This window comes from Vigna unguiculata, chromosome 10 (genome assembly GCF_004118075.2).
Source record: "Vigna unguiculata cultivar IT97K-499-35 chromosome 10, ASM411807v1, whole genome shotgun sequence".
Classification (NCBI taxonomy): Eukaryota; Viridiplantae; Streptophyta; class Magnoliopsida; order Fabales; family Fabaceae; genus Vigna; species Vigna unguiculata.
Window position 1 is genome coordinate 5,383,181 of NC_040288.1, and position 72,089 is coordinate 5,455,269.

Here is a 72,089-nt window from a genome sequence, read left to right on the forward strand (position 1 = left end):
GATGCAATAGCCATTGATTTAAAACACAGTCTTCTTCGAGTGGTCTGGAAAAAAACTCAGGTTTCTATTACTTGCCATTTTCTATTAAAACACAAAGTTTAACTAAAACAAACATAGTGATCCATTTATGCTTCATTTTTCTAAAAGTGATTTTCCAAAGAAAGATTTTTCAAAAGAAAAAGAGTCCACTCTTAAGAGCCTTACAAAGGTAAGTGACAAGGGTGAATCCTCCACCAACAAAAGAGGTAGTGACATCAAATGTTTCAAGTGTCTAGGTAGAGGTCATGTGGCCGCTCAATGCCCTACCAAATGCACCATTGTGCTTAAGGGCAAAGACCTCTACACTAGCCAAGAGGAGTCATCTTCAAGTGACTCCGACACTTCTCATTCTAGTGATTCTCAAGAACATTCATATCCAAATGAAGGGAAACTTTTGATGATTAGGAGGCTTCTCAATAACCAACCTAGCATTCCTCTCAATGATCAAAGAGAAAATATTTTCCACACAAGATGTGAGGTTTTGAAAAACACTTATTCTTTGATCATTGATAGTGGATCTTGTTGCAATTGTTGTAGCACAAGATTGGTTGAGAAGTTGAATTTGACTTTGTTACCCCATCCCAAACCTTACAAACTTCATTGGCTTAATGAAGATGGGGATCTCAAAGTTGAACATCAAGTGAAAGTCAAATTCTCCATTGGGAAATTTAAAGATAAAGTTTTATGTGATGTAATCCCAATGGAAGCTTGCCATATTCTCTTGGGGAGGCCTTGGCAATTTGATCATAAAACCTTACACAATGGCCACACCAATGAGATCACCCTCCAACATCATTCAAAAACTTTTGTGTTGCATCCCCTCACTCCTAGCCAAGTTGCTAGTGATCAAGTTCAAATGCGAGCTAGGAGAGAGGAAGAGAGTTTCAAGAACTCTAATGCTTCTAATGATTCTAAGGACAAGACAAAGGTAGAGGAAGTTTCTTCTTCTAAGGATGTTGCTCATGAAGTTCTTTTAACTCATAAAACTCTTTTGCACACTCTTCGTAATGAGCAACCTCCCTTCCTCTTACTTTGTCAAGCAATCCTTACTTGTCTTGAACATCCTTCTCTTAAGGATCTACCTCCTTCCATTCGTGCTCTCCTTCATGAATTTGAAGATATTTTTCAAAGGATGGCCCTCATGGTCTCCCACCTTTTAGAGGGATTGAGCACCAAATTGATTTTGTCCCAGGGGCAAGTCTTCCTAATAGACCTGCCTATAGGACAAACCCAATTGAGACCAAGGAGATAGAAACTCAAGTGAATGAGTTGCTAGACAAGGGATGGGTTCAAAAAAGTTTAAGTCCTTGTGCTGTGCCTGTGTTGTTGGTGCCCAAGAAAGATGGAAAGTGGCGTATGTGCTGTGATTGTAGGGCTATCAACAACATCACCATAAAATATAGGCATTCAATCCCAAGACTAGATGATATGTTGGATGAATTACATGGAGCACAAATATTTTCAAAAATAGACCTCAAAAGTGGTTATCACCAAATTCGTATTCAAAAAGGTGATGAGTGGAAAACTGCTTTCAAAACAAAATTTGGTCTATATGAATGGTTAGTCATGCCCTTTGGTCTAACTAATGCTCCTAGTACATTCATGCGCCTAATGAATCATGTCTTGCGAGATTGTATAGGCAAGTTTGTTGTTGTCTATTTTGATGACATCTTGGTGTATAGTACAAGCTCTAAACTTCATGAGGGTCATCTTAGAGTTGTGTTATCTCTTCTCCGAGACCACCAACTCTATGCTAACATTAACAAGTGCACTTTCTGTGTAGAGAGTGTCATCTTTTTGGGATTTGTGGTCAATAAGAGTGGGGTGCATGTTGACCCCGCAAAAATCAAGGCCATCCAAGAATGGCCTGTGCCAAAGAATGTTGGGGACATTAGAAGTTTTCATGGATTAGCAAGTTTTTATAGAAGATTTGTCCCCAACTTCTCCACCATTGCTTCACCCCTCAATGAACTTGTTAAGAAAGACATATCTTTTGAGTGGGGTGAAAGACAACAAAAAGCTTTTGATGATATCAAGACTAGGCTCACCCAAGCTCCCATTCTTGCTCTTCCAAATTTTGAGAAAACTTTTGAGCTAGAATGTGATGCTTCTGGGGTGGGAATAGGTGCGGTTTTGTTACAAGAAGGTCATCCAATTGCCTATTTTCCTATTTTAGTGAAAAACTAAATGGTCCTTCTCGTAACTATCCCACCTATGACAAAGAGCTATATGCTCTTGTGCGAGCTCTTCATACTTGGGAACATTATCTTGTAACAAAAGAGTTTATTATCCATAGTGATCATGAAACTCTCAAGTATTTGAAGAGCCAACACAAATTGAATAAAAGGCATGCAAAGTGGGTTGAGTACTTGGAACAATTCCCTTATGTTATCAAGTACAAGAAAGGGAAAGCTAATGTTGTGGCTGATGCACTATCAAGGAGATATACTCTCTTAGCCAAGCTTGGATCCCAAATTCTTGGATTTGACAACATATGTGAATTGTATATTCATGATCCCTTCTTTGCTACCATTTATCATGATTGTCTCACTAAGTCCCAAGGCGGCTTTTATCTCTCAAGTGGATATCTTTTCAAAGAAGGCCGCCTATGTATTCCTCTAGGTTCTCATAGAAAACTTTTGATCAAAGAAATGCATGAGGGGGGACTTATGGGTCACTTTGGGGTCGCCAAAACTTTGGCCATGCTTAAAGAGAAATTCTTTTGGCCCCATATGAAAAGGGAAATACAAAACTATTGCGCTAGTTGTTTGAATTGTTTGCATGCTAAGTCTAGCGCAATGCCTGCAGGGCTGTATACTCCTTTGCCTGTTGCTTCCACCCCTTGGGAGGATATAAGTATGGATTTTGTCCTAGGGCTTCCAAGGACTTCTAGGGGTGTTGACTCTATATTTGTGGTAGTGGACCGTTTTTCTAAAATGGCACATTTTATACCATGCCACAAAGTAGATGATGCTAGCAACATAGCAAAGTTGTTCTTTAGAGAAGTGGTTCGCCTTCATGGATTACCCAAAACAATTGTGTCTGATAGGGATGCTAAATTCCTAAGCCATTTTTGGAGGACCTTGTGGTCTAGGCTAGGAACAAAACTTTCTTTCTCTACCTCTTGTCACCCACAAACTGATGGGCAAACTGAGGTAATCAATAGATCCCTTTCCACATTGCTTAGGGTTTTGCTTAAGGGGAATCATAAATCTTGGGATGAGTATCTTCCCCACATTGAATTTGCTTACAATAGAGTGGTCCATAGCACCACCAAACTTTCACCCTTTGAGGTAGTTTATGGTTTTAACCCTCTCACACCATTGGACTTATTACCTCTTCCAACTTCTTTTGATTTTGTTCATAAAGAAGGGGTTTCTAAGTCCAAGTTCATAAAAGAATTTCATGAGAAGGTTAAACACCAAATTCAAGCCCATGTTGAAAAGATTGCTCATTCTAAAAACAAGGGCAAGAGAGTTCGGTCTTTTAATGAAGGAGATTTAGTTTGGTTGCACTTAAGGAAGGAAAGATTTCCTAATATAAGAAAATCCAAACTTAGTCCCCGAGGTGATGGTCCATTCCAAATCATCAAGAAGATCAATAATAATGCTTATCAATTGGATCTTCCTCCGGAATATGGTGTGCATCCTACTTTCAACATTACTGATTTGGTTCCTTTTGTAGGTATTTTTGATGAAGAGGGTGACCACCAAGATTTGAGGACAAATCCTCTTCAAGGGGGAGAGGATGATGTGACCCCAACAAGCCCAAGCTCAAGTGCATCAACAAGCCCAAGCCCATATCAAGGCCCAATCACTAGAAGCATGATGAGAAAGATTCACATGGGCCTCTCACAAGATGATCAAGTCAATCATGGGCTTTTTACATTATTTACATGGGCTAAAGAAATCTCTAAAATATGAGATGATGCATGAAGGAAGTAATCTAGATTTAAATTGGGCCATTGTTTAGGCTTTGCTTTCAATAAAAGCTAGAACACTTGTTGGGATCATTTGGGCCGAGCCCAATGTGCTACCATTGGCCGAGAGTTACTAGAGTGGCTCTCCTTTTGGATGCAAGCAAAGCATGAACTAAGCAAGGAGCATGTGACGGAAGCATGGTGCGTGTGACTTGGGCAAGGAGAGTGTGATATGCCACTTGGCACCATCTAGACTCATCTACTACATCACATGGTCTATAATCAAGCTTCTTCTCCAAGCTACATTTGCATTTCATCTTTGTTGCATTTTCTTTTCATTTGGCCGGCCATGTGCCTATAAATAGAGCCACTCAAGTCTTGTAATGGTTACTCTTGAATTGCTAATAGATGCTAGTGTTTGAGATCACTCCACACTTCTATTAATTTGAGAGCACACATGGCTAACCTTCTCCTTCATCTCCTCTAGCCACCTTCCATACCATAGCTCCACTTCTACTCTTCATCTTCACCAAATTCTCCATTTCCGAGAGCAACCTTTCTCTAATTCTCCAAATTCCGCTGCACTTCATCTTCTCCTCAACATTCTCCATGGATTTCCTCCCTCTCCTATTCCAAGGACGTCCATCAAATGGGATCCCTGATAACTCTAATTGCTGAAAATACAACTGTGAAACATGTGCCTTTTTCGATTCTAAGCTCCAAAATCATTGGACATATATCCCTACGTGGATTTGAGAGATTGCCTCGTAATCTTTTTCTTTCTATCATTCGGTCTTGGATGTCGCCGGTAATGAATACCATATCTTATATTCATTCGTTCTGCATGGATAATGGTAATTGTTGGGATGATATTGTGCCATTGCTTAGCAGTCTGACAAATCTTCGAAGTGTTTTGGTGCAATGTGACACTGAGTTTCAACTATGTAAGCAAGTAAAAAATATTCTGGTCGAATATTTTACAAATTTTACTGAATCACAACTATCTCAACAATTACCATTATCCATGCAGGTCTCCTTTGATTGGTCTTGGAACATACCATAAATTCCTCAATGCTGTCAGCGACAACATCTCTAAGGTTCTTCTCTAGTTTTCCCTTTGTTTATTACCTTCACCATCATTTTAGCAATTATTTAAGAGAACACAAAATAATCCTAATGAACTATCTAACAAACCAATTTTAAACTTTTAGCACCTTCGCTTCTACAGCTACACAACTTCATCCAAAAGTATCATTAATCAACTAACCAAGTCATTATGCTTATACTAAGTACTAGGAAATTGATTTCACTGAAAGTCAAAAACAGAACGTATTCTAAATCCCTAACGACATGATGGTGGGTGATATAACACAGCAAAACTACTAACCAATGATGACTAAGCAGATTATGTCATGGAACAGGTATTGGGAAGAAGGGAGTCAAGTGATGTTTCTCTCCCAGCTGACAATGATCCTTATTGGCTGGCCCATATGGGTGACGGACATTCTGTTTCTTTCATTGTGCCTCCAAATCGTTACTTGAAGGGAATGGCTTTGTTTGTTGTTTATGCGTCAATCCCTGGTATCGTGGCAACTGCATGTCTTAGAAGTGTCTTAATTGTTAATTACACAAAGTTCACAATGCAGATACACAACCATGGCACACTAATTTCCTTTAATGATATAGATTGGCAGAGTATAAGGTCAAATTTAGGATCAGGAGACAAGGTGGAGATTTTTTTGAATTTCGGTCACGGCTTGATTGTCAAGAACACATATGTCTATTTTTTTAGCGGTGAATCAAATTACTTTGAAAAAGAGCCTGCACTCCTTAGATTCATAAAGAAAATTGTAATGTGACTTCTGGTTAGTCATTTATCTTCTTTGAGAACTGCAGGATCCCTTTAGTTATGGAATTAATGTGTGTCCTTCATTGAAATTCATTGTTTTTTCCATCCTTTCCTTGTTTTTCTTTAGAGTATAGCTTATAGTTTAGAAATTCATGTTTACTTTATCATGTTTCTCACTCCTCCTCACATTGTGCTTCCCCGCTTCACTTGAGCTGTTTATTGTATTTGTTTTCTTGTTAATTTTTGTCAATTAATTATTTTCCCTTTAAACATATAATATCTCATTAAGAATTCTTCTTATAAAGGACATGCATTATGAAATAAAGGCAGATGTTGTTCCATATTCTTTTATGTGTTCTGTTTTTCTATCTGCTAGGTAGTCTCTGTTTTCGTTTAAACATAATAAGCACCGTAGCCTCATCTCTTTAATTAAGACTAAATGAAACAAATTTTAATTACACTTCTCGTTGTTACTTTGTTTTGATTTGTTTATGTATAATTAAATGTATCAATCTTTTCAATTGACATTCATTATAGTTTTCAGTTGTAAGTTTTTAATTTTTAGCTTTTAAGTAAGCATTTGATATGACCAAATATAATTTTAGACTTTATTCCGGTTGTAAATTTGACATATCCTATGATAACTTGAAAGTTTGCATTTTCAAATGTTATTTGCAGAGAAAGTTCATTCATTGAATCTTGTTATTGTAATAACTTTTATAAGGTGCCAAGCTAACATGTAATCACTTTTGAAGATCGAATAAACTTTCATTTTATGAGACAACCTTAAGAGTCTCGATAGAGTCTACTTTGGTCTTCTTTTTTTCATATCTTAGGATAGCTTTTTCAAGTAACAAATCCTTGCAGTTATCCTTTGGTATTCAACACAAAGGTGGCGTGCTCTTCCTTCATGCCTTTCCTTAATCCATTTTCTATTATTTTTGGTACTTGTTCTTGTTTCTTCATTGTTTTCTTGAATGAACACCATGGATGTTTATCTTCTCCAACACCTCTTCAGTTGATCAAGATCCCCTCAATCCTCTTAATGATTGCATTAGCTACAGGGGTGTAAGGAAGTGGTTTTTAAGATGAATATATTAGATAAAACTGGTGAGGAGGGAATCCTACAAATGAGGATCAGACTCCACAGTTTTCTTCATGTTTTGTGCCTCCTCAAGAGCCTTTAATTTCTCTTCCAATTGCTTCAAGTAGCTGATAGCATCTCCAGGAATAGAAGCTTTGTCCGTCTGATTGAAAAATGTGACCAATGCATGTGTTTAGGGATGGCAAGGGGATGGACCGGACGAATTTCACTATCCCATACCCATTTTTATATCCTCATTCTCAAATCTAACGGGTGTCAAACTTTTGTCTCATCCCCATCCCCACTAAATAAGTAACGGGTATAATCTCGTATTCATACTCGTACCCGTTTTTTTACTGCTTCAATATTAATTTTAATTTATTTTTATAAAATAATAAAAAATTACAGTAAAGAAAACATAATATTATCAAATATTCAATATTAAGAGGATAGTTATTTTTTCGATATCAAATATTTTGAAAGAAATTATAATTGTATATATTTTAAATTAAAATATCAAATAAAATTTCGAGAACCAAAATTTAATGTCCCATTTAAGTAATAAAATAATTAAATGAAAACATTACACAGAATAATATAAGAAGATGAGTCAAGGAGTATAACGTGACTCCTTACAAATATTCAAGGTACAAAAAAATGAGATACTGAGGCACACCACGATGCCAATACAAAATAGAGTTCAAAGGTCAACAGTATTTAATCCAAGATGAACTGGGCAGCGAAATCTCCATTATCCTGTTGACCATGAGGAGTTCTCGCATCTGCTCACATCAATAAATTGATGATCATCGCAAAAAGAAAAAACCATACACAGAACATACAAACAAGCAGAAAAGGGTAAGCTAGTGTAGAAAAATGTTTTATCATACAATTCATACATTTTCATAGTTAAAGATACATACATTAACCAATCATGTGATGACTCGCAAACAATACACTAAGACTCAAGACACGACTTATTCGAATACATATAATTAGTCGAATTCACTGGATGCTTGCACTTGTGGTGACATCTACTGCTCTACCGAGCTAATTGTCAAAGGGTCTCATCCTACCACACACAAGGTTAGCCTTAAAATGTCCCAAGCCTCTTGCTACTCTCACCACTTGAGTCAGTACGCTCTATGTGAGACTAACTAACTCTTTAGAGTGTCAGGATGCAATCCTTACCTTGAATCCTTACTAAATTATATAATGAGGCACCACCATGAAACTCCCACTAATAGGGGTCAAAGAATTACGTCTTGACCAATGAGGCACCACCACGCAACCAACATGGAATTATGTCCTGACCAATGAGGCACCATCATGAGATCTCACCTAGAGTTCCATGGAATTATGCCCTGACCAATGAGGCACCACCACGAAACTATCGTGGAATTACGTCTTGACCACACCGACATCATGTTCCATCAATCAATATACCATTATTGCTCATACCAATTCCATGTCACTTTTATAACCAACCATTCCATACTCATTACACGCAAAGATCATGCCAAACTCATCATTCACAACCCATAAACCATTTTACTCATGCATATTCACTCATCTCATGCTTTAACATAGCAATCCAACTTAATAACATATTATACAAACAATTTTGGGATTTTAGAAATAAAACTGTAGCTTGTGTAAAACGCCAAAAATTTTGTATTTATATTCAAATTAAATATGATTGAATCAAGAACCAAATGAAACAAGAAACAACTTAATTGAATAACTATAAAGAAAGTTAGGCACCAAACAAGCAACAAAGGTCGATGTTGTCAACAACCAAACTATAGTGAACTTGCGATAAAACTGTTCTCACTAAAGAGCTCTGATTCAAGATCGGACCGGTCAAAGTCAAGAACTATGTGTTAAGGATCAGCTGTTAAAATATCATCTCAATCCAACGGTTAACAAAGTAGGAACCTTCATTTTACAAAAAGTGGGCAGTGTTGTCAACAACCAAATTACAATGACCTTGTGATAAAAACTGCTCTCACTACAGAGCTCCGATTCAAAATCCGACCAATCAAAGTCAAGAACTACGTGTTAAGGATTCGCTGTTAAAATTTCAGCTCGATCGAACGGTTAACGTAGTAGAAACCTTCATTTTACGAAAAGTGTGCAATGTAGAAAAAAGAGTAGCACCACATTAATAAAACATACTCGCACACCATACATTTTTATTCGACCAACATCCTCATTCAAGCATCACGGCCATACAAACAGACCAAAAATCGGCAAAATAACTTTAAAAACATAAACCCTAGCTTCCCTTACCTTATCAAGAGCTACTATGAGGGGATATAAGCTAGCAGAATGGTACCACAGCTCCAAGAACAATTTCGCAAGCTGGAAGCACTAACACAAGAGCAAGAATGAGTCTACAAGGGTGACTCAAAATTGAACAGTGCAACTGGCAAGGGAAAGGAGAAGAGAAAAGTGAAGTCTAACTTACGTGAGGACAACGCACTACAACTTGGAGAAAAGGGGTCCTCACTCAAACCCTAGCAGAGCACTATTGAGAGAGATGAAGATGAGTAAGATGGTTGTTTTCTGAAAATTGAAGAGAATGAGATGGTTAGAGTAGTTTAGGGTCAGCCTTAGGCCTAACTGACTAAGATAGGCCCTTAAATTTTTAGGGCAGAAAAAGAAGGTTTTACACAAAACATTTATTAAATTTGCAAACATTAATGGAACCTAGTTGATAAAGTTTTAAAATATTTTAAAAAATATAAAAGGAAAAAAATACTCAGTTTAAAATATATTTTATATATCTGTTTACTACAATCTTTAAAATTTTAATGAATATTTTTTTCATACACTAATAAAAGTTATAATACATCACTTGGTCAAAATGATACAAAGAACAAATATTAAACTTACAATAATAAAATTTTAACATAGATCTTTATCTTTTAAACTTCAATAGATATTGGATGATGATAAAAAAAATCATGATAATTACATTAAATTGTTATATTGTAGTAAATAAAAAAAAATTATATAATTACAGTCACAAAATTACATAAATGTTATGATAAGATGAAAACTATATTATAGGTGCGAATGAATTTCATGACAAATCAAACAATTAGAAGGAATAAAAAATAAAATGAATATATATATATATATATATATATATATATATATATATATATATAACTGTGAATATTTTAATAATTTAAACAAAAACAGATATTATGCCTAATTGAAAAAGTCGGACATTTTCCATACCCATATCTATACCCAGTCAATGCGAAAATTTCCCATCAAAACATGAACGAGTTCAGGCAATACTCACGAGGCGGGTTTATTTGTCATCTCTACATGTGATGGAAGCACAGAGAATGGACACAAAAATTTGAAAAGAATAAATTGATAGAAAATTTAAAGATCAATTAGTACACATAAGTTCAAAGATTAAACTAGAAATGGATATCTAAGAACTAAAATGATAACCGTTACATAATTTGAAGGACTAATATAGTGCTCTGTGTACAACATATACAGTAAAAGGAGAACCACAGAAAATGGATATGTTATAAAATGCTTGATGAGATGTTTTGAACTTGAATCCAGTCTCAAGGTTAACATCTATAAGAGCAGGTGTGAGGTTATAATAGTTGTTGATTCCTTAACAAACAGAGGCAAAGTTCTTAAATTGTAGAATCCTAACTATTCTTTGGTGGAGATTGGGGAATGAGAATTAGATTACAAGTGGAAAGGTGAGGAATGTTTAATCACAACCTACTGAAGAAAATGAGAAATTGGTTAATATTAGATCTTGGAGTCAGAATGTGTTAGGAATCCAAGTGTGAGTCTAAGTCCCACATTGATCAGAAATGAGAAAGTAAAGCACCACATAAGGATCAAGGCCCATAAACCCATCGTCTTAAGGTTTTGGGTTGAGAGTGGTGTCAATTTCTTATGTGATTGAGCTCAGGTCTCATTGGTGTTGTATCTCTCCAATGATACCCCCTCTGTAAAACCTAACAAGTGGTATCAGAGCCGATGGTTAAAACCGGCTCAGACGAGTGCAGTATGGTCCTAGTATCGAAAGTCTTCCTGGCAAGGGTTCTAGGTAAAGCGTGTCCCGTTAAGAATAACGGCGGTACAGAAAAAGGCAGAAAAGGAGTACTCGTGGTTGGGAATGCTTCCGCTGGAGGGGGAGTGGTTGAAGGGACTCACCCTTGAGGGGGAGATTGTTAGGAATCCAAGTGTGAGTCTAAGTCCCACATTGACCAGAAATGAAAAGTAAAGCACCACATAAGGATCAAGGCCCATAAACTCATCGCCTTAAGGTTTTGGGTTGAGAGTGGTGTCAATTTCTTATGTGGTTGAGTTCAGGTCTCATTGGTGTTGTATCTTCCTAATGATACCCCCTCTGTAAAACCTAACAAAATCCACACTGCATGAAGCATATCATAAACTGAGGATATAATATACCTACCACAACACAACTTTCTTTAACCAAAATCCACTATCATTATTCCCACGCATCAGTTGAACACTGTTATTTCTGCCATAAAGTTCTATATCAAAACCTCCTCCCACACAAAGCACTCTCTTTTCCACTGCAGCTTCCAAACCCACGCATCCGGTTGGGTATCAGAGTACTAACACAAGTACTCACAACTAAAATAAAAGATGAAAATAAAGGAACAAAAATAGATAATAGGCAATGAATATAATTTATTCAAGGAAAGAAAAAATTACTTACCATTCTCTCTAGTCCCAAGGAGAAAACAATGACAACCCCTCTCTTGGAAATAGGAAAAACTAATACAAGGAGAACCTTAAAGGAGAAACTAACCTTCTCTCTTAGAGGAGAAACTAATATTCTTTCTTAATTCTTCTCTCAAGCCAATAAAGCAAAAGAAATATAAAGGGAGAGACTTTGGGATGATTTCCTAAGGAAACACTGGACTCCTTTTAGAACATTAAAAGTAAGCCCCAAAGTAAGTTTCCATCAATGTGGGACTTCTTTTCTCACAATCTCCCACTTGAAGATTTTGATGAAATTAATCAAATCTTCACACCATGCTTTATTCTCTGTGTTCATGTTGCTTGTTCTTCTGATAAACTTCAGTAGGATCGAATCCACGTAGACTTCACTGACACATAATTCTGATCCTCCGAAACACAATGCAACACTTGAGGTTCCTTCTAAGGACCTCTTGTCAATACTTCACTGCTCTTCACCAAACCTGCCATGAACCTACTAACCACTCCCACTGCTTGTGCAATGTCTAGTCTTGTACACATCATAGCATTCATAAGGTTGTCCACCACCAATGCACTCGGTGCTCGAGACTTCTCTATCCTCTCTGCTTCACTGCTAGGACTCATACGTGAGGAAGAATTGATAAAAAGTGGGGTCGAAATTGGCTTGCAATCTTGCATGTTGAAGCACCGCAAGATTATCAATAAGTATTTCTTCTAAAAAAGTTAAACCTTCCTATCTTTTTTGTCTCGGTGAATTTGCATCACTGAAATCCTTGTTTGTTGGTTCCAAGTCCTTCTCATACTTCCTAGCCAATTGTGCCATCAATTCCTGGATTTGAACTTTGTGGGGGATCTACCTCCAACATGTCATCCACATACAACATCAATGGTCTAAACACCCAGTCTGTTGTAACCGAGGCTTATGAAGGAATCAAAGCTCTTGTACGAACACCTGAGCTCTCTTTAAACCGTACTGAGATTTGTTCAACCATGCAAACCAAGTTTTCTTATTCTTTAACGCCTTCTGGTTGGAACATCATTTCATTTCTGCTTAACAATAACCTTATAGGTAGTGGGACCCACAGGTGGTACCCCTTCACATTGTTAGCATAGCCCAAGCACTTAATTTTCCCCAGTTTCAAGCTCTACTCGTATTTTGGATTCCTTGAACTAGTAACAACACATTTGACTTCCTCTTGATGTAATACACCTATAATCTCCTGGAGTAAACTTTGATTCTCTTAGTGATAACTCTGGTGATTCCCTTACATCAGAATAAACCAAGTCTTCTTGTATTTTCCTTTTTCTTGGTAGTTAAACTAGCAATCTGCAATCTATGACTATGTTTGTTGGCTTACCACACAGTGCCCGTGCAGAGGTAAATCAACCTTCTTGAGCCCGAGTAAGAGATTACGTTATGTCTGGATTTGCAAACTTTGCTCTGACTAATACCCAAGTTTACGATGTCACATCAACATCGCTTCTTCTTGACTTGTCGATGCAACCATTGCATTAGCTTCCTGCAACGTATCTCCCAAAAGCACATACACATCTGCCATGATCTTCTGCGCTTTCATGACTTACCAGATCTCTCTTCTTCTTCACAAAATATCTTCGTCCTCCGAGGTATTTACCATACAACCTTGTGAGGTTGATGCCTTAGAGTTCTTTCCTCCATTCTTCAAATGCCAACAATCTTTCTTCACATCCCCTCTTTTGCCACAATGGTAGCATTTGAGATGCTTCTTACTTTGACATCTATCATGAGACTGACTCCCACTAGATCCACGTTCTGTTGATCTACCTCTCGCCATCACCAAAGCTTATGTTTGCCTTACACTTTCCACCATATCCTCTTTGCTCTTTCGCCTGGATTCTTCTTCAAGAAGAACTCCGACTACATCCTTAAAGTGTAGGAGGTCAACAACATTGTAATTTGTAATGTTGATGACAAGCTGATCATATGAATAAGGTAAACTCTGTAGTAGAAGCTCCGCACGTTCATTTTCAATTATGTTGAAATCTGCCGCTGAAAGTTGGGCAAACAATGTATTTAGATTGTTGATGTGGTATGTCACCGATGTGGACTCACTCATTCGAAGAGTATAGAGTTTTCTCTTCAAGAATATTCTTGTGTAGACTGACTTAACCTTGTACAGGCTTGTGAGAGTATCCCAAATCTCCTTCGCTATAGTCTTCATCGAAATGCTGGATAAAACTACATCTGCCAATGCTAAGTGCAAATTCGCTATAGCATTGTTATCTATTTCCTTCCACTTTTTATTTGTAATGCCCTCAGGTTTTTCTTCAATTTCTTTTAGACAATTGTCCTTTCTCAAAATTGCCTTCATCTTCAGTTTCCACAATGAGAAAATTTTCCCATTGAACTTCTCTATCTCGTATCTTGTTGTCACGGCTTTAAAATCGACTTATGCACTTCTCACTATGAATAGTATTGTCTACTGGAACAATGGAGGCAGACCGTGAACCAGTGCACCAAGTAATTCCCAGAAAAGAGAGGTGGGTTACTAATGGACACACTTAAGTACCAAGTCTTTCCTAGCTAGAACTTTCCTAGACATGCACTTTCACACTACCACACTTTATCCACTATCACAACACTATTCTAATGACAATAGTAGCGGAATATAATCATAGAACCAACAGCTCTAATACCACTGTTGGGTATCAGAGTACTAGCACAAGTACTCAACTAAAATAAAAGATGAAAATAAAGGAACAAAAATAGATAATAGACAATGAATATAATTTATTCAAGGAAAGGAAAAATTACATACCATTCTCTCTAATCCCAAGGAGAAAACAATGACAACCCCTCTCTTGAAAATAGGAAAAACTTATACAAGGAGAACTTTAAAGGAGAAACTAACCTTCTCTCTTAGAGGAGAAACTAATATTCTCTCTTAATTCTTCTCTCAAGCCAATAAAGCAAAAGAAATATAAAGGGAGAGACTTTGAAATGATTTCATAAGGAAACATTGAACTTCTTTTATAACATTAAAAGTAAGTTTCCATTGATGTGAGACTTCTTTTCTCACATATTGGATTCATATGTAATCCTTGCGATCATCATTTTGTTTCTGGCAGGCTAATCCAAGTATTTGCATGCAACATTGATAAGGGTTGCTATAAGTAATTGAGCAGTTAAGTAACCAAGCTGGAGTTTGTGGAGTAAAATAGAGGTGTCAATTGTTATGAGTGCAAAGATGCATTTAAGATCTCCAATCAAATTTTCACCTATTGTTTCGGACTCATCGTAATATTTTAGTACGGTAGGATTAACTTTAGTAAATAAAAAATTGATTAAATTGCTGAAAATTATATAACTTTTCCCGTTTTTCGTGACTTTCGATATGCTAGACTAACAAGGTAAAATTCAAAATCAGTATAAATAAAAAAAAGGGAAAAGAAATATTTTTTTAATATATATAACAAAATGATATTGAAATAATGCTATAAATTAATTAAAATTAAATAGATAAGTAGTTGGTTCAACGCAATAAATATTAAGACATTTCAATTTTGGAACACTAAAATTATAGCTTTAGTACAAAAAGTGTTATAAATGAGCTTTTTGAACATATCTTTTTGTTTTTAATAATTATTAGTTATGTTTATTAAAGAACAAATTTTCCACTCATCAACATTGAAAAGAATATTTTATCATTTATTTTTTACTTTATAAATATTTTTTTTCTTATTTTTAAAGATTAATTACATAATAAATTTAATTTTATTGATAAATGTAGTGAAAATTGTCGTAAAAACAAAATATGTATTCAATTTATATTAATCATTAGTTAAAATAAAATTTAACAAAACTGAAATTATTGTATTTAAATTTTTTTAATTATACTTAAAATAGAATATATCAATACTTTTTTTGCTAAAATAATTATTTAGTCAAAATAAATATAGCTATCATGAAGTTTTTTCTAAACTGCATTTATCCTTTCTACTCTTTTTCATTATAGCAGGTATACGTGTATTGTGTAACTGTGAAAGATGATGATGTTATAAGCTTTCAAAACTTTAAAGGGATATTTGTACGATATAAGAAGATACTCGATGTTTTTAAAATAAAAGTAAATTTATTATGTAATTTTAAATAAAAGAAAAAAAAATTCATAGTAATTAGTGTAATATAATTTTTTGTAGTTCAAAATAAAAAAAAAGTTCTGAGATGGTCTTAACGCGCTTCCGACACTATAATAAAAGAAGTATATTGAATGTTTTTTGTGTCTGTACATATTATCTCTTCGACGGTGTTTTCTCTTCTAACTTTTCATGACGTCACCAATTCCTTCCATTGAAGTCGCCTCTTCAACCACCAAACTCCCACGAAAGTACGATGTGCTCATCAACTTCAACGGAGAAGACATCCGCAGGAAATTTGTTTCTCATCTCGATTCTGTCCTCTCTGCTGTTGGACTCACCACTTTCCTTCACCACGACAATGGAGTGAAACCAATGCACGAACCTATTCTCAATCTGTGTCGGGTAGCAATAGTTGTTTTCACCCAAACATATTCCCAATCTGCTTGGTGTCTTCATCAACTTCAACAAATTATTCAATGGCACCAAACTTATTGCAAACATGTTCTGCCCGTATATTACGAAATTCAGCCATCTGATATACGTCTTCAGAAGGGTGACTTTGGAAAAGCCTTCGAAACAACTGCACACCAAACATTTTCAGCACAAGAACTTGAACATGGCATGTCCAGGTGGAGCCACGCACTCACCAAAGCTGCAAATTTCTTTGGATGGGATGAGAGTAATCACAGGTAAATCACTCATTCAATCAATCAACCGTGTTGTGAACTTGTGATTCTATCTTGTTAATACATGATTTCTTCTATAATTGCTGTTGAACTTGAAGGAGTGATGCTGAACTAGTGGACAAAATCGTTAAGAGCGTTCTTAATTTACCAGTCATGTCTGCTACTAAATTTCCAGTTGGATTACAATCCAACGTGGAAGATCTGATTCGAACTATAAAAGATAAATCCAGCGAAGTTTGTATAGTAGGGATAACTGGAGCGGGAGGATCTGGTAAAACCACCCTTGCCAAAGCCATCTACAATCAAATTCATGATACATTCAGGGAGAAAAGTTTCATCGAGGATATTGGACAAGTTAGTCGACCGAGAGGGCATCGTGGTTTACAAGAACAATTTCTTTTCGATGTACTAAAAACAAAGGTGGAGATAACTAGCGTTGATATGGGTAGAAGAATGATTCGGGAAAGACTTACTGGGAGAAGGGTGTTCCTTGTACTTGACGATTTGACTGAGAATTTTACATTGTTTGACCTATGGGAATGCCGTGAATGGTTCAGTGGAGGAACTGTAATAATCATTACAACAAGAGATGTAGACCTACCCAGGATTCTTAAAGTTGATTCTGTTTTTGGGATAAAGCTAATGAGCGCAAAGGAATCCCTTGAGCTTCTTAGTTGGCATGCATTTAGAGAACCAAAACCAAAGGAAGAATACAATGACCTGGCTGAAAGTGTAGTTACTCATTGTGGAGGACTACCTCTAGCACTTGAAGTCGTTGGAAATTGTTTATTTGAAAGGACAAAAAAAGAATGGAAAAGTGTATTGTTAAAATTAGAGAAAATTCCCCTGCACAATGTTCAACAGAAATTGAAAATAAGCTTTGACGGATTACGCAATGAAATTGAAAAAGATTTATTCATTGATATATGTTGTTCCTTTGTTGGTGAGGGCAGAGCCTATGTTACGAAGATCCTAAATGACTGTGGAGTAGACGCTGATAGTGGAATAAGAGTTCTAATAGAATGTAGTCTTATAACAGTTAAAAAGAACAACAAACTTGGAATGCATCCTTTGCTACAAGAAATGGGAAGAGAAATTATACGTGAAATTGATGAAGAGGAATTTTGGAGGGAGTGGCCACCGGGGTTTGATGATGCAGAATATGTGTTGACTGATAATACAGTAAGAATATTCTTTACATATGTTTTGAAACTTCTCTTGGAAGCGTTTTCTTTCTCATGTTCTATACTTTTGTTTTTCTTTGCTCTTTTCATCACAGGGGAGAAGAGCCATTGAGCGATTGCCTGTGAAATTACGTTCAGTGAGAAGAGAACCATCAAGACTGCTGAAACACACTGAAAATTCTGATTCCCTTTCTAAGAAACTGAGGTGGATCAGTTTGGATTGGTTTTCTTCAGAATACCTACCTGACGAATTTTATCTGCATGAAGCAATAGCGATTGATTTAAAACACAGTGATCTTCGATTCGTCTTGAAAGAACCCCAGGTTTTTTATTACTTTCAATTTTCTATTAAACCACAACACTTAACTAAAATACAAATAGTAACCTACTACTGTTTCATTTCTACCTTCTTCTCTAATGTTTGTCCAAAAACCTATCTTGGTGTAGGATTTGAGGTGGCTGAAGGTCCTTAATCTTAGTCACTCCAAGTATTTAATAGAAACCCCTGACTTTTCTGGACTACCAAGTCTTGAACAGCTCATTCTCAAGGATTGTACAGGATTGCGTGAAGTTCACCAATCTATTGGATGTCTCTGCAATCTTACACTTCTAAATTTGAAGGACTGTACAAGACTAAGAAATCTCCCTAGAGATATCTGTAAGATGAAATCTTTAAAAACTCTCATTCTCTCTGGGTGTCCCATGATTGACCTATTGGAAAAAGATGTAGTGCAAATGGAATCTCTTAGAACTCTAATTGCTGAAAATACAACTATGAAACATGTGCCTTTTTCTATTGTAAGCTCGAAAAGCATTGGACATATATCCTTATGTGGATTTGAGAGATTGTCACGTAATTTTTTTCCTTCTATCATTCGGTCTTGGATGTCGCCAGTAATGAATCCCATATCTTATATTCATTCGTTGTGTATGGATATGAACAATAATTGGGATGATATTGCACCTTTGCTCAGCAGTCTCACAAATCTTCGAAGTATTTTGGTGCAATGTGACTCCGAGTTTCAACTATCTGAACAAGTAAAATTTATTCTGGTCGAATATTTCGCAAATTTTACAGAATCAGGAATTTCAAAGCAGCAATTCAGGTCTCCTTTGATTGGTCTTGGAACATACCAGGAATTCTTCAATTCTGTCAGCGACAACATCTCTGAGGTTCTTCTCTAGCTTTCTGACCTTGACCACCATTTTAGCTATGAATTAAGAGAACAGAAAATGGTCCAAATGAACTAACTAATAGAAATCAATTCTAAACTTTTAGCACCCCCTTCGCTTCCACTTTCTTGCTTTACTAACTTCGTGATTGTTTTATTCTCAATGATCGTGGAATAAAAACTAAAAGAGAAGAAAATAGAAATGCATTCTTAGTCCCTAACGACATGATGGTGAAATAACACAACAAAACTACTGATCAGATTTATTTAAATTAATTACAATTGATATATTTTAATTATTTACTACATTTTTGTAATTTTTATCTCATGTTACAGGTATTGGCAAATAGTGAGTCTTGTGATGTCTCTCTTCCAAGTGATAATCTTCCTTATTGGTTGGCCTATATGGGTGAGGGAAATTCTGTTTCTTTCACTGTGCCTTGGGATCGTGACATGAAGGGAATGGCTTTGAGTGTTGTTTATTTATCAACCCCTGAAATTGTGGCAACTGAATGTCTTACAGGTGTCTTAATTGTTAATTACACAAAGTGCACATTGCAAATACACAACTATGACACAATAACTTCCTTTAATGATATAGACTGGCAGTGTATAATGTCAAATTTGGGACCTAAAGACAAGGTGGAGATTTTTGTTACTTTTGGTGATGAATTGGTGGTAAAGAACACAATACTCTATCTTATATGTGGTGAATCAAATTACTTGAAAAAAGAGATAGAGTCAAAGAAAAATTGTCTCCTTAGATTCATAACGAAAATTGTAATGTGCGACTTCTGGTAAGTCATTTATCTTCTTTGAGAACAGCCGGATCCCTTTAGTTATGGAATTAATCTTTGTGTCCTTTATTGAAATTCATATTTTTCAATCCTTTCCTTGTTTTTCATATAGCTTATAGTTAGGAAAAGCTTTTAGTTGAATTTCACTGTCATGGATCTCTGAGGGGGAGAATCCCTAGAGACTTAATGATTACAGATTCATATCTCTGGTAAGCTGCATGTATAAAGTGATGATATATAAAGTGTTGGCTGATATATTAAAAGAAGTTCTACCATTGATCATTGATGAAAGACAAATTTCCTTTCTGCGTGAGGGGAACATGGTTTTGGTGGAATGTCTAGCATATCTCTAGAACATTTTCTATTCTTTTTTCAAAGGGTTTTTTTGTTACCTTTGTCTTAGTGAATCTTGTTTCTGAAGTGATTTGGTAATGGAATCTAGGCAACTGTGCACTATTTTGGGGCTTTTTAGTGGGTATCAGTGGTTGCAAAGTTTTCATGAATTTTAGACACAATTGTGCGGTAATATTTTGCAAATGATTCAAACTCCACAACTAGGTGGATTTAATTTGGTTTTCAAAGCCTTTTTTACACAAAAAAGTTGGTGGATTTTGAAATATTTTTTGAAACTGTAATAATTTCTTTTAAAGATTTTGGTAGAAAAATTTATGATCAGAAATTTGTAATTTGATTTTATATTATTTCTAAATTTTTTAAAATATTAAATCATAAAATTTGAAAAAAAAATGGATTTATAGAAGTTTAATTGATTTTATTCTTTTAAAATTATAATTCAAGTAATATTATTTTTACTTTTTTTACATAAAATATATCTTTATCTATCATTCTTTTAAACAAAAATGTGAGCTACAGAATTAAGCGAGTGAAAACGTATTTTAATAACGCATGCTGACATTACACTAAATCATCTAAGATATAAGTATTTTATATTAGATTAGGCTTAAATACCTTTTTGATCATCATTTTCATAGTGTTTGTTGCGGATGGTTCTGGTTTTGACAAAATATTTAAAATGGTCCTCATTTTTACCGAATGTTTAAAATGGTCCTCATTTTCGTAATTCGTGTTTTGTTTGGTCATTTTTTGTAACGCGGTTTAAATCATTAACAGAGCATCGTACAGGTGGCACGGTTTGTAGTAGAGTATGTTATGTGTACTGTAGTGTGGTAATTAACGTTAATTTTTTAATTTAGGGGAAATTTTGCAATTAGGGAAATTTCTTCATATTCATCTTTCTTGAGCTCGGATTTGCAGAGGAAGCCGTTAATACTTGTCATTTCATCATTGAATTGCAGTTGCGCTCTTCATTTCAATTTTACAGATTGGACTTTAAAAGATTACACACAATAACAGTACGAATAATACAATCATTAATCTGCCTCATTTGTGTCATGATGATGACATCCTTTTCATCAACAACACCATTTGAAAAAGTTGTAGCCCACATTATTGGAACCACCCCTCTGTAAATCAATAAACCGAAAATTAAAACTAATTTATTATTAACACAAAAATAAAAACATATTGTACCCAAAATTTTCTACCAATCTTCTTTGGAGTTCTTGTCATCCTCAAAGTTGTCATCTCTCCGCAGCTACAAATCGGAGTTAATCCATTTCTCGTTGAACCACCAATAGTGCACGAACACGGTTGCCTCAAACTTACAACCAGAGGTCAAGGAAGAAGATTGAGACTGTAACATACCTATATGATGGGATTGCAGGAAGAAGAAGATTAACTGATTAACTGGAAAATTGAAATGAAGAGCGCAAATGCAATCCAATAATGAAATGACAAGTATTAGCTGCTTCTTCTGCAAATAATCCGAGCTCAAGAAAGACGAAGATGAAGAAATTTCCCTAATTGCAAAATTTCTCCTAATTTGAGTAATTAACGTTAATTAGCCATATGTACAGTACACGTAACACACCCTAATACAAGCGTGCCACCTGTACAATGCTCTGTTAATTATTTAAACGACGTTACAGGAAAGGACCAAATAAAACACGAATTGCGAAAATGAGGACCATTTTAAACATTCGGTAGAAATGAGGACCATTTTAAACATTCTGTCAAAATGAGGACCATCCGCAACAAACACTACGAAAATGAGGACCAAAAAGGTATTTAAGCCATTAGATTAATAGGTAATTAACGAAAATAGTAATGAATTTTATCATATGTTTCCTTGTTAATGTAAGAACAGAAAATATTATGCCTCTGGTCATCACAAGAGAGAAAGGGAAGAAAATAGTAACCAATGTGTCTATACATTTGAAGAAAAAAATTTATACCAATTATTTCATGTATGTTATTATTTTTATTGTGCAAGCCATTAGAGTTTTTTTGTGTTAGTATTGACGTTGTTAATGAAACGAAAATTGTCTATTAATCCTTAGAGACCTTGATGAAAACTTGTGGTATACTATGTCCAAATACTGAGATCGAAACTATACGAAATATGAGTAATATAAATATATATATATATATATTCTCAATTAATATAAAAATAAGAGTTAAATATGTTTTTAGTCCCTTAACTTTCAGTGAATTTTGGAATTAGTCCATTTCGAAACTTTGGACTAATTTAGTCCTTCATCTTTCGAAATACGTGGATTTAGTCCTTTTAATAAAATTTTGTTAGGTTTATTTGATGTTTTACGCATTTCAGGATTGTATTTGAGTTGTTTATATTGTTTGATACATTTATGCTCTAATGTTAAGTCAAATACTGTTATGAAACAAGCTTGAGATGTCAAACAAAATTAACAAAATTTGATTAAAAAGATTAAATCCACGTATTTCGAAAGATGGAGGACTAAATTGGTCCAAAGTTTCGAAATGGACTAATTCCAAAATTCACTGAAAGTTAAGGGACCAAAAACATATTTAACCCTAAAAATAAATTTAATTTATTTACCTAAAAAGTCAAAACTAGTTATTATATAAGATTTATTTATTATTTTTATAATCATAATAGAAAATTATATAATAAATGTAAAAGTTTATTAATTTTTAAAAAAATAATTGAATTTGTGATTATTAATATTTTGTCAAAGTCATATCAAAATTATGATAAAGACAAAAAATTGTCTCTCAAATTGGATACTTTGTCCATACATGTTATAGAAGTATTATACACGTACTCAATATGTGTTGTACCCTGGAGACGTCTAGAGTGTCCAAGCTTCATAGTATTATCCATTATTTATTAGTGGCTAAAAGTTTTTATTAATTAGATAAGTAGGTTTTTCCTTCTTGTTGAGATTTTATTCTTTTAAAATTTATAATTTCCCCCTTTTGTGCAGGGTACATTCTATTGGTTTCACTTATTATTCTTATTGTTTTTTGTTTGATATTTTTAAGTATCCTACTATTATTTATACTGGCAAGAAGTGGTGTGGTTTTTGCTTCCCGTTGTTACTTTTCTAATCTTCCTAATAATTATACACCAAATATCTACAAGCGAAAATGAAACTGAACTGTGCGAGCTATTATTTCTTTCTAGCTCTGTGATTGTTATTTTGCTTCCTCGTGGAAACCGAAGAGCAAGAAAAACAAAATGAACTTCTGGTGTTATGCTTCGGAAACATCGTTGTAGTTTCGTTAACAGCCATAGTTACAGAGCATTCACCAGCTCATATAATAAGTTGTAAAAAATACACCAAAATGAAACATGCTTTTTCACTTTTACTGACTTGGTCGTTTTTCATCGAATTCAGTCAACCAATGCCTTCTTATTCATCTTCGTCATCCTTCTCAAAATCAAGATCAAAACCAAAATCAAAATCCCAGTGGACATACGATGTGTTTATCAATTTCCGGGGGGAAGACACTCGCAGGAATTTCGTTTCCCATCTCTATTCTGCCCTCAAAGACAGTGGAGTCAACGCTTTTCTGGACGATGAGAAGCTTGATAAGGGAGGAGACCTGAAGTCTGAACTGTTGCATGCAATAGAAGGGTCTCAAATAACCATCGTTGTTTTCTCCCAAAACTACATTCACTCTACATGGTGTCTTGATGAACTCCACAAAATCATGGAATGCAATGCTTTTAGAGGGCAAGTGGTTATGCCAGTGTTTTATGATATTGGCCCCTCGTTTTTGCGTGACACCCAACATATTTCTTTCGAAGTCATTTCTGACCAACATAGCAGGATAAAACAATGGAAGAAAGCATTGACACAAGCAGCAAATTTAGCAGGTTGGGATTTGAGAAATTACAGGTAAGCAATCTATTCCAGCATAGTTTATGAAACCACACATACATTAACCTTCTATGTGCAAGATTTCTGATGTACTTGTAAAAGATTTAGTAAACGTGCTTCTGCTGCAAACACTGCGGCAGAAAGTGTTTTTGAGGTTGTATACAACTGAAATTTTCTGCTAAGCTTATAATCTTTTGACCATTTGTATCCATTCTCATTGTGGGTTATTTTTGTTGCAGAAATGAAAATGATGTTATGAAGGAAATTGTTTGTGAAGTTTTGAAAAGACTGGATAGAACATACTTGTCTATCACAAACTTTCCAGTTGGACTAGAATGCCGTCTGCAGCATGGTATTGACTTCATTAGAAATAAAAAAATAGGAACCTGTATATTAGGGATTTGGGGAATGGGAGGGATTGGCAAAACAACCATAGCCAAATCCATTTACAATGAAATTCGTCATGAATTCAAATATAGAAGTTTTCTTGCAAATATTAGAGAAGTTTGGGGAGGAGATCGGGGCCCAATTGATTTGCAAGAACAGCTTCTTTCAGATATCCTTAAAACAACAAAGACGAACGTGCATAGCATTGATTGGGGAAAAGGCAAGATCAAGGAAATGCTTTGCACAAAAAAGGTACTTGTTGTTCTTGATGATGTGAGCACCTCTGATCAATTAAAGGCTTTATGTGGAAATCGTAATGAAATTAGTCGAGGAAGTGTAATAATCGTTACAACCAGAAACGCATGTCTACTCAGAGAGATTGGAGTTGACTGTGTGTATGGAATAGAGAAAATGAATAAAATTGAGTCCCTTGAGCTTTTTAGTTGGCATGCTTTTAGGAGAGCAAATCCAACTAGAGACTTCTTTGAACTCTCAAAAGAAGTAATCACATACTGCGGAGGGCTACCACTAGCTCTTGAAGTTCTTGGATCTTACTTATACAAGAGAAGAAAAGAAGAGTGGCAAAGTGTATTATCAAAACTAAAAGAAATACCCCATAATAAAATACAAGAGAAACTGAAAATAAGCTATGATGGTTTAGCAGATCATATGGAGAAGGACATATTCCTTGACATATGCTGCTTCTTTATTGGTAAGGACAGAGGCTATGTCACAGAGATATTAAATGGTTGTGGACTTCATGCTGATATTGGAATACCAGTCCTAGTAGAAAGGAGCCTCATCAAAGTTGAGAAGAATAACAAACTCGGAATTCATGATTTACTACGAGACATGGGAAGAGAAATTGTTCGTCAAAGTTCACCGCTACCACAAAAGCGCAGTAGATTGTGGGTTCATGATCACGTACTTGATATATTGACTGAACATACCGTAAGAACTTTCTCAACTATTTTAAAATTTCAATCATCCACTGTGATCTTATCAGGATCATAGTAACACATTCTGTTTTTATTTTCTCAATCATTCATTGTTTTTCTTAATCTTTTGGGTGAAATCCATAGGACTGTCAATTTTGGCTTTTGAATGTTTTTATCTTGGTAACGCACACTATATGCATGCTGAAGCTCTAGCTTTTATGCATTGCTTATTAACTTTCTGCTGTGAAAACAGAAAAGGGTTAGCTTCATTGAATTCTCAAATTTTCCTGTGTTTATTTGATTACAGGGAACAGAAGCCATTGAGGGATTAGCTTTGAAATTGCATAGACCTAGCAGAGTTCACTTCAGTGCAGAAACATTTGAGAACATGAAAAGTCTGAGAATTTTGCAATTTGATCATGTCCAACTTGCTGGAGATTATGGGCATCTTTCCAAACACTTGACATGGGTCTATTGGCGAGGATTTTCATTAAAATACATACCTGACAACTTTTACCAGGGAAACGTAGTTGCTATTGACATGAAACACAGTAATCTTAAGCTAGTATGGAAAGAGCCCCAACAACAGGTATATCTACAATAAAATTTTCTATGGTGACCACACTAATTGTTTTCCCCATCTACTTTACTAATACTCTTCAAAAAATTTCTCTTGTAGTCGCTGGAAAGGCTAAAGTTCATCAATCTTAGTCATTCCAAGTTGTTATCAAAGACCCCTGACTTTTCAAAACTACCAAATCTTGAGAGAGTCATTCTCAAAGATTGTCCAAACTTGTATGAGGTGCACCATTCAATTGGAGATCTGCCTAATCTTCTTATTTTAAATTTGAAGGACTGTACATGCCTTCGGAATCTCCCAGTGATAAAATCGAAGTCTTTAAGAGTACTCATCCTTTCTGGTTGTTTAAAGATCGACAAGTTAGAAGAAGACATAGTGCAGATGGAATCATTAACAACTCTAAAGGCAGACAATACTAACCTAAAACAAGTGCCCTTTTCTATAATAAGATTCAAAAAGATTGGATTTATATCTCTCTGTGGATATGAAGGATTAGCAGGTGATTTATTTCCTTCTATCATATGGTCTTGGATGTCGCCAACAACAGGTCGTGTATCCTCTATGCAATCATTTGGAAGCACGTCAACATCTTTAGTCTCTGTGCATATACAGGATAATAATTTGGGTAACCTACTATCAAAGCTTACTGAATTTTCAAAACTTCGAAGCATCTGTGTGCAATGTAACTCAGATCTTCAATTAACTCAAGAATTAAGAAGAATAGTGGATGACTTCTACAAAGTATATTCTGCAATGGAAACCACATATGCACCACAAATTTCAGAAAATTCTGTGGTATCTCGTTTAATTGGAATTGGAAGTCACCACCAAGTCATGGATATGCTTAGTAATGATATGACAGAGGTCGGTTCTATCTCTCTAATCTCTCGCCTCTCTTTTTTTTTGTGTGTGTGAGTTATACTTACGTTTCATTTTTAGAGAGAATTGGATAACCTTTACATGGAAAAATTGCATATGCTTCACTTGTTTGGCATTTAGCTTGGTTGGGAACACTGCTCTGTCACTTGTATTACAAATTGAATCTAATAAAAAATTGCCAGTAGAGAAGTCCCACATTGAGAAAATTTCATTTTGATGCTTACTTTTCTTGCTATAGAATGAGCACATATTTGTTTTGTAAGACACCAAAACCTATTCCATTTTTTCAGAACTCTAGTGTTTCAGAGAAAAGAAGAAAAATATTTTCTCCTCGTAACTGTTTTTCTGATTTCCAGGAGAGGGTGTCTTCCTGATTGTATTTCGCTGTTATTTTCACTAGAATATTGTTGTGTGCCTGATTGTATTTCACCGCGTTATAGAAAAATCAATGTACTGTGATTGTAGCTAGTCTGATCTTTAGCATCAGAACAAAATTATTCTTGTTACTGGATATAGATTGTAGTAGTGTGAAAGTTCATGTCTAAGAAAGTTGTCTATTGGTGACCTACCTTGTATTTAAGTGTCCATTGGTGACCCACCGGAAACATACCTAATATATTGGTTCACGGTCTATTTTCATTGTTATTCTAGTAAACAATACTAGTCCTAGCAAAAAATGCATAATCAGCAAAATATGAGATAGAGAAGTTGACAATTGTGCAGATGCAGTTGAAGAAAGACCCATGGGTATCACGAATCAAAGGTGGAAAGAAATTAACCGCAATGCTATCTAGCACTACGGAGAAGACTACTATGAAGAAGATTTGGGACACTTGTCAAATTGTATGAGTGGAAAATTTCAACAATGTTGAAAATGAACTTATGGAGATTCTACTTCAGAATTTACCTAATTTGTATGATCAACTCATCGTCAATATAAAAAATAACAATATTAAAGGACACCTACACTTTGCACTTTGAGGATGTTGATAGAAAGTTCAAAGTAAGAAGAGGCTTTGAGGATGATGAGAGGTAGATCAATAGGACATGACTCTAGTGGGAGTTAAACTCATGGTAGATCAAAGTTTCTATGTAAGAAGCATCTCAAATGCTACCATTGTGACAAGAGAGGACATGCAAAGAAAGATTATTGGCGTAAGAAGAGCGGAGGAAAGAACTTGAAGCATCAACCTCACAAGGTTATGTTGCAAGTACCTCAAAAGAGGGAGATATTCTAGTGAGTGAAGCAATAATTAACTCTAATAGTGCAAAACAATGACATGATAGGTGAATAGTGAATTTAGGTGCAACATTGTGCATGACTTTACACAGGGATTAGTTTTAACTTTATGAACCTACCTATACCTCAGGTGGATCTGTAATGATCATGCTTTAGAGATTGTTGGAGTCAATACTATCAAAATAAAAATGGACAATGAAAGTATACACACAGTTCAAGGGTATGACATGAAAAAGACTTGAAGAAGAATCTATTGTTTGTTGGGAAATTAAATGACCTCAGTTGTAAGATCCATGCTAAAAGTGAAATCTTAAAAGAGGTGAGGGTGCATCTAGTAGTGATGAAAGCAAAATATCATGGCAAATTTATACATGCTTTTGGGAGATTTGTTGCAAGAAGCAAATGATACAACATCATAGACTTGATCATATTTAGAACAAGGTCAAAAAGATTCAAAGAAGTTGTTTTACATTTATGGGCATTATGATAAGCAAGCAACATAGATTGAAGTTTGCTAGAGCTACCAGAAATGAGCACATATTACACATGATTCATTTTTATGTGTGAGAAAGAATCATCGATATTATCCCTTGGAGGAGCAAAATATTTTGTATCATAAATTGATGATTACTCTAAGTGATTGTAGTGATTATGGGTGTACCCTATCAAGAGGAAGTCAAATGTGTTTTCAATACCATTATACAAGTAAGAAGCTATTACATGACAATTTTATGTTTCATATACACCTCAAAAATATGGTGTGATAAAGTGAATGAATATAACTTTCATGTATAGAACAAGAACTACGTTGAATATAACTATGTCTTTTGGGAAAAAAGTAGTTAAAATCACCACTTAGGTGATAAATCAAACACCGTCAACCATGATAGGTTTGAAGGCCCCAATAGAGATGAGAAATTTTGAATCGGTTCATTATTCTTTTTATATGTATTTGGTTGTCATCTATACGTGATGTACGACTCCCAAGAAAGAGAAAATCTAGATCAAAAATTTAGAATATATATTATTGGTTTATGCTGACAATGTGAAAGGGTATCACTTGTGAGATCCCATTCCCCACAAGGTTGTTGTTAGTAGGGATGTGGGCTTTGCAGACAATTAACTGAAAAATAAGTACAAAAACGACAACTTTACAAAGGATAGTACCATGGTACAAATAAAGAGCCTTTGGATGATTCTTCTTAGTCAGAACAAGAGCATGAAGAACAAAAGCCAAATGAGGCTAGTAATGGAGGACTCCAACTATCAACATGAGAAAAGGTTAAACCATTTGAGCATTTACAATATGTTATGACAAGCCATGATGTGTATTGTCTTTTGAATGAAGGAGAGCCTTCAACTTTTCAAGAGGTTGAGAGTGGTTTAAATGTTTCTTTGTGGATGATGGCGATGCAAGAAGACAGAGTTCGTTTACAAAAATAACACATGGAAGCTGGTTGCACTTCTAAAATGTCAATAAGTCATTGGTTAAAAATGGGTCTATAAGATCAAACAAATTGACAATGATCAAATGGAATGATATCATGTTAGATTGGCAGTTAAGAGATATGCTTAGAAAGAAGGCATTGACTTTAGTGAAACGTTTTTAAAATCCAATTGTTAACAATATAAGTTGTTTTAGCCATGTGTGCTGCATTTGATCTACATCTTGAGCAATTTGATAAAAAAATTGTTTTTCTTCATGAAGACCTTCGGGAGGAAATATATATGCTCCAAACAAATGTATTTCAATCCGTTTCATGATCTATTTTTTATGCTGTACACATTTGTTCTTAAACAGAATCTATAATGGCACGAAATATCTACTTGAATTGAATAGCATAATTACTTAAATACGTAAATGACTAAGCTTTAGTTCATGATATAGGTCTTGGAAACCCATAGTTCCAGTGATTTTCTCCTTCCAGGGGGCAACTATCCTTATTGGTTAGCCTATACAGAGGAAGGATATTCAATACCTTTTCAAGTGCCTGATGGTAGTGATTTCCCGATGAAGGGGATGATTCTGTGTGTTATTTGTTCATCAACACCCGATAACATGGCAACTGAAAGTCTTGCTAGTATATTCCTCTTTAATTACACAAAGAACACCATTCAGATATACAAGCAAACGGCAACAATGTCCTTTAGTCATGAAGATTGGGTAAGCATAATATCAAATTTAGGACCTGGTGACAATGTAGAGATTTTCGTAAGTTTTGAGCATGGAGTAACAATTAAGAAAGCAGGTGTCTATCTAATTCTTAGCCAGTCAATTGTAACACAAATGCCATCACCTGAACAGAGCACACAGGCATATAGAGAAGGGAGTGCGCAATCATCACCTGAAATACAAATGGAGCCATCTCATAGTATGCAAATGGAGCTACCAAAGAAGCCAAAGAAAAAAAGAACTTCAAAAAGTGCAAAGAAAAAAAACTCATGTATATGCTTCTGGTAGAACTTTTTTTTATTGGACATTACATTAAACAGTCATCGTGTGGGATTTAAGTGTTTAGGGTCTCATGTGTTATTGAATTTTTTTTTCAAGAAAAAAACATTGTTTTGTATATATAATATATATATATATGAAAATAAATCAAACTACACTACATAACTTTTATTTACATCGTTTAATCTATTAAATCATATTTTTTTCTAAATTCATAATTAGTTTGAAAGTTCTTTTTACAAATTACATATACAAAATTCTATACCAATATAAAATAATCTGATATCTCACTTAATAAATCAAATCAAAATCAGTGTAATGTAATGTATACTTTTCAAAATTTTATATTTCAGAAAAAATTTGATATGGATATCATTATTATTTTTGTTCAAATTTGACAAAATTTATAATGATAGAAATTATAATTTAACAATTAGATAAACAAAATTCGTTTTTTTTTAGCTATTTAAGTATAAGATTTAACAAAAACTACGCTTATCTAATTTGACTTTACATTTTTTGGAAAATTTTGGGTAATATACTGCTGTTCTAACTTCAAGCACAAGTTTCTAATATCTTTGTGTATTTTCTAATACAGACCGAAAGGGTCAAATAAAACAATATTTGTACGTAAAAGTCTATATCAATGAACTACTTTTTATTGTCATTTGAAGACTTTGGATCTTTCGGAAGTACCTTAAATTTAGATTGGAACCCCCTTGATACTTGTGATTCTGATAAGCTTGATACAACATGATACTATTGTGCAAGTCTAGGATAGAAAAGCTGGTTCGTTGGGTATTATAGCCATTTCTCCTATGTGAAGTTTAAAAGATTGAAGAATCGGATTCCGAGGAAGTTTTCTTGTGAATTGGTAATGTATGCACACACAGGCTGAGGTACCTCTATGTAGAGACGAAGGTATATGGATAAACAGCCGACAATGCTTGCAACTAGTTTTCGTAAGCAGCAATCATAACTGATCAAGCTCGTCCTGCATCGTTCAGAGTTTTGCGGATCAGTCCAGATTTAAAAGGTAAAAATAAAAATATCATTTTAAAATGTAAAATTTAGCCCATTCTAATCTAAGTATACTTTTTCAAGTATACCCAACTGCTAGTACTTGAAATTAGAAAACAATTGAGGATACACACATCCTGCAAATGAATCTGCTGAAAATTAGATACATACAACTATGTGCATGCACGAAAATTTCCTTCGCAAAATAGAGAAAAAAAAACATTGGCATTTCTTTTTCTTCCATCTTTTAAATTTTACACAAAAAATACTACAATAACTTAATATTATTTGCTACGATTCTTATGCATCATACCTTGAGAAACCATGAGGCTAGCACAACGAGTAGGAAAGATTGAGGAATGTTATTAATGAATATCTCAAATGCATCAATGTAACATAGATATCCCTCCTCTCCCCAAGAATAAGAATAGGAATCCCAGACTGACTTTGGCTGCCCAGGCAAATTGGCTGAAGCCTCTACCTTCCTGGAATCTTATATTAAAATTTTCTTTATAAATCTTTCAAAGACGTTTTTCTTTGGTTCCTTCTTTGGCTCAGGAGAAGGGTTGTGTTCCTTGTCAATTGATTCATCACACATCAGATAGATAGCTGTCTTCTTGACCTCCAATCCATTGCCAAAATTCACAAAAATCTCCACCTTGTCTCCAGGGCTCCAATGTGATATTATGCCCTGCCAATCTACATCATTAAAGGAAAATACCGTCTCTCGCTTGAATACCTGGATAGTGTACCTTGTGTAATTAACCATCAAAACACTAATAAGATATTCAGTTGCTGTGATTTCAGGGGCTGATAAATAAACTACACACAAAGTCATTCCTTTCATGCGACAATCCTCAGGCACCGTGAAATACACTGAATTTCCCTCACCCATATGGGCCAACCAAAAAGGATCATTGTCACCAGGGAGAAAAGCATCACAAGAATCACTGGTTGCCAATCCCTGTATGTGGCATGAGCAAAAAGTTTAGCTATTTATGTAATTGTAATATTAAAAATGGTCTCCTACAATCATTATTTTGTCCTCCCAGGACGTTTTTAAGAAAATTACATCATAATGCATAAATTAAAACATTGTTATGACAATTAATTGAAAAATTTGGATAATAGTTTTGTTGTGTTATAAGATCATTAGGATGCATTTCTGACAGGTCTTTCAACCTTTTTTTCTCTGGGAGTATAAGAAACATGAAGCAAGTATAGCAGGAAGAAAGCGGGAATCAATTTCTTAGTGCTTCATATGAGAATGATCATTTGGCTTGTTGACTATTAAAATAAGGTATTTTTAAATGAAGCCGTCTGATTATAGAAGGAAAAAGAACTAAAAGAACCTGAACTTTTAAGTTTCATTTAGATATGTCATGTTCACTTAATTAATAGCTAAACCGAAAAGTGAAGGTAAGTAGACAAAGGAAAAGGGAAGGAACCTCAGATATGCTAGCGCTTAGAATATTGAAGACTTCTTGATAACTTCCGATTCCAATCAAATAAGACCTAAGGTAATGATTTGATATTTGTGATGTTATTTCAAATTGTGTAAAATTTACACTGTCGTCCAAAATTGTTCTTACTTGCATAGAAACTTGAGACTCTCTGTCACATTGAACCAAAACACTTCGTAGATTTGAAAGGCCGCTAAGCATTGGTTCAAGATCACCCAAATTATAACTTCGCATATCCATGGAAACTAGATATGACGATGTGCTACAAAATGGACGAACATAAGATAGGGGATTCATTGTTGGTGACATCCAAGAACGAATGATAGAAGGGAAAACATTACGAGAAAATCCTTCAAATCCACATAGGGATATATAACCAATGCTTTTTGACTTTACTATTGAAAAGGGCACTTGTTTCATAGCAGTATTTTCAGCAATTAGTGTTATCAAGGATTCCATCTGCACTATATCTTCTTCTAATTTGTCAATCTTCGAACAACCTGAAAGGATGAGAGTTTTTACCGATTTCAACTTATAAACTCCCTTTGGCAGATTTTCAAGACTTTTACAGTCCTTTAAATTTATCAGTAGAAGATTGCGGAGACCTCCAATGGACTTGTGTACCTTGCACAAACGTGGGCAATCTTTGAGAATAAGCTTTTCAAGTTTCGGTAGTTTTGAAAAGTCAGGGGTTACAGTCAAGTACTTGGAGTGACTAAGATTGAGGATTTTTAGCCACCCTAAAACCTACAAGAAGATAGTTTTAGTTAGGAAAAGATTAGAAAGGAAAAAATTTGAAACAGTGGTAACTGGAAACAATTACTAGATTAGTTAAACATTGAGTTTTAAAAGAAGACGGCATGTAATACGTACCTGAGGTTCTTTCCAGAAAAGTTGCAGATTACTGTGTTTTAAATCAATCACAACTGCACCGTCCAGATAAAAACTTTTAGGTATGTATTTTGAAGGAAATCCTTGCCAACAGATCCACCTCAGTTGCTTAGAAAGATAACCATAATTTCCAGTAAGCTGTACATGATCAAGTTGCAACAGTCTCAATCTCTTCATTTCCTCAAAAGCATAAGCTTTGAAGCAATCTTTGCCGATGAAATGCAATTTCAGAGCCAATCCCTCAATAGTTTCAGTTCCCTGTGATGATAAGAAAAAAGAAAAAGAAAAACGGAAACCTCTTTTGTTAGCACACTATAAGGTTATACTTAAAGCTCAGCCTAACCACATATATTGAATGTAAAAAGACGAAAACTTTCAGGTTTCAAAACTGTATATAAAGAATGTACTTACAGTATTCTTTGTCAATACGTCAAGTACATCCTCATGAAACCACAATCGACTCCGCTTCCCAGGATCCTTCCTTGAACTCTCACAAATTATCTCTCTCCCCATGTCCCGCAGCAATTGATGCATTCCAAGTTTGTTGTTCTTTTCAACTTTTAAGAGACTACGCTCAATGAGGACTGTTATTCCAATGTCAGCATGTAGCCCACAACCATTTAGTATCTCTGTAACATAGGCTCTATCTTTACCAATAAAGAAACAACATACATCAAGAAATATATCCTTTTCCATTTCATCGCATAAACCATCAAAGCTTATTCTTAATTTCTCTTGAACTTTATCATTGGGAATTCTTTCTAGTTTTAACAATACACTTTCCCAATCTTTCTTTGTCCTTTCTATTAAATAAGAACCAAGGACTTCAAGAGCTAGTGGTAGACCTCCACAATAAGCAACTACATTTCTTGCGAGCTCGTCAAAATCTTCTCTTGGTTTTGCTTCTCTGAAAGCATGCCAACTAAAAAGCTCAAGGGACTCATTTTTGTCCATTTCCTCCATTTTATAAACATAATCAACTTTAAGTAGGTCAAGTAGGTGTAGATCTCTAGTTGTAATGATTATTACACTTTCCTTACCAAACCATTTCTGATTTCCACATAGGTCTTTTAATTGGCCAAAGTCATTCACATCATCAAGTACAATGAACACCTTCTTTCTAGAAAGTCTATTTTCGATCATAGTTGTTCCCATCCCAACACTATGTATCTTGACCTTTGTTTTTAGGACATCTGAAAGAAGTTGTTCTTGTAAGTGAACATTCCCTCTTCCATCTATTTCACGAACCTCCCTAATATTTTCAATGAAACTCTTATCATTGAACCTACGATGGATTTGATTGTAGATGGCTTTGGCCATCGTAGTTTTGCCCGACCCTCCCATTCCCCATATTCCAATGATACAAACCTTGGCGGATTGATTTTCTACAATTCCAACCACTTCTTGCACACGGGATTCCAATCCAACAGGAAATTCAGTTATAGACAAGAGTGCGTAGTCTAGTTTTGTCAGTATGTCCTCGACAATTTCCTTCACTAGTTTAGCTGTATTCCTTCAAATTCAATAACGAGTATAAACAGTCAAAATGATGATGTATTAGAAAGATACTCTTTTGTTTTTTATAACAACCAATATTAACTTCTTCACAAAAACAAAGAAAATAAATTAATTTACTTAGTAGCATTATATCTGTCCCAAATTTAGATGTTCTTCCAAAATTACTTCAGTAATAACGAGACATGTTCATTTTTCAAATACTTTTATTGGCTTCATTTCTTGTAATCTCTCATATATATTACTCTAATTTTATTAGATAGGCATGTGAGCATGGAAGATTCCCAAAATCTGTTTAGTATACAAGGCAAAGTTAGGCTTCCAAAGAGTTCAAGACAGTTAGGTATTGCACTCATTATTTGTTAAAGCAGGTATGTTTTAATTAAGAAAAATTTTGAGTGAAAAATTAATGCAAGATACATTTCTAAATTACTACTAAACTCAAATAACTTAATTTTACACTAAATAAGAATGTTATGAAACTTCCTGTAATATCCTTGATTTCATAAGTACGTTCTACAAATTACTGTAATTTAATATTTTAAAGGCAACTTAAGGTTTTACACGGAAATTATGTGTGTGTGTGTGTACCAAATTTTAAAACAATTTTCGTAAAATAATTTTGAATGAATTAAGTTTTAAGTATCTCATTTTTTTAATTGATTTTTATTAAAAAAATTCATAATATTAAGTCTCAAAAATATCTTTTATTTTTGGTTAAGAACTCTACTGTTCGCGATCCACTTATTGTTATCCTCACTGTCCTCTTCCAATTTCAAGTTACTTTTTTTCACTTTAATCTCTTTCAACTATCCGATTAGTTTGTTCCTTCTCTTTTCAAGAATGAAGAAACGGGCAAGTTTGAGGAGATTAGAGAGTTCATTGGTGAGTTGAAAAAGTAAAGTTAGTGAATACCTTTGTGGAGACGAATTTGGGAAAATTAGAGAAAAAAAAATTCAAGTGAAAATTGACAACATCATCCAATTAAAAATTTGAAATATTTTAAAAAAATTTTAAAACTGCAGTATTAAGCTTAAAACATGGTTTGTCAACGAATGATGAAATAAAGCATGTGATCTACCTGTGATTTTTGACATCCCAACCAGAGAAATTTGCAGCTTTGTTGAGCACGTTTTTCCATCTCGACAACCCGTACTCGCTATGCTCTGCGGAATACTTCTTCTGCGCAGCAGCTTCCAAAGCATCACGAAAACGACCCTTGGGATTGCGTAGAATGGACGGCTCGATGCCGTGGAATATGGGCACAACGATTTGGCCGTAGGATTCGTGGCAATCGATGATTTTCTCAAGCTCGGTGAGGCACCAAGTAGATTCGGTGTAGGTTTCGGAGAAAACGACGATCGCAATCTGAGAGGCTTCGATCGCTCGCGTTAACTCCTCCAGCGGCGTTCCCTTGAGCAGATTCTCGTCGTCGAAGAAAGTGTTGACGCCGGCGTTGGAGAGGGCGCAGTAGAGATGCGAGACGAAGTCCCTGCGAGTGTCTCCTCCCCTGAAGTTGATGAAGACGTCGTAGATCCATTGGGGTTTCGATGATGAAGAAGAAGAAGAAGACATGGGTGAAGAGTCAACAATAATGCAAAAACACACACACACAGAAACTTGCAAAAGTTGCTTTAAAGAGAAGCGCGTTTCACTTCAGATGAACTTAACTTACTCCAGTGTTGAATGCAGTTGAAAACAAAAGAATTTTATCATTATTACAACTTACTTTTTTATTGTTAATTTCCATATATAAGGTAGTAATTGATATCTAAAAATATCGATTCTAATCTTTATATTATTTTTTATTATTATTATGCTTTTTATTTTTACTCTATGTTTCTTCGTAGTTATAATAATTAAGATTATTTTTTTAACAATTTTAATATATATATATATATATATAACCATTATTAATAAAAATTAATCTTTTATCTAATAATAACTAAATTAGATTGTATTAAATAATATAATAATACTAAATTCATAAAATTTTAAATGAATATTGTTAAAAATTCAACTTTAAATTTAATTTAAATATGTAATATAAATTGATCTCATATAAATATGACTCGAATACCTCAAAGATGGTTAAAATAAAATATATAATAATATTTACTATTAAGTAAAATATTATATTCAAGTATTATTGTCAGTCTCACTTAGCTACTTTTCTAAAGTTGGAAACCCACCTTCTTTATCACCTTTAAACGCTTTTTTCTATGTTGCTTTTTGATGTCCTTTATTTAGTCTTTGACTTTAGAGTAACTTACAAAAAAATCATACAATTATTTCATTGTTATTTTCACACTTCTCCTAAGATAATGGCCATTCTTCATATAGCAACTTGGTGTATAAGTGAATGGGACAATTATTAAAGTTTTGAACAGCTATAATTTTTATACTAGATACCTTCGTATGTAAACATACTTCTACATAAAAAACTAGAGCTTATTGTAAGAATAAGTTTCAAATAATCAAATACAAATTTATTTTCTCTGTTTATCGTTACTTCTTGAATTCTGTTATTCTCTCTTTTCTAATACTGCTTGAAATATGTTATGGTATCAGGAGCTTAAAAATGCATCCATGAAGACAACACAAAATTTTGTTTTCTTCACTTCCATTTCTCATTTCTTTTATTTTAGTTCTAAGGATCCAAATGGTTTTAGAAGCGTGAATTTTAACTTTTTGTCGCAAACTCCATTATTTTCGCACACTAGTGTAAAAAGGACATTCTAAAACAGGATATTAAATTGGTCATGTGAAAACCGATTTAAAGAAAAACACGGTGACAAACTTGTAAATATTGGGAAGCATATAAGATCGGTTGAATTTTTAACCGATCTAATATGTGAATTTTAAATCGGTTCTCTATATAACCGATCTAATATTCACGTATTAGATCAATTAAAAATTCAACCCATCTAATACACTTCACAGATTTAACAAAAACGCACCCTTCTCATTCTCACAACAACTTCTCTTCTTTCTCTTCTTCCTCGCTACCGCTACTCACTACCAAACGTTGTCGCCGCTGCTAACCACCGTTATCGCCAGCAATGAATCGTCGCTTTGTTCACAGAAAGCAGAAGCTTCTTTCTCTTCTCTCTCACGCCTCCCCTACTCACCACTGGTCATAACCTTTGCTCACTAATGTTACCGCCGCCCACGGGCCCTAACGCCGCCATAGCCGCCCAAGCTCCAAGCTTTCTTCTCTTCTCTTTGCGTCTCCGCTTCCGCTGCTCACGCCTCCGCCTTCGCTGCTCGCTCCTCCGCCTCCGCCTCTATTGCTCGCGCCTCCGCTTCCGTTGCTCATGCCTCCGCTTCCGCTGCTCGTGCCTCCGCCTCCGATGCTCGCGCCCTCCTCCCCTTTGTTTATCTGTTTTGTTTTTTCTTGATTTGGGTTTATTCCAAGGATGATTAGGGTTGATTGGGGGTAGGCTAAGGGCCTGTTGAAACCATATAGAGATGCACAAATGTTTAATTTTCTGGAATGATTTTCCTTTTAGTGTTCATTTTGATTTGGGAATGGAAATCTGAAATTTTGTGGAGTTGTTTTCTATTTTTGTGTAATTTGTATTGCTCATTTGTCTTTAATTGTTGTGTATGCCTATTGAATTTCATGCATTCAAGTTGAGACAAGGAGTGTGAGTGCACGTCTATTTTTTCCTTTCCAGTTTAAAGTATTAGATCGATTATTTTAGAACCGATCTAATATCTCTTAAACATATTACATCGTTGTATATTAGATCGGTTAAGGAACTGATTTAATATGCGCTCCAGAACCAATCTAATGTATATATTTTACACTAGTGACATGGGGTTTCTCACTTAAGAAGATTGTGAAATAGGAAGTGAAATTTTTAAGAACAAGACAATAAAAGAAAGAATAAATGAGAGTAAATAAATGACACAAGAGTTTAATATGGTTCAGTGTATCATGTGTATGTCTACGTCTACGACTACACTACGAAATATTTTATCTATGTATGTATCTCAAGTTTTACATAGAGTTGCTTATATAGCAAAATAGAAAATCACATCTCATAATTAGGGGTGGGCAAAAAATCTAATTTTCTTGATCCAATCCACTTTTGCTCCAATCCAATCCATTTATAATCTATCTTATTAAAAATTCAATCCATTTAATGGATCTGGATTTCAATCTAATCTACATTTTATATATTTTATGGATTGGATATCCATTTTATAAATCAAGATTTTTAAATATGGATAATCCAAAAAATCCAATCCAAATTTTCAATTTAAATTTTTAGTTGAGTTAGACTAAAGGTTGAGATGGACTATGCTAAATTCAGACTTGGACGGGCTTTGCTCGATGACCTATACGAATCGGGCAGGCCCGACGACCATAAGAGGTTGGGTGGGCCTAAAGATATGAACAGGCTAGGCGGGCCCAATCATCTGATGAGCTAGGTGGGCCCGAAGACCCGAACGGGTCAGGCAAGTTTGAAGATCTGAACGGGCCAAGCGGGCTCGAAGACCCGAACGGGCCAAGTGGGCCCGATGACCCGAACGGGCCAAGCGGGCCCGATGACCCAAACGAGCCAAGGGGGCCCAATGACCCGAATGGGTCAAGCGGGCTCGAAGAACCGACAGGTCAGGCAGGCCCGAAGACCCGAACGGGTCAAGCGGGCCCGATGATCCAAACGACTCATGCGGGCTCAAAGAATCGAATGGGTAAGGCGGGCCCGAAGACCGAACGGGTCAGGCGGACCCGAAGACCTGAAAGGGTCACGCGGACCCGAAGACCCGAACAGACCAGGCACGACCAATGATGAAAACAGGTCAAGCAGCCCAAAGACCCGAACGGGTCAGGCAGGCCCAAAGACCCAGACGGGCCCTACCGGACGGGTACAACGACCCGGATGGGGCGGACAACGTGGACGGGCCCAGCGACTAGGACAGGCCCGACGACCCGGACGGGTCTAACGACCTCCATTGGCCTTACGACCTGGATGGGCACGATGACACGAACGGGCCCGGCGACCATGATGGGCCCGACGATTCGGACGGACCTGACGACTAGGACAACCAAGATAGGCCCGACGACCCGGACGAGCTTGACAACCTACACGGGCTTTACGACCCGGATGGCACGACGACACGAACAGGCGTGTAAACCCGGACAGGCCCTACGACCCAAACGGGCTCAACGTCCCGGACGGGCCTAACGACTTGGATGGGCCCTACGACCCAAACGGGCTCGACATCCCGGACGGGCCAGACGACCAGACATGCCCGACGATCCGGAAGGGTCCAACGACTCGGACGGGCCTGATGACCTTGACGTACCCAATGACCCAAACGGACCCCACGACACGAACGTGCCCAACTACCCGATTGGGCCCGGCTGTTTGGATGGGTCTGTTTTGTCCGTCCAGGTCGTCGGGCCCATTCGGGTCGTCCGACTCGTTCGCGTCGTCGAACTTGTTCGTGTTGTTGGGCCCGTCCGGGTTGTTGGGCCCGTCCGGGTCGTTGATCCCGTTTGGGTCGTCTGGCCCGTCTGGGTCGCCGAGCCCATTCGGGTCATCTGGGCCTTAATGACACAAGTTTTAAAAAAATCAATTTAAATTTCTTTTATAAAAAATAGATTCTGGATTTTGAACTTGATCCAAATATTTGGATTGGATTTAAGTCTTGATCCAAATATTTGGATATGGATTTTAAAAAAATCCAAACTACTTTTGCTAAAAAATGGATTTGGGTAAAAAATTTAATTCAATTATTTGAATCTAAAATGAATGTGTATTGGATCATTAAAAATCCAATCCATGCTCACCCTTACTCATAATACTAACAAAATTTTGGCATATTGAAATTGGAAACAAGATTAGATATTCTAATGTGTCTTTGATAAACTCTCTCATCGTCTAATAGGTTGTGTTTATTTATCAAATTTGGAAGTAACTTAACCGGTATATTTAGAAATAGACATGGGCAAAAGCGCAACAATTACAAACCTAGTTTTGTACCATGATGCTTGAACAGATGACGAACCGTGAATTTTTTTTTCTTTGCATCAAATGTGTAATTAATGACCTTAGTTATTTCGGTGATCCTATTCTTCCTCATGAACACTTATACGTAATTCAGGAATGTTTAAAAGAAAAATAGGGTTCAATAATATCTACTATTCAAAGCAATTTTAATTGTACTCCAATAAATAAAATTAAGGCATCATTAATTGCATATACATTGAGTATAAACAAATTTAGGAAAAAGTTAATTGAATCTTCTTCAAATAACATTCCCAGAGAAGGATTTAATTATAGCTTAGTGTTCTATGTCAATTCAAATAGTTATAGCTCACAAAACTAGTATCATAATGACAAATTCTTTAGCAATAACGGTAATTTCAATCGAACTAGAAATTTTGACCACATTTTTGTTATGGAATTGGTTATTTTGGATGGTAATAATAGTGATAGTAGCACATGACTTAATTTTCAATGACAATTTTTGTTTTAAGTTTGGTGATGCAATAGTTATATGTCATTATTATTTGACTCTAATTATCAACTTAATTCATCTTTCAACACTCAATAACCTTTATTCTCCGATGATTTATCAAAAACATCAAATGCATGACCAAATGAGTCACAAAATAATAATTATATGTTGCTTAACTTTGAAAATCAAAATCAAAATCCCACTACAATTGGATACCTTTGAAGATCTTGGTCAAATTTACATAGACGGTGGTCAAGGTCTTTCCATCCAATCTTTTTCAGGTTCTACATTTTTTTTCTCTTTGAAAGTTTAATTTGTTTGGCCTGAACATAAGTTTGAAACGAATTGACATGAATTGAAGCTCGAGATAGTTCAATCCAAACCAAAGGTCAAAATGGGTCCTTTAGGGTGAAGGATGAGATGAGTTGGCATAGGCTAAAAGTCAAGCTGATTTAACACAAGTCGAAGGTTGAGTTAATTCGACACATATCAAAGGTTTAGTCAATTCAGCATAGGCCAAAGGTCAAGCAAGTTCAACTTGAGCCAAAGGTCAAACTGATTCGCCTAGCGATGATGGATGACCTGAGTCGTTCATGACCAAAGGTTGAGACAAGTCAATCAGGCATGAGGTCGACACGACTAGGCCCAAGCTGAAGATCGAGACGAGTTAGTGTAACCAAAGATCAAGTTGAGTTGGTTAGGTCGAAGGTCGAGCTAAGTTAGTCCGCCTGGAGGTCGAGTCCAATCAACCTAAGCTAAAGGTCAATTTGAGAGGGCCCAAGTCAACGAACGAGACGATTTAGCTTGGGTCAAAGGTCGAGACAACTCGATCTAATCAAAGGTCATGATGAGTTGACCTAGGAAAAAGGTTTAGATGATCCAACTTGGGGTTTACTCAAGCTAAAGATTGAGATGAGTCAGCTTGAACCGAAGGTCAATACTAGTTAGTTAGGACAAAGGTCGAGACAAGTTGGCCTAATGTGAAAGTCAAATCGAATTGACCCCATCGAAGATCGAGCAAAGTTAGTACGGGCCAAATGTTGAGCTGATTCAACCTGGGCCAAAGGTTAAGTGAGTCAACCTAGGCTGAAGGTTGAGTCGAGTTAGTCTAGGCCAAAGGTTCATACGTGTTGCCTTATACTGAAGGTCAAGACAAGTCGGTTTGGGCCATAGGTCGAGGTGAATCACTCAAGTTGAAGGTTGAGATGAGTTTGTGCAAGTCAAAGTTGAAGTTGATTTGGTGTAGGGCGAATGTCAAGACAAGTCGGCGTAGGTCAAAACTTATGTCAATTCGAGCCGAAGATCAATATGGGAGGTGACGAAGATGAAGATAATTCATCCCAAATCATAGGTCGAACTAAGTTAACTCGAGCTGAAAAATAGAACTGGCTTATCTAAATATTTTTAAAATAGAATTTTACCTTAAAAAAGAAATTAAATTGCTTTATCCATCCAAGAAAATTGAAAATCTAAAATATTTCAGTTACTTTATCAAAACAAACTATTTAATAAATAAAAAAAACTCAATTGTTAGCACATATTGTAATTTATTAAAATTGTTAAAATTCCTCCTCCGAAAGATATTCAACTTCTTTGAATTTTACCTTGAACATTGTTTTGTCAAATCACAATAAACCAATAATGCTTGTTGGGTCTCGATGGTTTACATGTCTTTCCATAACTCTTGCTATATGACTATTATTTCATCTTCATCAACATGCTTAGTTTCACACATGTTGTTCTCCCCTTAAATAACTCTACCTCTAAAGAGCATATGACTCCTCTCACATGTAATAATAGTTCTCAAACTATGGTAACCTAGACTCAATCATCCTAACTCTATGACCTCACCTTTGTATCAAGGAAATAATATATATATATATATATATATATATATATATATATAAAATCTTTGTGTCTTTTCATATATAATCCTTGTAAATTTATATTATTTTTTATTTATATATTCTTTGACAATAAGATTTGAGATCTTCAAACTATTTTTTATTTTAATATATTTATCACTACAAAAATAATTATTTTTAATGGGGGTTATATTTGGCATTTTTGGGGTTTTAAGCCCCACTAATGGCTTTACCTGGAGTTGCAATTTCCCTTAAAGAACTAGTGTGGCTAACATATTACCTGGTATACATGTTTATTAAATTTCAAGATATGTTTATCAAGTGTAAAGTAAAAAGAGATAAATGTACCATTTTCCTTTGTCAAAATTCTTCTATCATTTAGCGAAATCATGATGTTTATAATTTGTGTTCATTGTAACAATGATAACTTATATAATATAAGTTTGGTACTTTCAGTAGCTCAAATAGCGTACCAAGGTCCACGTGCTAGAGTTCTTTGAACACATTACTTTCAAGTTATGTTCCTGAACAAAAAGGAATTGCTAATTTTTTACGATGTTTTGTTCTGTTGCTCAATTTCAGAAGAAATTTGTTTGTGTTTTGTTTATTGAGAGATGGCAGAAAATTTTACTTTGGAGGCTGATGTATTCATACACACACTTGAATTTTACTTCAGCGTCACTTATTATTTGGTTAAGACTTAATTGTATTCAATCATAATTATGAATAGAATGTGCACCATTAATTCTTACATGCTTGAAATTTATCTTAGCTCATATAGTTATTGATGCAAAATTGATTTAATAAAATCTTATTTATGAAATGTTTAGTCCATCTAATATAATATAATATTGATCACGTGAAGGCAAATAGTGAGGGTTTCAAAAACTCCAGGCAGTAGTGGGGTATAAAAACCCCATGCAGTAGCGGGAGTTTCAACAAACCCCAAGCACCGGTAGGGGTTTCAAAAACCCCAAGCAGTAGCGGGGGTTCAAAAACCCCAAGTAACTTGTGCTTTTCCAAGGGTTGTTAAAAACCTCCGGTAATCTGTTAGCCACGCTGGTTCTTCCAGGGGAATTGCAAACCCCAGGTAAAGTCATTAGTGGGGGTTAAAACCCCAAAAATGCCAAATATAACCCCCACTAAAAATAATTATTTTTTGCAGTGAAAGGAGGGGCTGCTCTGATAGATTTTCATGTTCTGATTTTCATGATTGGATAAAGTCTAATGAGGTAATTGATATTACATGCTCTGGTGCATATTTTACTTGGATTAATGGTAGGTGATTGTCTAAGGGAATTCATTTAGGAAGAAGTTATATAAATGTGACCTTAGTTCAATCCAAATAAGAGATTGATAGTAATTTTAACCTAAAATTTTGATGCATTAGTTTATGGATATTTTTTCTTATATATTATTTAATTTTATCATTTTTATCCAACATGAAACTTAGAATCACATTGGATTAATCCATCAACAAAATCGAAAGAAGGTTGATAGAGTTTTGTGTAACTTTCATTGTCTTAATCAATAAAGGAAGGAAATATACGACTAGAAAGTGGTTGTGATTACATTAGTCCAAAAGTTTATTACCATGTCCATTATCATAATATTATTGAAGTTCTAAATAGTACATTCAACTTGAGTACAAAGCCAAAGTCGCATAAGATGAGAAGTCAAGATCCAATTAATCATAAATGAGTGAAGACATATAAAATCGAAATTTAAGATATATAAATATGTGAAGCTTACAAATAGTATGTACCATATAATTGAACAAATTTTTTTTGATGAATTGGCTATATCGAGAACAGTGGCGGATCTTGACCACAAAATTTGGAGGGGCCAAAGCAATATATTTATTTGATTATTATATTGAATCATTAGATAATGCTTTAAAAAATAACTCTTCTAATTGGACAATTTGATCATTAGGTTAGATCATTAGTACAATACTTCAAAATATGTAAAAAAGTAAAATCTATTTAGTTTTTCATCTTTATCAACAACTTCTCTTCTATCATCTTTAAAGAATGAATCTATGGTTTTATTCTTTATCAATATACTTTTAAAAAAGTTAATATTAAAAAATAATTTATCATAATCTAATGAAAAATTGAGAAAACTAATTATTAAAATAAAAATATATTATAATCAAGTCACAAAATCGATTTGAAAAAACACATAATACATTATTTTTTCTTCTATATTAATAAAAATGAATATACAAAGATTCATGTAATAAAAATTAATGTTAATAACTATTAACCTAATAGTTTATTATCAAGTGAGACAAGAGAGTTACATTTTTTTTCTTCAAGGAAGAAAGAAAACAAATGAAAATGAGAGTAAAAGTAATGAGTTTGTGTTTAACTCTTCAAAAACAAAAAAAAACATGAGACTGAAAGATGAGTATAAATTTGTGAAAACCTAAAAAGATAATAAAAAATAAAATAAAAAATATCTTAATAAATATTTGTTTTAATTACTTTTTTGGTTTTTATTTCCAAAAATGTAAGTTGGTCCTCTAGTTGATTTAGTCTCAATTTGGTTTTAATTTTTTAGTCAAAATTTGACATTTTTTTTGACAAAAAACAAAGATAAAAAAATAATTAAACATAAATATTTATACTCTTTATTATATTCAATTTTATGTTTTATTATTTATTAACATAATATTGTGTTTTATAAAAAAAATTAAAAAAAGACACACAATTTAATTTTTATCAATTTTTAAAATATATTACTTACAATTTAAAAAAAAGTCAAAATTTTAAAAATATATAAAATTAAAAAAAAATCAAAAAATATATATATAACTTTTAAAAAAAATCAAAAAATTTTTGGGGGGGCCGGGGCCCCTCCCCGCTCCTTGTATAATCCGCCCCTGATCGAGAAGTCATGTTCAAGATACTGGCTTATCATCCAAGTCTTTGTCATAATGAGATGCACTTGAATGGTACTAGTGGAAGTGTCTTCAACCTGGTTTTCCAATACCAAGGAGCTCCATCAAGTTTTTTAAGATGTGGTTGGAGCATCTGAGTGTAAACTTGTGATTGATTGTCCTATGTTGGTTTTACAAAATACACTTCCGAGATTAAAATTAGTTCTTAAAGATTGGATTTAGAGTGTTTTTGGTAGTGTTCACACTGGAGTCTAACTTTCTCTTTGTGAAAGTTTTCGTGCTTGGACAATATCCAAAATTGGGTTTTCATTTATTCTCCTGATGTTCCAACTTGGAGCTTGGATAATTTTGGTGTGTTAAGCCAAAAAGTTGCTAGGAATTTTCTATGTTCCCCGTAACTCTTCTGTTTGGGGGAGTCTTATTTGGAAGAGTTATATTCCACCTCTCAAAAATCTTTCCTAAGTTAAGTTATTAGAGGAAGATAGATAAAATGTATGAAAATGGTTAGGAATTCAAGTGTGAGTCTAAGTTTTACATTGGGTAAAAATGAGAAAATGGAACATTATATAAGGATGAAGACCTATAAACCCATTGCCTTAAGATTTTGGGTTGAGAGTAGTGTCAATATCTTATGTGGTTGGGCTCAAATCTCATTGGTGTTGTATCTCCCCAATGATAATGAATTTTGTTTGATATCCTATGTTTTTGTATTTGTTTTTCCTTCCAGACTTCCATGTGATGATATATGATTGTTAGAACTTTGAAGTGTCAACCTAATTAGGATGTTAAGATTCATAGTAACACTTAACAAGTGGAGGCAATCACAATTACACCGTGAAGAATAACATATATATTTCTCCATGTTAAAAAATTTCTGTACCAAATAAATGAATAAATTGATAATGAATGTTGTAACAACTATTTGGAGACATACAAGGTGTAAATCTGATTCCTTGGGTACATCTCCCCGAAGTCGAAGAAAAGTAAACTAAGATCAAAATTAAGCACAGAGTTATTTTAATTTTAATAATTTTTTCTTTCGATCTAAATTGACATTTTTAAAATAGTTTTAAAATATAAAAAAAAATATGAGAAAATAAAAAAAAATGAAAAATCATTTAAAAAATATCTTTTTCGTGTTATAAGAAAAAATTATCAAAAATTTAGTTATAAAAAAATCATTTTCCTAAAACTAATATCGATTCCAATAGGTTCTTCGTCTGAACCAGTTGTAATCAGGCAATCGTTGAACAGGTCCCATAGCAGCAATTACAATATCCTGAAATGCCAAACGCAATGTCAGTTCTGGGACAAACTGACAGAACAAAATGCCTAGAACATGAAAGGCGTTTGTGTTATTGAAAGATTAACAAGATAAATGGTTCAAGCAAAACACCTTGTCATAAATAAATCTGTTAGCGACACGTTTTATTGTGCTTGCATCAACAGCATCAATTCTAGCAAACAATTCTGCAAATGGGATTCTTCTGTTGTAGGTGAGTAGCTGAAATGATGACCACATAAAAGTAAATAAAAAAATCAAATGGAAGCAACAAAATATTGTATAGATTCAATTATTTGTGGACAGGGTAAAGTACACTATTCTTATCATACCCTTTTCCTTTTCTTTATTTTTTGTGATGAAAGTTGAGTTAAGATTTATTGTACCTGGCGCCCAATATCTTCAGCTACTGGACTTGTTCCATCAATGTGGAGCAGGAGTGAAGATTTCAACTGTGAAAAACACAACTTTTAGTAGCTACCAGTGAACAGAATACAAAAGTAAATTGAGCACAACTAATCCAACATATCTTGCATGCAAAAGCCAAAATCCTATTTTGACATTGAATTAGCTCTTAGGTTTATAAGAAGTTTTAACGGAAAGATACAACACTAATAAGACTTGAGTCAAACCACATAAGATATTGACACCACTCTCAACCAAAAACTTTAAGACAATGGGTTTATGATTCTTTATCTTTATATAATGCTTTATTTTTCCTCATTTCTAGTCGATGTAAAAGTTAAACTTATACTTAAATTCCTAACATTAGCAGGATAAAGAAACTGTGCAAAATAGGAGCAAAGGTAGACAGACACCTGATTACGAGCTCGAATAACATCATCTTGTGAAACCTTATAAGCCAACTTGGTTGTCTCATACATTATTGCATAGCTTAAGTCATCCAAGCAATCCTTCTGAAGCACAAATTAAGAATGGATCTTCTTCATTAAATAAAAATGTAAAGATTATCGTAGACCCAGAGGTTGCAGAAGAAAGTGTATTTTCCATACAACTTGTGCATGATGTTCTTTAAAAAAACTGCTTGAAATAAAACAAATGCATTGTGAATCTCAGAATCTACACACTGACTCACCTTAGCAACAGCATAAACACCAAAGAGACCTGTATCCTTATAATTAGTATTGAAGGCCATCATGCTTTCTGCAACTTCATTAATGCCAACTCGTTGCGCCAACGCAGAACTGTAACAAGTAAAATTTAACTCTGTTATCCGATCATGAGGAAGCAGAGCACCTAGTTTTTTTTTCTTTTTTATCTTGGGATTGAAAAAGTGGTCAAGTGTTGTACCCCATGTGTTTTCCACCTCCTGTGGATTTATTCCAAGAACCCAACATAGCTTGCATGACCATGAGAGCAACGGAATCAGGATCTGTCCATGCAGCCCCTTCAAAAGCTACAGCAAATTGTGCAAGGGGAATATCATCATCCAAAATTCTAACCTGTTTTTATAAACACAGTAAAATAGCCATTAAATTTCACTACACAACAAGACAGTTTTTTCTGCACTAAACATGTTTACTCTAATAATCTTGCCTCGGAACCGGTAAAAATGGCTGGTTCTTTCGCAGCTAATTGAGAAGCTGTGGTGGGATCTCTTGACAACTTAGCAAACAATGTTTTTACTTCCTCAACAATTTCTTCATGCTTCACAGCTCCAGATGCGGCAACCACCTAAGAAATCAGACCCAAACCAAACAGGTATCACGCCATTTTGCTATAAGGAGGGTTAAACGCAAAATTGGAATGTCACTGTTTAAAATTTTCATACATTTTAGTATCCAAATTTTAAAAATAATGGATATGGTCCTATTTATCCAAATTGATTTTACGTGTTAAACTGACTTTGAGATAGAATGTATATGAAATGATACAAACAACTCAATTTCCAACCCAACACACCGACACATCAAAAAGATTTAACATAACTGAATTAAAAAATTATATACATTGATTTTAAAAATTTGATAACCAAAATATATCAAAATTTCGATAAAAAAGTTTAGTTTAGAGACTAAAAGGGTGTATATAGACCAAATTATATTAAAATTTAGTTGGTGCATACCATTCTAGGAGCTGTGTAGTGTGTCTGAATGTAGTTTTGCAGATGATCTTTAGTGATTGTCTTGATATTCTGAGCAGGTCCAAGAATTGTTCTACCAAGTGGACTGTACTGGAAAGCAGTTGCATGTAAATGGTCAAAGATTACTTCTTCCATTTGTCCCTCAACCTACAAGCAGTTGCACATCATCAGAATGTGTTAGCTTTTCATAAACCAAATCATGAAAGAAACAGGAAGATAGAAAGAAATTAGATAAACTCAAATAAGTAAAAGAGTGATATTGTATAGCACTTAAGACGCGCAGAAATATATAATATATCATACATTTTTTTTATGGTCCAATGCTTTCTTCTAATGAAAAATCTCAATAAATAAAAAAATAATTCAATTCAATTCAATTTCATACTCTCTCATTAAACCAAAAAACACCTACATTCAATTTTTCCGAAAATAATGCCTTCATATTAACATAGAATAGAGAAAAAACAAATCATGAGATCCTAAGATTTTACTCGTAAGAAACCTCTACACCAATCACATCAATAACAATCAACACATTCAATATCAGAATACACAACAACCTTTATCCCCTTCATCTCCAACAATTCAAAGCAAACAAACACACAATCGCATAAAAACTAGCATTCAAAATCAACACAAAATAAACAAGAAGAAAAATATTGCATTAACCATTTTACCTCTTCCATTTCCCTCAGAATCACGTCACGCTCACGGATAATCCTATTATCATCGAACTTCGAATTCTGCAAGATGTCAGCCAGAATATCAAGAGCCTTGGGAACATCCTTGTTCATGACCTTAGCGTAGTACGTGGTTTGTTCGCGTGAGGTGTACGCATTGAGATGCCCTCCCATGTTCTCGATCTCCTCCTCGAGCTCCCTCACGGTGCGCTTCGCGGTGCCCTTGAAGATCATGTGTTCGAGGAAATGCGCGGTGCCGTTGGTTTCCTCGGTCTCGAACCGCGACCCGGCGTCGATCCAAACGCCGACGGTGGCAGTGCGTGCGGCGAGGGAGGACTCGGTAGCGACGCGAAGGCCACTGGGGAGCGTGGTCACGCGGGTCTGCGGCGCGGCGAGGACACGTGTGTGGTCGGTGTTGGAGGGGACGGGGCTGCCGTGCTTGAGGAAGCGAGGGTCGGGGTGGTCGAGGCGGCGGAGCTTGGCAACAGTGGCGGAGGCGAGGCGGTCGTAGAGCATGGGCGGGGAGGGGTGGGAGGAGGTCAATGGGGCGGCGGAGAAGGGGCGGGCGGTGGGCGGGAGGAGGAGGAGGAGGCGGCGGGTGAGGGTGATAAGGCGGTTGGAGGCCATGGCGGGTGGGTATGTGGGTTGGATCACAATGAGGAGAATAATGATAACATTACAATGTTAAGAAAGAGAGAGTTATGAGATGTAAGAAAAAGAAGGAAAAGAAGAAAAAGAGTGTGTTTTTCGTTTATGTGAGGGAAAGGGTGAGTTTCACTCAGTGTTCCACTTTCAGTAGCATCTCATTCGGAATTCATTTGACCAATGCCAAACACACAATTTTGTTTCTTTTTTAAGCCACAGAGTTCGTTAGGTAGTTACCTTCCCCAAAAGGTGGAGGGTATATCTCTCCATTTTCTATTCAAATTTCTCGTTTCGTATTAATTTTATATTATTATTATTATTATTATTATTATTATTATTATTATTATTATTATTATTATTATTATTATTTATGTTGTGCAGCTTCTCTGATTCATGCAACGTGATGCCATAGCAATAAAAGCATGCAACGTGAACTCGAAGCAAGAAAGAAGACCCATTGAGCTTTCTCATTACAAGAAGAGTCGGTTAAAGAAGGAAGCTATTAGAGTGACTTTAAAGTCACACTACTTTTACCATAAATTTTAAAGTGGGTTAAGGATAATGTAGACGGAAGCTAATACTTTTTAAAATTAAAAATTATTATAACATGACACATATCAAAATAAAAGTAAAATTTTAATTAAATTAACTAAAATATTTGGTGAGCCCAAACCTCTCGGACGATTGAAATTTTTTCGCATTTGGCTCCCACGGTCATTTGGCTTCTTCCGCTGGTTTTCAAGCTATGGGATTCTCGCATATATTTTTTTTATAAAGATACAATACCTCAGTTATTTGACTCCAATCTTACCCGCCTACATAGCATTCATTATTTTAATATTTTTTAGTATGAGAAGAGTAGTGACGCGTGAGAGAAGCTCGAGTGAATCTTGAGGTTGGGATACACGCGCTGCAGAGGAAAAGTAAGAAAAAAAGAACTGAACGTTGCGGCTTAAACTAAAGGCGAGAGTGCGGTTTAGGGAAAAGCGAGAGCGAGAGTGCGGTTTTGGGAAAGAATAACAGAGGTGGATCGCTGCCATAGCTTCGTCGACAATTGGAAGCCCTAATTGTGGTGTTCTTCTTGTCCAAATCAAAGGGCAATTTGGTATGTTTTACTACCCCTATCTTGGTCGAGCGGGGTGAATCTGAAATTAGAAGTTTGCATACTACCGCAATATTAGGACCACTAAGAACGACTTGATTGATATGCTTGCTCCTGATCAAGGTACCAAATTTGGTGTTAAGGTCCTGATTGGCAAAAAACAAAAAAATAAGTATTAGGTTTCCTAATTTATGTGAGGTTAACGTGTGCTTAATGAATATTTAAAACTTGACATATACCAGATGAGACCCTCGAGTTTGATATTTGGTCAACCTCACACAAAATATCGTGCCATGAAACTCAGTGGCGGCATGGCGCAAATACCTCTGCATGCTAAGTGTCCTTTTGTAATTCCATAAGTGTCTTTTTACGCTGAACTTTTTGTACAGGCAGTACTGCAACTGCTTTTCAAGTGTATTATAACATGAAATCTGGTTTGGACACAATCCAAAGGCCATACAAATATTTTCATCACCATGAATCATCACCGAACAACTTAAATAACTAATTGGAATTGAAGATTGAAATAAAAACCAAATTTTCTGGTTCCGGAATCAAGTGTCCTTTTGTAATTCCATAAGTGTCTTTTTACATTGTACTTTTTGTACAGGCAGTACTACAACTGCTTTTCAAGTGTATTTTTACATAATTTCTGGTTTGGACACAATCCAAAGGCCATCCAAATAATTCCATCACCATGAATCATCACCACACATCTCAAACAAGTCATTGGAATTGAACATTGAAATAAAAACCAACTTATCTGGTTCGAGAATCAAATGTCCTTTTATGATTCCATAAGTGTCTTTTTACATTGTACTTTTTGTACAGGCAGTACTGCAACTGCTTTTCAAGTGTATTTTTACATAATTTGTGGTTTAGATACAATCCAAAGGCCATCCAAATAATTCCATGAGACCATGAATCATCACCACACAACTTAAATAACTAATTGGAATTGAAGATTGAATTAAAAACCAACTTTTCTGATTAGACAATCAAGTGTCCTTTTATGATTCCATAAGTGTCTTTTTACATTGTACTTTTTGTACAGGCAGTACTGCAACTGCTTTTCAAGTGTATATTTACATAATTTCTGGTTTGGACACAATCCAAAGGCCATCCAAATAATTCCATCACCATGAATCATCACCACACATCTCAAGCAAGTCATTGGAATTGAACATTGAAATAAAAACCAACTTTTCTGGTTTGAGAAGCAAGTGTCCTTTTATGATTCCATAAGTGTCTTTTTACATTGTACTTTTTGTACAAGCAGTACTGCAACTGCTTTTCAAGTGTATTTTTACATAATTTGTGGTTTAGACACAATCCAAAGGCCATACAAATATTTCCATCACCATGAATCATCACCAAACCACTTAAATAACTAATTAGAATTGAAGATTGAATTAAAAACCAACTTTTCTGGTTCCAGAATCAATTGTCCTTTTGTAATTCGATAAGTGTCTTTTTACACTCAAATTTTTGTACAAGCAGTACTGCAACTGCTTTTCAAGTGTATTTTTACATGACATCTGGTTTGGACACAATCCAAAGGTCATACAAATATTTTCATCACCATGAATCATCACCAAACAACTTTAACAAGTTATTGGAACTGAAGATTGAAAATAAAAACCAATTTTTCTGGTACGATAATGAAGTCTACTTTTTTAATTCCATAACTGTCTTTTTATACTCAACTTTTTGTACAGGCAGTACTGGAACACCTTTTCAAGTTTACTAATACAATCAAAAATAGCAAAATTGCCTTCCTAAAATTAAGTATATTGATGGTTAGATTACCATCAAATCATGAATATATCTGTCAATGTACAAACTACATATTAACTCCAACAAATGATTCAACAATATATACAATTGTGCCAACATAAGTGGCTTTTTCAATCACACTTTTACTTCTAAGACTGTATAACACATTGCAAGTTAAATAACATATTCCAATGTATCAGTTCCTATTTCATCCAACTTTCCAAAATACATATACAATGACTATTCATTATTCTTCGTCTACCTCAATCTAAGTATCCCTATCTAAAATTATCTCAAAAATCTTGTTGTGGCAATGTTCGTTGTGTGAATGGCCTTTAATAAACCAACAACTACGCCAACAAGAGTGCGCCCAAGCAATGCACCGAACGGTACCCACCACTTTCCGCCGAACCCGTCGCCTCCAACAACCCAAACCACTCTCGAGAACTCCGCTATCTGTTTCCACTACGACCCACAACACCAACCTTTATGGAAGGATAGCCTTTTGGGGGAAGAAAAAACTCTTGCGATACAAATGCATATGTGCTTGTGTGACCTGCTCGAAGAAGAAACTTGCGGAGAAGGAGAAGGACGAGGGAAAACAAACCAACGCACTGTGTTTTTTTAAAATGTTTCTCCAATTCACCGGGCGTGCACATGACGCAAACTTACCTGGGACGCTGACTCCAATTACCGTTTCATTTAAAAATATTAAAATAATGGATGCCACGTAGGCGGGTAAGATTGGGGTCAAATAACTGAGGCATTGTATCATTATCCTATTTTTTTATCTTTAATCATGAAAAACGTCAGCTTGACAGGCACAGGTAATAATATATATATATATATATATATATATATATATATATATATATATATATATATTTAAAAGAGTTAGATGAATTGCATCACTCTAAATTAAATGTTTATGATTTACTAAGAAGAACAAGATAATCAATACGTATTAAATTTTATAAAATTTTATATTTAATTGTGATATTAAATAAAATAAAATTTAATTTAATAAATATTAATATTATTTTATTTTATTTAAAAGATAAAAATGTCCATAAGTGTTGTACAATTGTGTTGTACATTAAATGAAGTATCACGTGTTAGAGTTCTTGGATTATTTAATTTTTTTTTAAATTTAAAAAAAAATTGTCACGTATCAAGCTGACATCGTGCCACGTGGCAGTGATAGTGTCACGTGTCACTATTATACCAAGTGTCATTTCTCTATTCTCAATTTGGTCCAGTATTTTAATTTTTGTCTCAATTTAGTCCCAATTTTTGTAAAAATTATGAAACCAAATTTAAGTTTTATATAAATGTACACAAATATTTCTATTAAAATTGATATTTCAAATAAATATTTTTAACAAGATTAATTTTATTTTAATTTATATTTTACATTAAACTTTATTTAAAATTGTTTTAAAGTTGTTAATAGAAAATAATGCTAATAACAAAAAAAATCATAAATTATATTGATATTTTATTACATCATACTTTAATATTATTTTTTATTTGAATTTATATTTTAAATGATTGCATATTTTTAAAATGTGTAAAATTCAATAATTTCTATACAAATATTTTAGTTGGTGTTAAAATAACAATTATATAAATTTTAAAAAAATTTAACTAGTTTATGTAACAATCAAAGCAAATAAATTTAAAATTTGAAAACAATTTTAAGTAAAATTGAATGTGAAACAAATTTAAATAAACCTGGTTTTTTTGAAAATATATAGTAAAAATATCAATTTGAATAAAAAAATCGAATTTAATAAAAATATTTGTATAATACTTATACAAAAGTTAATTTTTGTTTCAATTTGGAGGAGAAAGAAATTGCACATTTTTTATAAAAATTGTGACTAAATTGAGACAAAAATTAAGATATATGGACCAAATTGAGAATGAGAAAATGACACCTAGCATAATAGTGACATGTGGCATTGTCACGTGGCACAATGTCAGCTTGACACGTGGCAAATTTTTAATTTTGTTTAAAAAATTTTAAAAAATAAATAAAAAAAATTAAAAAAATTCTGAAACTGACATGTGGCACCCCATTTAATGTCATTACTACACCACTAACGGAAAGGACTTGATTGTATCAAATTTCTCAAAATATGGACCAAATTAAGATTAAAAAAATAGAGGGACCAAATTGATATTTTGCTACGAAAATGGGGACCAAAGGTATAATTTAACCTATTTTATTTAATATTTACCAACCAATCTTAAAAAATAATTAAATAATAAAATAACTATATTGTAATATTGCTAAAACTTAAAATATAATTAAACATAAAAAATTTTAAATTAACAAAAATACTGTTAAAGATATAAAAAGTAAAAAAAAAGACAATTACAGTATCAATTTCAGACTTCATTCAGTTTTCTTTTTCTGAATTTTCGATAACCTTTTGCAATATTTCTCTTAGCTTAACAAAATCTCTTGTATTAAAAAAACTGACAATATTTCAATATCAGAAATTATTAATTATAAATATGTTAGAGAGGTATTTTTTTTCTTACTTTTTAGTAGAGACCTTCAAATTCCAAAATGTTTATTTTCCATCATAAAGTTATTTCTTAGAAATTTGAATGGAACTTTTGTCTTTATAAACTCTGTTATATGCATTTATATTAATTGCAATTAATGAAGTTAATTATCCCAACTTTCAATGTAAAAATAATAAAATCTATGCGCATTAATTATTCTTTAACCATGGGCCTTTGGTTAACATTCTCCATAAATTAATATTAAATGGAGAATACTAACCAGTCTCCTTAATGTGCATTTGTTTTATTATTTTTACATAAAAAACTGAAATAATTAAAGTTCATTAATTAAAATAATATAAATGCATATACATATTTTATAAAGACAAAATTGTCCTTTGAAATTTTTAAACAACATTGATACAAAATAAATACTTTAAAATTTTTAAGGTCTCTATTAAAAGTTTTGGTAATTAAATTTTTTTATATTGCTAAATTTATGTATTTATAATTAATAATTTCATATATTGAAATATTGTTTGCTTTTTTAATACATGGGATTTTGTTAAGTTAACATAGAAAAGAAATTCAATGAACTCTTAAATTAATACTTAAGGGTATTTTTGTCTTTTAAATAGAATAAAATTGCATTAATAGTTATTAGGTCAGATTTTATTTATTATCACAATTAACTATGAACTTTTACAAGATTCAATGTATATTAATCACTGTTAACCAGTGCCCTTAGAGCATTGGTTAGCAATGTTAGTTTTGAAATGGTGATTTAAGCCAAGAAGGGGTGGTTGAATTGGCTATTTACAACTTTTTCGAAAGCTTAAAACTATTTTCAATTGAATCAATTAGATTGGAAAGTTAGGATGTACAAGTAGCAAACCAGTACACTTTTAATCGGTTGAAAAATAAAAACAGTAGACTAATTTGTTCTTAAGCTATAAAATAGTCGATTAAAAAGATAAATCAATCAGCTACAATACTGGAATTTATGTAGAATACAGAATTCGCAAATTTAACTCAAACAATAATCTTTTACATACAAACTTGCTACAATCAATATATCTAACTCTTATACAGCCTAAAATTACACAAGAACGCATTAAAACACAACAAAAAGTTTATTACTTGATTTTCTTGAGATTTTAAAGTCATTCAAAGTGAGTGAGAAGAGGGAAAGAGAATTACACAGTTGTTTTTATACTAGTTCACTCAATCATAGAGCTACATCCAGTTTTCCAGGACAACTTATGCTTGATTTCCAGTATATTCAAAAGTTTTACAAATCAAACACCAAGATTAGACTTTTGAATAAAGAACCACACAAGATTTTTAACTCACAAAAATCTAGACAACTACCCTGCAAGAATCACACTTACAGACTTGAAATCACATCAAGCAACCAACTAGAGGCACAAGAACATCCAAACCTGATAGTGGTTGTCCCTAGCCAACCATACATGTGTTCTTCAAGCTACTCGCAATCAAAAATGCCTCAAATATCAACTAAGATCTTCAAACAACGAGTTGCAGCTGTGTATTGCAGAGAGAGAGCGTTTTCCATAGAAGAATGACAAGATTTCATGCTGAAAAACTAAAAAATGTGACTCTGCTATCGAAAACACAACATATATAGTCTAGTTTAAGTGAAATTAGTCAATTGAATTTTTTGTACAGTCAGCTGATTTCACTTGACTTAAGTGAAATCAGTTGATTGAAAAATAATTCAACTAACTGAATGCATTCATACTAGAAACTATATACTACAAGCCTTTTAACCTATTAAAACCCATTTTTAACTGATTAAAAGAGACACACTAAGGCTAACTTATGTCAGATAGCCTACCAACATTATATAACACTAAAACATTACATTTAACATATTATTTTCATATTTAACACACTAAAAACTTAATCTTCAAGTGGATTCTCATTAATCTTCATCAAACACATGATCTTTATGAACTTGGCTTTATCAATTCTTTGCTTCAAGCTTGCTTGTGCCAACAAGCAAGACCCATATTAAATTTATAGAATCTATTTTACGGCTCACAAAATCGACACTATTTGTGTTTAATCTTTAGATGATCCAAAAAAGTTAAAGCTTCCACCTTTGGAGGTAAGATTTTGAACAACACAAATCACCAATTAGCGTTCAAATTCTCTTAATTGTGTGGGGTTTTTTAGGACGCTAAATGCAAATAGAAGAAGCTAATGGTCTGAGGTTCCACGTAGAAATAAAGGCATATCAACTACACGAGAAGCTAGTGGTTTCCATGGTAGCCGTGGAGAAAACTTCAAGCGAAGAGGAACAGACGAACGTTTGCTAGAGAGGAAGAAACACGTAAAATTATGAAATTAAATTTTATTATTTTTGATTGATTAAAAAGCTTGATACATATACACCAGATAAACCTATATGAATAGGCACTACACCAAAAATCACTTTAGGCTACAATATAAAACTATAGCCTAAAGCATGAAAACTGTGGTCTAATCTTTAGGCTACGGTTTTTCAGGCGTGGACTAGGTTAGCGTGGCCGCAGGTAATAAGCCACAATTTTTATATGACCATATTTTCAAAACCGTGGATTAAAATCTTAGGAATGACCACAATTTTTAACATGTAGGTTTAAACCTGTCTTAGACCACATTTATCACTTTGTTTTTTATGCTTTAGACCACACTAATATATGTATTGTCTTTGAGTATATGCTATATTTATTAAACTGTTGTTTTATTTAAAATAAATTTTTAAATTTTTAAATTTTTTTTATAAATTGCTTATGCAAGACATAAAGATGGATATTTGTAATACATATAATTTTATTAATTTTTTATATCCTCAAATCACAACATTAGACAACAAAAAATCACAAGTGGAAACACCACTTAAATGATCGTAGACAAAATATATATATATATATATATATATATATATATATATATATATAGATATATAGATATATATATATATATATAGATATATATATATATATATATATATATATATATATAATTGAAACATAAACTTAAGAATTATAGGAATTCAAAGTACATAGACTAAAATAATTGTCATGAAGTCATTACTAATTAAGAATCAAGTTATCAAAGTTTAAACTAAAAAGTCAAAAAACTACATATATAGAAGTATTTCTTCACTACATGATTATAACTTCATTAATGTAAAAGATTGTCTTCATCTTCATGCTCTTGAAGCTACAAACAATATTAAAATATGGTGTCAAATTTCTTAGCATGTTATATAGTTATATATAAGAGCAATAAAGATGCCTCAATTCCAAGTTACTATAACAACAAAAAATCATAATATCCTAATAAACCATGTTCTCCTATAATTGAATATCTTTTTAAAATCTAAACACAAACAGACACCACTTTTTAGCTACATATATTTGGAAATCCACTAGACAATATTCAATCACATATACCTGCTCATTGAAAGGATCATGGGTTGATGCAGAAGAATATGGCCATGTTACACTACTTTCTTTACCTAAAGCGCGTGCCATCATATTATTTAGGTCTTCGTCATCTAAATCTGGATTTTGTTGTTTTACTACAAATGTTACCATTGCCTTTAGACCTTGAATTTCATGTGTCATGTGAGTCATTTCATTTTCATATTCTTTCTTGACAACATCAATTTATTCATTTTTCTTAAATGTTGATGGTGTCATAGTCTTTCCATAATAACGTACTCTCCTAGACTTTTCTTTTCCAAACAATGATTCAAATGCTTGTTTTGCAAATTCACTTGAATCTTTCCATAACAACGTACTCTCCTAGACTCAACACCATTTATATACTCTTTACTAAATCTAGCAGATTTAGTCCACTCTTTCTCCATCATCTTTAATCTAAAAGATGATCATTGACAGAATATACTCCAACCCTTTTGCTCTAGCTCTTTCATCCTACTACCTATTTTTAACAAACAAAAAAAATACTTTAATAATTTGATAGTTTTCCTACTTTTAAAATCAGAATAACAATACAACAAAACATTGAAATAATAATTTGATCTATCTTAAATTTAGAAATGCAATAGAATTTAAATTTAGAAGCATTTAATGTCTTTTTGTTCTCTCTTCACCTATATATAAATGATTAACATTGGTCAATTATGAGTCATAAATTCTAATTATTGATCACTAATTGTTACTTACTTAAAGAATCTAATATCCTCCCATCAAGATGATGGTGGATATTCATCAATCCTGTAAGACCCGTGAAATTAATTAATTAAATAATTAATTAATTAATAAATGCGAGTAAAAAGAGCCTTTATGGCATTAATTGTTAGTTGGTGTGACGTGGAAAAGTACTAGTTCAAATGGTTGAGAGTACTTGGTTTGTGTGAAAGGACTTAGGTTTGAGTCCTATGTATGCCAAGTATTTGTTTTTGTTTTACGATTAATTTTTAATAATATGTATGAGTATGGAATTGATGATGTAAACTGTTTTTGATGGGAGGGTATCACTAGATGTGAATTGGCATAGTGGTTGTGCTTTGGCCTTGTGAGTGAAAGGTCTCGAGTTCAAACCTTGGTGGGTAAAGAATAAGTTTTATTTTGCTAACTATTAGTTGTGGTATGAATGTGAAGGGGTAAAGAAAACGTAGCAGAAGGGTGTGGTTTTGGGCGAATGTGTGGCTCGCCCAGGCAAGGGAATCTCGCCTAAGCCAGATAATGTGATGTTGTGGCTGTTTTAAGCTTGCCCAAGCGAGATGAACTAGCCTAAGCGAAGCATAGGGCTTAGTTGGGGCGAGAGGCTCTGGCTTAAGCGAGTTTGTGTGAATTTCTCATGCTTGTATGATTTATGTGTGTGGAATGACTACTTTTCTTAAGTACAAGAAGTATATGCATGTATTGTAATGTGTGGGCTTGAAGGACTAAGTCCAGTAGGGGTCTGGGATGTGCTTGGTGGTTGGACACATGATGGGCATGGAACTGGTTGAGTTCCCGTCGGCTACTAATGGGCGAGGAGTCCTTAGTATGGTGATTGCATGTGTCGGGCGCACGATGGGCATGGAACTATGATGTTCTCGTCGGCTACTATTAGGCGAGGAGTCCATAGTATGGTGATTGCGTGCGTGTCAGGGTCCAAGTATGAGACTTGGATGTTTTACTACAGACCAGTAGTTTGTAGGACAGGACTATGAGCGGGATAGGCTCATAGGGATGAACCACGAATGAGTTAGTTTCGTGGGAGCACAAGGAAGTCTCAAGACCTAGTTTATGCATATGACTCATGAAGGACTATGAGGTCATGGTTGGGTGAGTTGAAAAGTATGAGAAATGTAGTTATGTTATTTGGGTTGGGAAACATGTTTATTCTTATATCTATTTATATTTTTATTGTGCATAGCTCACCCTTTCGGTGTGTGTGTGGCGATGATCGGATAATTTATTATCCGGGAGCAGATGATGTGACAGGTGGGCCAGGAAATGCTTAGACTCGGAGCGAGGGCTAGCATGGGATATTTTGTATATACATATAGTATAAGTTTATGATTTTAGTTTTGAGAATATTATGTAAACCTGTCAGGAGCCATTGATTTTGTATTTCAGTTTTATGAATTATGGACTCCTGGTTTTATGGCTTTATATATTAAAGTTTTAAATTTCCCGTGTTTTGGGAAATAGTTTATAATAAATGCGACAATTATTGTATTTCGAATTTTATTTATTTAATATCAATAATATTCTTTAGGGATGTTACAAATCCAAGCTTGGAAACAATAGATCTCGATGATTTATCGTAAAGATCTTAGCAAGTTGTTTCTTAGATTGGATTGAAAGGAGACAAAAGAGGTTTGCTTGAATCTTCTCTCAAATCACATGACAATTTATGTCAATGTGCTTCGTGCATTCGTGAAAATTGGAGTTATGTGTGATATGACAAGCAGATTAGTTGTCACAATTGAGAACAATTAGAGAGTAGTGATGAGAGCGCAATACTCAGCTTCCGAGGATGATCGAGAAATAGTGTTTTGTTAACCTTCTGGTATTTGGACAAGTTGTCTAATCAAAGTCACTAAAGTCTTTTAGCTAAATGATGGAGTATGAAGTAAAAAAAAAGGCTCGTGAGGGATTTCCTTTAAGATATTTGAGAACGTGTTGAATAGCTTTATGATGTTGAGTAGTAGGTTCCCGCAAAAAGTGACCTAATAAATGTATAGCAAAACTAATATTTGGTCTAGTATTAGTTAGGTATAAGAGCTTCCCTATAAGTTTGCAAGGATTCAACATTATGTGGAGGATCATTAGATTCAAACAAATCTTTAGTATTTCATATTATAGGAGTAGAGCAAGGTTTGTTGGAGAACATCCCTTTTTTTGTAGAATATCTAAGGCATATTTTCTTTGGCATAAGTGTATTCCCTTTTTAGATCGTGCCACTTCAAAGCCAAGAAAGTATTTGAGCTTTCCCAAATGTTTGATTCTGAAAGCTTTGTGTAAAGTAATCTTAATTATTTGTATTTCATCCAGAGAGTTCCCTATGAGAATCACGTCGTCTACATAAGTAGAGCAAAGAAATTAGTGGAAGACATTTTAACTAAAAGAGAATAGTCAGATTTTGATTAAGTGAAAATAATCTTTCAAATATTATGGTCCTCTTCTTGACCTTCTAGAACGCCTTTGATTTTGATAATCTTCTTGGGTATTTTCTAGGGTAGCAATTTCAGTGTCTTCTTCTTCATTGTTGTCATGATCAGTGGCAATAATATCCAAGTTTTCATTTGTAAAGGATTCAATAATATTGTCATCACCACTATTATGGCTTTCATTCTTGTTGTAAATGTACTCAAAATATTCAAAAGGAAAACTAGAGTAATTTTGATCAGTAATGTCAAAAATATTTTGAGTACTAACATCTCTGTAAGAAAAATGTTTTCATAAAAAATGAGAATGAAAATTTTGTTCGTTTTAATGTCAAGAAGAGTATATCCTTTTATACTGGTTTTGTATCCAAGAAAAATACACTTTCTAGATCTTGGGTCAAATTTGTTACTGTTATTTTCAAGGATAGAGGCAAAACATAAAAATCCAAATACTTTTAGATTAAGATATGTCGGAGGTTTTTTGTAAAAGAACTCATAGGGGACTTTCCAAGGAGAACAACAGTGGGTAATCTATTAATTAAATGAATAACAGCATAGGACCAATAGGATTTAGGTATGTTAGACTAAAAGATAAGATCTTGAGCAATATTTAAAATGTGTTGATGTTTGCGCTCAACAATAGAATTTTGTTAGGGAGTTTCAAAACAACCCTTTTGATGTATGACACCAAAATTATTGTATAAATTAATGTATTGAAATTCTTGGCCATTATGAAATCTAAGAGTTTTTATATTTTGACCAAATTGATTTTTAGCATAAGTAACAAAGTTCAACAATAAATTTTTGTTTTCACTTTTGGCATGCATAAGAAATTCATTTGTGTATGCTATAATCGTAAACTATACTCAAGAAATATTTATGCCCATGTATATAAGGTATAATAGTAGGACCCTAGATGTCAACATGTATAAGATCAAAACATTTAGACGATCGATTAGTACTATTCTAAAATGAGAGTTTTTGTTGTTTGGAATAATGACATATGTCAAACATTTTTACAACTAGCCTGAACATAGGGAAAAACTTTACAAATTTGTTCAACTATTTTATTTGTCAAATGACCTAATCTATAATGCCATAGATCAGTCAAATTCTTTAAAACTTAGGACATAATTAATAAAAGAAAAATTCTTATCAGAAATAGAAGTGAACTCATCCAAGTGATAGAATCCTTTCCTCATGCTAGCTTGCCCCATCATCCTCAATGAAGTACTATTTGAGAAAACTTAGAAAAGAAAATTAGCTAGTAGTTTAAATCCTGAATCACATTTTGCACAAAAATAAGATTGAAAGAAAAATCAGGAATGTAAATAACATTAAAACGAATAAAATCTTTTGAAAATCGAATTGTTCCAGCATAATATATAGTGATAAAAGTATTATTAGGCAGTTTAACATGCACAGGTTTATCTTGTAAAAAGTAACATAATTTTCTTTAGTCTAAGTCATATGGTCAATAGCCCCAGTGAAATAAAAAATAATTAAAAAATAATATTTTTTATATATTATATAAATAAATTTATATATATAAAATAAATTTATAAACAAAAATTTATAAAAGTTAAAAGAAATTAGAAAATTTTAAAAAAAAATTAAAAATTTTTTTAAAAAAAGGCCAACCCGCCGGCCCGCCCTAAAACGGGACGAGTCACAGTATGCAGCCCGTTTATGGGTGGCGGGCCAGCCCGGCCCAGATCATTTTTGGCGGGTCACAGGCGGGCCGGGCGGGCCCATTTTGCCACCCCTACCTGTGATGTAGGATAATATAGGTTCTTTTTATATTTTTTTCAAATATGGTATTGAGTTCATTAAGAAAACCCAGTAAAGATTCCCACTGAACATTAAGAGAGCAAGCTATCTAGATGCTAAGGTTCACTTGAAGACGTTCTAGAGAAGGAAGGGATGGATTTTAACAAGAACATAAATTCCAAATTGAAATGGAGAAGAAACAAGTAAAAAAATAGAAATATGAAATGGAAATGGAAGCAAGGGAGCACGCCACTTGAAGCAAGCTTCAAATAGATCATATATTAATTCTCTTTCTCTGAAAATATAGAAAAAAGGTGTTTGTGCACCAATATCTGCCATAAAAGGTCCTAGCCATAGTAGGTGAGAAGTTATACGGCTTAACTCCAACATTATTACTCGGATATAGCTGGCTCTTTTAGGTACTTGAATTTTTCCCAACTGTTCTGGTCCATTTACAGTTATTGCTTCTGTGAACATTGTAGCTAAATAGTCCCAACGTGTTACATAAGGCAGATATTGTATAATTGTTCGGTTTTCCGCTATTTTTTCCATTCCTCTGTGTAAATAACCCAATATCGGTTCACAATCAATAACATCCTCACCATCTAGAGTAACAATAAGTCTAAGAACACCGTGCATTGATGGGTGGTGAGGCCCCATATTGACTATCATGAAGTCCTCTCTTTTCGTTGAGATATTCATAGGTTTTTGCTCGATTTATTCTTTTATGAATCGCTTAAAAAAAAAGTTCATCCAAATTCAAGATCTAATAAATCGAATAATTGAAAATTACTCTTCAATTTAACGAATTTGTGACTGCCGAATATTAAACTGATTGATTAATTTTTTATACCGTATTCCATCTTTCTTTGACAAATAAGACAGTAATCTTTGCCGTTTTCCCAAAATTTTACGTAAACCTGTTTGGGATGAGTAGTCTTTTCGGTGCAATTCAAAATGTGAAGTAAGTCTTCGTATTCTATTGGTAAATTTGAATATTTGAAATTCAACCAATCCCGGTTTTTTTCCTTTTTTTTCTTGTGAAATAACAGGTATAAATGACTTTTTTACCATAAAAAAATAAAAGTTTTTCCTTCTCCTCGATTTTTATAGATATTTTTACTGATCAGTAATTAGAATGACACTCATTTTTAATTTTTTGATAGAAATCCGAAATCTAATTTTTTTGATAACTGAAATCAATCCAATTGAAATAGAGAATTTAAATAGATATAGTATAAAGGAGACTAGTTTGATATATAAAAAAGAATTGTATACATTACATTAGATAAAAAAAGATAATTTTGTTAATGCTTTTTTTTATGTATACATCATTGAATTAAAATCAATGCCATACCAAAATACGTGTATTTGTTTAACCTATGTATCTATCTATAGATAGATACATATGACATATGCTAAATAGAAGACAAAATTAGATTAACGAATTTTCACACGCGGATACATATGTATCCTTACTATACTGAAACGGCTTCCATTATGGGTATTAAACCAATAACGATTTATACAAGCTAAATCTTCTAATCGATATTTTGGCCAAAGAAAAATTTTGAAATTCATTAGTTTTTTTTTCTCTTTCTCATTTCTTTTTTTAGTCAAAACTTTAAAACAATTTTGGACTTTATTTTCATTATAAAATATTGTGTTTCTATGCATACTATTTATATTATTTGGATCTAAACAAATTCTAATTCTCAACTCTCTACGACGTCTAGCAGATAAAATGTTTTCAGGAACAAGTAAATTAAATTTCTCGTTTTCTTTGTTTTCTGTTATCTTTTGATCTTTTGTTCTTGTAATGTATTTATCAAAAAATTTCTTATTAACATGAATTTTTTCTGAGTATTTTTTATAAATTTTGCGTTTATTCTTATGAATTAATGAAAAACCCATCATTTTATACTTAAAAAATTGTTTATTATTTTTTCTAGACAGGCGAACTGGTTCGATAACAAATAGTTCTTTTTTCCTAAATTTATTATTTTTCTTTTTCCTTAAGCCTGAAAGAGTTAAATTCGTCTGTTTTTGAATCATCATAATATCTAGACCTAGTTCTCCTCTTTGAATAGAGGCTATAGTAATTTTTCTTAAATTTGTCAATCTAATAAGGAGACAATATACTTTTACATTGTTAAATATTTTTTGACCTAAGAAATTTTTCCAGTTTAAATGGAAATTCAAAAAATTTCTTACTAAGAATTGAAGTTCTGCCTCCATATTGTTCTTGGGTTTTTTTTTCGATGTTCTAAAAACATCTATTTTTTTTTCTTTCTAGTAATATTCTTTTCACTAACATTTTTATTTCCTTTAGAATGTAAAAAAAGAGAATGTAAATAAAGTAATTTTATTGGTATAATTTGCGAGTTACCCCTAAATGTATTATAAAATATCACAAATTTGGAAAAGAACCAAAATTCCGGATTGCATATGGAACGATTTAGTATTTTTCTATTGATTCCCGTCCAATCCAAATATTTTCTATCCGGATTTATAATAATAGTATCTTCTGCTATATAATTCTTGATAAAAATATTACTTATTCTATCAAATAAGTCTTTTTTATATGTATTGTAATTAGAAGAAATCATTGTGTTTTTATTTGATTGAAATAGGGATCTATATCGATAAATATATGAGTCTTTCTTATTTGCATAATTCATAAAATTATAGGATAAAAGATCGTATTTATATTGTTTTCTAATTTTTTTTTAATGGGATTCCTTGTTGTTCTTTGTAAAGAATTAATGGGCTTTTTCCATATGAATCCCATTTGGTTAAATTTTTATTTTGAGTTACACCACATTTAGTGATTCTATTTCTCCATTTTTGTGATACTAATTTTGACCAGCTACTGTTAGATAAGTTATATTGATAATAATTATTCTTTAACCAATTTGTCCATTGATTTAGTTCAGAATTGAGCAGGTTATTTTGTTTTCTTTTAGAATGAACTATTCCTTGTGCTCCAAAAAAAGAATCCTTTATTTCATTTTTCAGAAAAAAAAATTTTTATTATATTGAAAAAGAAGTCTTAACTTATATATGTTTATGTTAATAATTCGGGTTTGTAACAAATTTAAAAATACATATGGTTGTGACAAAAAGGAGACATCAAAATAATTATGTGAATTCGCATTCTTATTATTAAAATATTTGTGTAATTTTAAAAGAAAGGGAATTATACTTTGATTTGTTTTATAACTTCTTTCTGTATTTGGTTCATTATCGTAAAGCCATTTATTTAAAAATTTTTTTGTTGATTCAAGAAAAAGTTGTAGCTGGATTTTCGGAATACAAATGATATATAGAAAGATATCTATGTATATTTTTTTCATCAAAAATTGAAAAAAAGAATGTGATTTTTTAGTTAAGCTAATATTTCTTCTTTGGAATATCTGCAAAATTTTTTTTTCGAATTCTATCCTTTTACTATCATAAATTTTTTTCTTCGAATGAATATTTGTCTCGGGAATTCCAAGTCCTCTTTTCTTTTCTTCTTTTTTCATTTTTTCTATTTTTTTAATAACTACTTTTCTCTTAGTATTGAGATCCTTTATAGATTTTTTTTTCAATGAAAAATTTGTCGACTTTATCGATTGAATTGAAATGGTTGCTTCAGAAATCATTGAATTATTCTTCCAAATTGTTGAATATTTTTTGTTTTCGCTCAATTCATCGAGTTTTGGGGGTTTCCTTTTAATAAAAAAATATTTTAAATTTAAAAATTCTTGTTTTTTTTTCGTGAGGAATACTATACTTTTTCTAATAATTTCAAGAATACTTTGGATGATCCCTTTTGCTTTTTCTATTACGATATTTAGAAACAGTTTGAATTTTTCACTTAAAACTTTTAGAACTAGAAAAGTGAAAAATTCAAATTTTTTCTTTTTTTTTAGTTCTTTTAAAATGGGGTCGAAAAAGGAAAGTGGATTTTTCGTGGAACTAGAAAAAGGCAATTCAACTTCCATCCCCCAAACTGTTAAAAAACAAAAGTTCTTTTTTTTCTTTGAATTTTTTTTGTTTTCATTACATCGTATTTTAGATTTATGCCAAGGTTTTAGACGAAAAGGAAATAATATTTTTATCTGAATCCCATCTGTTAGCCATTTTTGCGGAAACTCTCTTTCGGATAATTGAACGCCGTTATACGTGCATTTAATATATATTTCTCTCTTCCAATCCATATAATCTTCAGACCATTCTGGAATTTGAAAAAATAGTATACGAATTGTATTTTTAATTATTATAAATGAAGGTAATAGAATATATTTCCTAATAAAGCATTGGGTTATTAATAAAACACCTCTTATTACTTGAGCAAATATAATGCTATCCCAGGCTTCTGCTATTTCTATACGTTTTCTTTCTGCATTTTCCTTTTTTGCTTCCTCCTCTTTTTTTTTCGGACTTTTTTTTGTTTTTTCCTCTATAGAACCTAAAATTTGAAATTCTGTCTTTTTACGAATCCAAATATTTAACATAAAAAATCTTTTCATTGATTTTAAACTATGAAAAGAAAAGAATATTGATTTTTCAATTTTATCCAAAAAAAGCGGCGAATGCACCCTTTTTTGAAAAAATTTCCAAGTAACTGTTTTCCGTCTTTGAGCACGGATAGATCCTTTGATTATGTCTCTTCGAAAATCCGATTGTTGGGAATAACGTCTTAAAGCCAATTCGTTTTTTTGTTCAGTATTTTCAGTATCTCCACGATCACGATAAGTCTTGTATTTTTTAAAAAATTTATCTTTATTAGTCAAAATGACTACACGTTTGCCTTTTCTAGAACGAATTTGAGAATTATCTGCTTCAATTTTTCCACCTAGTTGTTCTAATTCGTCCATCAATTTGTATGACCACCGAGGTACTTTTTTACAGATTTCGTTTCTTTTAATAGACTTAGTGTTCTTTCGATTTACTTTTCTTTTTTCGTTCAAATCAGTTGTAATTGCATCAAATAATATTTTGATTATTTGTTTTTTTTCTGCGTCATAATTATAATTCATTTTTACTTGTTCAGGTTCTGTAAATAAATAAGGTACGTGCGAATTTAAGCTTGACACTAATGAAAATTGACTGATTAGATTAAAAAGAAATGTAGTTACTAATAATTTTTTATCAAATGTTTTTCTATTTTCCTCTAATTTTGGAGAATTACTATTATTCTTTTTAGAAATCTTATTATAAAGAAAGATATCTTGAATTTTATTTATAAAAATGTTATTTTTTTTGTAAGTTTTTTCATGTTGTATTGAGGTTGAAAAACCGTTTTTTATTTGTCCACGGAAGGGTCCGTTTAACAAAGGATCTTTTCTTTTAGTTAAATATTTTTTTTAGTTTCATCATCACAAAATCGAATTCTATTTTCGAATATATCGAGAGAAATCAATTTCTTATCTATCAGTTTTGTGCGATTTATAAATTCATTGCTCAATTTGTTTATTTTTTCTTCATTCCTATAGTACGAATCATTATACAAATCATCAGAGAAAATTTTCTTTTTTGTGAAGAAATCTATTTTTGTTTCCATCAGTTTTTCAAAACTTGATAAATTTTGTGGATACGTAAAAGATATTTTTTCTCTTCCATCACGTTGATATGTATGAAAAAAAAATTCTGAAATTTCATTTTTTACCATGTTTTCAAATTCATTATTTTTTATATATCGAAATGGACGCTTCCATCGTTTATAATTGAAAAGAATATTTATAAGAGGTTTTTGTAACATATCTTTATCTTTTTTTTTCCTTTTTTAGAAATTTCATTGCTTTGTTTACTTTCTAATACTAATAGTTTTTTATTAAAAAAGGGGAGAGGTGTTCTTCCTAAATAATATAAACAGGTAACAAATAAGAAAACAGCAAAGATTTTAAACATATAATTTCTAAATTCTGACAGAATGTCTTTTTTTGATTGAATACGGACATTAGATTTAATCCAATTATTTTGTTGTATGCAGATTAATAAAAATTCAATCCATTTTATAAAAAAAGTATGACCTATTATCCAACCAATAAAACTACTTGTTAAAAATAGCAATTTATTGTTACATCGAAACAAATAAATATTGATGAATCTCATGAATATGGAACTCGGTAAGAAAAGGGGATTTAAAAATTGAAAAAGAAGATTCTGAAAGAATCTTCTTTGAATACTAAAATTACGTATTGAATTTGGATTCTTGTATCCATAATTCAAAAAGTTTTTTTGACTATTGCCGAAGAACTGAAATAAAAGATAGGGTATAGCTATGACAGTTATTGTATGAGTGGTGAAGCCAACAAGGAGGAGCTTTTCTCCAATGGAGGAAAACACACATCAAACGGTTTACACAATGTGTATTACAAACTTTAATTGATCAACCATTTTACAAAATAAGGAGCACTCCTTATATAGATGAGTTTTAAGAGCCTCTATGCAAAAGTAAAAGTGTACAAAGGCATGTCTAAAAATAAAAAACCCTAACTTCTAGAAACTAGGTCAAGAATGAGACACATTTTGGTGTAGGATCCCATGTTGATTCTTCCTCCTCCTCCATGCTTTTGGACAACAAAGGCACATGTATTGTGGTGGTACACGTTGCTTTATGTTTTTTGCTTTATGTTTTCCTCCCTCTTCCACCTCATATGCACCACCTAAGCCATGCCATGTAGGAATGCTCTAGTTCACTCCAATTAGTGTTCATCCTCTTCTAATTAATCTCAACCTGCAAAACAAACAAAGTAAACAAGTCAACATGTCAACTTAAGTCAAGTCAACTCTAGTTAACTAGTCAACCCTAGTCAAAGGTCAACTAAAGTCAAGTCAACCAAGCCAAGATAGGGAACTCAACATAATGAAATGCTAAACAAAGATAATGTAAAAGGATTAGAAGCATCCCCTTTAGTCATGATTCTTGTAACTCTTCTAGGGAGAGCTTCTATGGCATCATGTGTGGTCAAGGATCCATCACCCTATATCATTTATCCAAGAAATATTACCTTGTTGAATATCAAATTTAGACATAGCTTTAGCATTTCTTTGGACATGGTTAATCTTGTAAGGAGAGTTATCGATGCTTTCTAAAATCTTTAACAAATTTTGCATTTGCTTAGGTGTAAAAGAAACACTACAAAAAATTTT

The 72,089-nt window shown here is 33.5% G+C and overlaps 5 protein-coding genes across 12 annotated transcripts in view; 3 read left to right on the top strand and 2 right to left on the bottom strand.

Annotated features, from left to right (window-relative positions):
* The window catches only part of LOC114166674 (TMV resistance protein N-like), a 5,770-nt gene extending 1,964 nt beyond the window's left edge, over positions 1–3,806 (top strand). The window contains exons 3-4 of one of the 2 annotated variants that reach the window (XM_028051438.1): positions 1–60; positions 3,724–3,806. The exon at positions 1–60 is cut by the window's left edge and continues 168 nt beyond it. In XM_028051438.1, coding sequence (XP_027907239.1) covers positions 1–60; positions 3,724–3,759 — 96 coding nt within the window. In that variant the 3' untranslated portion in view covers positions 3,760–3,806. Of the gene's footprint in view, positions 226–3,723 lie in introns of those variants that run through there. The other variant, XM_028051437.1, reaches the window with a different exon arrangement.
* A 12,087-nt stretch (positions 3,807–15,893) lies between these two features.
* On the top strand, positions 15,894–19,857 carry LOC114165871 (TMV resistance protein N-like). 2 transcript variants are annotated; one of them, XM_028050482.1, is made up of 5 exons: positions 15,894–16,439; positions 16,535–17,618; positions 17,716–17,943; positions 18,068–18,793; positions 19,129–19,857. In XM_028050482.1, the coding sequence occupies exons 1-5, from the start codon at positions 15,940–15,942 to the stop codon at positions 19,591–19,593; spliced, it is 3,003 nt and encodes a 1,000-aa protein (XP_027906283.1). In that variant the 5' UTR covers positions 15,894–15,939; the 3' UTR covers positions 19,594–19,857. The 2 variants fall into 2 exon arrangements, with proteins under 2 accessions (XP_027906283.1, XP_027906284.1); XM_028050483.1 differs by lacking the exon at positions 18,068–18,793 and having other exon boundaries at positions 19,129–19,825.
* Positions 19,858–23,279: 3,422 nt separating this feature from the next.
* Positions 23,280–26,650, top strand: LOC114167630 (TMV resistance protein N-like). Its single transcript, XM_028052747.1, has 4 exons — positions 23,280–23,836; positions 24,058–25,156; positions 25,451–25,732; positions 25,823–26,650. Exons 1-4 carry the CDS (start codon positions 23,280–23,282, stop codon positions 26,636–26,638), a joined length of 2,754 nt encoding a protein of 917 aa, XP_027908548.1. The 3' UTR covers positions 26,639–26,650.
* Positions 23,345–36,859, bottom strand: LOC114167629 (TMV resistance protein N-like). Of its 6 annotated transcripts, none has more exons than XM_028052741.1 (9): positions 36,265–36,758; positions 34,080–35,181; positions 33,651–33,926; positions 32,763–33,524; positions 31,628–32,278; positions 30,991–31,288; positions 30,140–30,187; positions 29,822–30,031; positions 23,345–23,552 (listed from the first exon to the last, which is right to left on the bottom strand). In XM_028052741.1, the coding sequence occupies exons 1-5, from the start codon at positions 36,756–36,758 to the stop codon at positions 31,808–31,810; spliced, it is 3,105 nt and encodes a 1,034-aa protein (XP_027908542.1). In that variant the 3' UTR covers positions 23,345–23,552; positions 29,822–30,031; positions 30,140–30,187; positions 30,991–31,288; positions 31,628–31,807. The 6 variants fall into 6 exon arrangements, with proteins under 6 accessions (XP_027908542.1, XP_027908544.1, XP_027908545.1 ...); XM_028052743.1 differs by lacking the exon at positions 23,345–23,552 and adding an exon at positions 26,708–29,307; XM_028052744.1 differs by lacking the exon at positions 23,345–23,552 and having other exon boundaries at positions 29,572–30,031; positions 32,907–33,524; positions 36,265–36,857.
* A 10,411-nt stretch (positions 36,860–47,270) lies between these two features.
* Positions 47,271–51,286, bottom strand: LOC114167595 (probable mitochondrial-processing peptidase subunit beta, mitochondrial). Its single transcript, XM_028052698.1, has 9 exons — positions 50,494–51,286; positions 49,799–49,963; positions 49,270–49,407; positions 49,024–49,175; positions 48,809–48,917; positions 48,531–48,629; positions 48,099–48,164; positions 47,827–47,934; positions 47,271–47,709 (listed from the first exon to the last, which is right to left on the bottom strand). The coding sequence occupies exons 1-9, from the start codon at positions 51,121–51,123 to the stop codon at positions 47,623–47,625; spliced, it is 1,554 nt and encodes a 517-aa protein (XP_027908499.1). The 5' UTR covers positions 51,124–51,286; the 3' UTR covers positions 47,271–47,622.
* Positions 51,287–72,089: the final 20,803 nt, after the last annotated feature.

Coding starts and splice junctions, on each gene's coding strand:
- LOC114167630 (XM_028052747.1), top strand. CDS start 23,280: ATGAAACATGCTTTTTCACTTTTACTGACTTGGTCGTTTTTCATCGAA. Junction 23,837..24,057: donor TGGGATTTGAGAAATTACAG/GTAAGCAATCTA, acceptor TTTTTGTTGCAG/AAATGAAAATGATGTTATGA. Junction 25,733..25,822: donor GGAAAGAGCCCCAACAACAG/GTATATCTACAA, acceptor TTTCTCTTGTAG/TCGCTGGAAAGGCTAAAGTT.
- LOC114167595 (XM_028052698.1), bottom strand. CDS start 51,123: ATGGCCTCCAACCGCCTTATCACCCTCACCCGCCGCCTCCTCCTCCTC. Junction 49,964..50,493: donor TTCTGAGGGAAATGGAAGAG/GTAAAATGGTTA, acceptor AACTGCTTGTAG/GTTGAGGGACAAATGGAAGA. Junction 49,176..49,269: donor CCATTTTTACCGGTTCCGAG/GCAAGATTATTA, acceptor TTATAAAAACAG/GTTAGAATTTTGGATGATGA.
- LOC114167629 (XM_028052741.1), bottom strand. CDS start 36,758: ATGTCTTCTTCTTCTTCTTCATCATCGAAACCCCAATGGATCTACGAC. Junction 33,525..33,650: donor TTTTCTGGAAAGAACCTCAG/GTACGTATTACA, acceptor ATCTTCTTGTAG/GTTTTAGGGTGGCTAAAAAT. Junction 32,279..32,762: donor TAAGCGCTAGCATATCTGAG/GTTCCTTCCCTT, acceptor TGCCACATACAG/GGATTGGCAACCAGTGATTC.
- LOC114165871 (XM_028050482.1), top strand. CDS start 15,940: ATGACGTCACCAATTCCTTCCATTGAAGTCGCCTCTTCAACCACCAAA. Junction 17,944..18,067: donor TCGTCTTGAAAGAACCCCAG/GTTTTTTATTAC, acceptor ATCTTGGTGTAG/GATTTGAGGTGGCTGAAGGT. Junction 18,794..19,128: donor TCAGCGACAACATCTCTGAG/GTTCTTCTCTAG, acceptor CTCATGTTACAG/GTATTGGCAAATAGTGAGTC.